Source organism: Oncorhynchus gorbuscha, linkage group LG08 (genome assembly GCF_021184085.1).
Source record: "Oncorhynchus gorbuscha isolate QuinsamMale2020 ecotype Even-year linkage group LG08, OgorEven_v1.0, whole genome shotgun sequence".
Lineage (NCBI taxonomy): Eukaryota > Metazoa > Chordata > Actinopteri > Salmoniformes > Salmonidae > Oncorhynchus > Oncorhynchus gorbuscha.
The window spans coordinates 55,141,968-55,213,087 of NC_060180.1; the positions used below are offsets into that span (position 1 = coordinate 55,141,968).

The 71,120-nt window shown below is 42.8% G+C and overlaps 4 protein-coding genes and 2 pseudogenes across 7 annotated transcripts; 2 read left to right on the forward strand and 4 right to left on the reverse strand.

The window, feature by feature from the left end:
- Positions 1-4,216: 4,216 nt before the first annotated feature.
- On the reverse strand, positions 4,217-9,685 carry LOC124040667 (elongation of very long chain fatty acids protein 4-like). The gene is made up of 7 exons (XM_046357746.1): positions 9,560-9,685; positions 8,623-8,695; positions 8,404-8,464; positions 8,066-8,181; positions 7,316-7,358; positions 6,093-6,177; positions 4,217-5,296 (listed from the first exon to the last, which is right to left on the reverse strand). Exons 1-7 carry the CDS (start codon positions 9,683-9,685, stop codon positions 5,213-5,215), a joined length of 588 nt encoding a protein of 195 aa, XP_046213702.1. The 3' UTR covers positions 4,217-5,212.
- A 2,346-nt stretch (positions 9,686-12,031) lies between these two features.
- On the reverse strand, positions 12,032-15,603 carry LOC124041852 (annotated as a pseudogene).
- LOC124041851 (THAP domain-containing protein 1-like) lies at positions 14,650-17,722 on the reverse strand. The gene is made up of 4 exons (XM_046359919.1): positions 16,612-17,722; positions 16,235-16,388; positions 15,852-16,030; positions 14,650-15,620 (listed from the first exon to the last, which is right to left on the reverse strand). Exons 1-4 carry the CDS (start codon positions 16,759-16,761, stop codon positions 15,246-15,248), a joined length of 858 nt encoding a protein of 285 aa, XP_046215875.1. The 5' UTR covers positions 16,762-17,722; the 3' UTR covers positions 14,650-15,245.
- toe1 (target of EGR1, exonuclease) lies at positions 16,916-21,715 on the forward strand. The gene is made up of 7 exons (XM_046359918.1): positions 16,916-17,717; positions 17,868-17,908; positions 18,029-18,125; positions 18,206-18,367; positions 18,525-18,784; positions 20,479-20,641; positions 20,812-21,715. The coding sequence occupies exons 1-7, from the start codon at positions 17,604-17,606 to the stop codon at positions 21,541-21,543; spliced, it is 1,569 nt and encodes a 522-aa protein (XP_046215874.1). The 5' UTR covers positions 16,916-17,603; the 3' UTR covers positions 21,544-21,715.
- Positions 21,716-24,331: 2,616 nt separating this feature from the next.
- On the reverse strand, positions 24,332-45,451 carry tesk2 (testis associated actin remodelling kinase 2). Of its 4 annotated transcripts, none has more exons than XM_046359922.1 (12): positions 44,955-45,451; positions 44,681-44,769; positions 42,675-42,921; positions 37,420-37,541; positions 35,301-35,349; positions 32,361-32,507; positions 31,947-32,029; positions 27,803-27,887; positions 27,582-27,665; positions 27,243-27,329; positions 26,951-27,089; positions 24,332-25,693 (listed from the first exon to the last, which is right to left on the reverse strand). In XM_046359922.1, exons 3-12 carry the CDS (start codon positions 42,900-42,902, stop codon positions 24,738-24,740), a joined length of 1,980 nt encoding a protein of 659 aa, XP_046215878.1. In that variant the 5' UTR covers positions 42,903-42,921; positions 44,681-44,769; positions 44,955-45,451; the 3' UTR covers positions 24,332-24,737. The 4 variants fall into 4 exon arrangements, with proteins under 4 accessions (XP_046215878.1, XP_046215877.1, XP_046215879.1 ...); XM_046359921.1 differs by having other exon boundaries at positions 42,675-42,982; positions 44,955-45,450; XM_046359923.1 differs by lacking the exon at positions 44,681-44,769.
- A 549-nt stretch (positions 45,452-46,000) lies between these two features.
- Positions 46,001-47,381, forward strand: LOC124040943 (annotated as a pseudogene).
- The last annotated feature ends 23,739 nt before the right edge of the window (positions 47,382-71,120 follow it).

The window sequence follows — 71,120 nt, forward strand, 5'->3', positions numbered from 1 at the left end:
TTACTGGATAGTGGAAATATAAGTGCCTATTTCAGACGTCCAATCACAACGAACGTCAAGTGGTCTGTGTCAGTTAAGCTTTCTCAGATCTGTCACACATAAGAGGGTCAGGGACCTCCACTAACTGACTGTGTGATCCCACTGAAAATGAAGGTCACAGGGACCAGGCACAGGACTTAGACCTCTGGGTATGTCATGTTAGGCTAGCAAGCCTTCAGACTGACCTTAGAATGACCTTGTGATGAAGGACACAGAGATAGTATTCCCCTCAGAGTATGTTGTAAAATAATGATTTGATATACAATCACAATGTTATGGGTGAGTTTATAGGACTAGTTTATAAGCAGGTAGAGACCACAAGTGCCATTCAAATAAACTTCGTATGGGCTGATCTCACTAGAGGGCAGTGACGAGATGCATTTGACGAACATTTCTGAACCACGTGAAGTGTTTATATCAAATAGGGTCCACTGTGTCTGTGGCGCGAGGCTCTGCATCACGGTGGGTGTGACAATAACACCACAAAGGAGCTGTGCCTATTTGGTGGTGATTTGGTAAGGGACAGGGTACATAAAGGACCTCTTTAAGAACTATGTGTGTGTGTGTGTGTGTGTGTATGTATGTGGCGTGAGTTATACAGTACATGTGTTCCTGTTTGCTATGTTTGTGTGTGGGTGTGTATGTGAGTGTGTGTGTATGTGGCAGGCAAGCTGTCTGCACATTGGAATTGAACCTGACAGCACAGCTGCTGATGAACATTTGAACACAGAGGGATGCCAGGCTGTGGACAGCATTAGAGCACAACTGATGAAGGTCAACTCATCTCTAATTGTCCATCAGACCCCCCCCCCCCCCCATAAAAGGTACAACCTGACACCTAAATAGTGTACTAACACAAATGTTGATAAGGAAAAAACAAAACCCATAAATCAAGCTTGTTGGAACTTCCTAGGTTTATAATGGAATGGGGCGGGGCGGGGTGGGGTGGGAATGGGGCGGGGTGGGCGGGGGGGTGCTTGAAACAGATGATGCTTCTCTTTTTACAAACAAAGGGTCAACCCCAAACACAATTCAAGTGCATGTTCAGTGAGATATAATGCAAGCAATGAATGAGTGATAAGCTTCCAAATGTCACACCATATCAGCTTGAGCCTGACTTAGCAGAACATTCAATTACCAACCCTTCAATGGCAGGGGGAAAGTTTGTGAGTAAAATGTTCTATCGCAGTCACATCAACCCAAGCCAGAGTAGTGAGAATGATCCACACCTGTTTTAAATTCAGTGTTGTGATTACAAACAGGAAAGAGTTAAGATGGAACGAATATGCCTCTCCGGTCTGCCAAGTCTGTCTGTGTGTGTGGGATGTTGTATTCAGACTGGTGCTCTCCTCTCCCAGACACATGAAACATGCCTTAAACGATGACTGCAGCAGCCCCAGTGTGTGCCTTTCAGCTTTCACATACAGAGAGAATGACTCATCCGCACACACATTAATGAGATGTTAACCAGGCCTAGTGTGTGAGCATGTGTGTGTGTACACGCTTATTTGTGTGTGTAGGGATATCCATCTTAAGCCACTTCCATTAGGAACCAAAAGCTCTTGTTTCAACAAAACAATTTCCATCCTTTTCTTCCATGTAAATATGGATCTCTTCCATTTACCTTATGCCCTGTACTGACCCCTTTTATGAGTGCTAGCTGGTTGGCTGGCTGAAACAAGAAGCTGAAATGAATGCACTATCTAAGATTTCTCACCCTCTTGTTAACCCTCTTTGTCTGAAACCAGTCGCTCACCTCAAGCACCATCATCAGCCGCTCGTTCTCCAGCCCCTCTCACTGACTTTGTGATTACTGGCTGGCCCGGCTAAGGAGGGCTCACCCCCACTTTAAGTGATTACTAATTACAGTGTACAGACAAGATGCTACTTGGTGTTACTGGGGAGACTACCAAACTAACTTACAAGTGCCTCTACATCATCACTTTTCCTTGCTGTCAGTGGTTGTTTTTCCCCCCTCTCATCCCCGTAAGTGGTGTACGTTTGTTGATCTGTGAGTAATTTTATTCAAAAGATAATGTCGCCATGTCTAGATGCGAGAGAGACTTGTGAATATGAGTTCTTATCTTGTTTGAGATTTAGGCTTTTAGCTTGTACAACAAATACGACTTTTTCGGTGCATAGTGGAATGCATTTTTAGTAAACAAACTTATTTGAGCAAATATAATCAATGTGGTTTTTGAAATTTGAAGCGTAGTTATGTGTGTTTTACAGTATACCTACAGGGCCTTCAGAAAGTATTCATACCCCTTGACTTATTCCACATTTCATTGTGTTACCGTCTGAATTCAAAAGGTATTAAATCAATATTTTGGAGTGTCATAGCAAAGGAGTGTGAATACTTATGTAAATGAGATATTTCTGTATTTCATTTCATTTTCAATAAGTATGCAAAACAACATTCTAGAAACATGTTCATTTTGTCATTATGGGGCATTGTGTGTAGATGCATGAGACATTTTTTACATTTGATTTCATGCATTTTGAACTCAGAACCGTAACACAACCAAATGTGGAATATGTCAAGGGGTATGAATACTTTCTGAAGCCACTGTACACGTAGACCAGCATAGAGTAGCTGAGGACAGCACACACATTTTTCAAATGACCCCCTTCTCAATCACAAATCATTTGGCACCAGCCACTGAAGGGAAGATGTCTCCCTTAATATGTCACAACCGTCACATGCTAAACTAAAGAAAGGGACAAACAAAGAGAGGGAGAAACAGAGGGAGTTAGGGGAGAGATTCTCATTCCGTCCAACCTCTCTCCATCACAAAGTAATGTGCTCTCATCCGCTTTCAATTCCCCTTATCAATCGGCAGCAGGAGAGGAAGCCGTCGATACTTAAAGTGACAGTGGCATAAAAGGATGGCCTTCATCTCCCGTCTCACGGGGAAAGTGACATTTAACTGCACACCCAGGAACCTGTCACTTGTTTATTGCACAAGACAGTCAGTGGATGAACGTTAAGGAGGGGTGGCCTCTGCTGTAAATCACTGCGGCTGTAGACCACTGCATTCTCCCAGACGAGTCACATTAAAAGACAAGTTCCAAGAGGACATCTTGTCAGATAATATGTAACGGGCTTAGGGAGCCACGGAGGAGTGTCGGCAGTGTCAAACTGATTAAAATGAGAGTGGTGGAAAGCACTAGCTATCATGCATCTACCATTTGCATCAACACAATGCACAGACAGACAATGTGTTGTAAGGAGACTCAAGGGTTTGTTTTCAGACTGTAAACTCAGTGGCACCAGCACAGCCATGGGCATGTGGTGTTGGATGGCTGGGATTGAAGACCGACAGCAGTATATTGCTCCTCTCAAATATCTCTGGGAGAGGACACATGCCCCCAGAGCAATACTACAGTGCTGCTTCCAGTGACAAAACATGTCCTAATGTGCTTTTGGCAATCAGCTGTGGGGTACGAGATGTGACACTCATACTTTCGGGGAAAACAACGGTCATCTCACCAGCAGCATATGGTCTGTAAATCTACACAGCTGTATCTATGAGAGACATTTACAACTGGCTGCTTTACATGGGGCCACAAAGCCCCTCTGTCCTTGGTCGTGACACGTGTTACAAAGACGTCACAGTGCCTGTGCGATTGTCCTCGCAGTGAATGCTGTTCGAGCTGCTTTTTAAGACATCTGGCATGCAATTCAACACAACAGACTGAGCACTGAGCTACGTCGTTTTCCAGCACCCATGAATGGTGACAGAATGAGAGTTACACACCCAAGTTCAGGGACGGCCCAGGAGTTTTTTGGTTGGTGAGGGTTCAGACTCAGCTTAATGTTGAGAGTTAGAATAGTAGAACACAAGGTGCAGTTTCGATATGTGGTTGTGCATTAGCAGTTTTCCTCTTGTTGTGTCAGTCACTGACAGTCAATTAGCCCACTTCAGCTAACACTTTTTAGATTATAGTCTAGTGTTTCCCAACTCCGGTCCTCCAGTACCCCCAAACAGCGCTCATTTTTGTTGTAGCCCTGGACAAAAACACCTGATTTGACTTGTCTAGGGCTTGATTTTAATTATATATTTTTTATTTATTTAATTAGGCAAGTCAGTTAAGAACAAATTCTAACAAAAGGCAAAAGGCCACCTGCGGGGACAGGGGATGGGATTAAAAATATAGGACAAAACACACATCACGACAAGAGAGACACCACAACACTACATAAAGAGAGAACTAAGACGACAAGATGGTGAAGCCAATTGATTAGCATGTCACGCCCTGATCTGTTTCACCTGTCCTTGTGTCTCCACCCCCTCCAAGTGTCGCTTATTTCCCCCAGTGTATTTATTCCTGTGTTTCCTGTCTCTCTGTGACAGTTCATCTTGTATGTTTGTCAAGTCAACCAGCGTGTTTTTCTCATTCTCCTTTGCTATTCTCTTTTAAAAAAGTCTTCCTGGTTTTGACCCCTGCCTGACTCTGGACTACTTTCCCGCCTGCCTGATCATCCTGCCTGCCCTGACCTTGATTCTGCCTTCCATTTGGTACCTGTTGAACTCTGAACTTTTGCCTGTCCAAGACCATTCTCTTGCCTTATCCTATTGGATTATTAAATATTGTAAGACTCCAACTATCTGCATCTTGTGTCTGCATCTGGGTCTCGCCTTGTGTCATGATAGAGCATCTAATATTGGGTCCCTGGTGTACTGTCGTGAATGTTGGGGGAACGGGAGGGCGGATGGGACAGGGGGTGAGGGGTGAGGAAGGGGGGGTTACTGGGAATCTTAACAGAACAGAGACCGGGAGGGAGTGGCTCACGGTGGCAGTTTCAAGCTGCCTGCTGACTGGCGATTGGCTAACCTCCCAGCCAATGACTCCTAAAACAAATTAAGTGCCACAGGAGGCCTGATCGGGTTTATTTCAATTTGGCAGAGTCACCAGTGAGATTTCATCCCTAATGACCAAATGGGGGCTGGGAGGGAACGGGAGAGGGCTTGCTCTGGGTGTCTGTGTGTGTTTGTTATCCCACAGGTGGGAGGGAAGGTTGGAACAGAAACATAGGCCAGCAGATAGAGACCTGCTTTACTTGAACATGATTGGTCAATAAATAGATCAATATTTTTACAAAATACAATATTAATTACATAAAATGTGTAACATTTGCCTCTGAATTCCTTCCCTATCTGTTTGCTGTTCATGGTGAGCTGGCTCTGGTAGAGGTTTGGCAGTCAGTGAACAGGTTGGTGCTGGTGTAGATGGTCACTATGAGGAAGTGGAGCTGGGGTCATAGAGGGTCAACATAACTAGTGTCAATAAGAAGAAAGCTTAGTTGTGGGCTTCTAGTGTGACAACATTGAAACTGTACAGTTGTAGAGCCCATAGAAAGAGTACAATAAACCACATCGGGACCAAATCAGGAAACTAACAACCAAAGTATGAGTTTGCACTAACGCTCAATACATATTATCCTATTGTCTTGGCACACCAATAATAGACACTGGCCTCGCGATTCAGCCTGTTTTGGTGGGAAGGAGTTTTGGCCTTCCATTGTGACATCAACATGCTGTAAAATGAGTTAATAGACCAATAGGAAAGAGTTTAAAACCTTATGTTCAGTGTTCCCCACCCAACTCAAACCACTGACAGTCCAAGCAAAAATTGCTCTTTGTTAAGAAGCAATTATTTTATTTTTTTACCATTTAATTGAAAACAATCACAGGTAGATACTTAATTGTTGCCCACAAATGATTTGATATTGAGATAAAAATTGGACCTTTATCAAGGCTTCTTCCAATGACCAGATCATCCACAGGCTAATTAGCCTAGCATCCTGGCAACACTGAAGGTTAATGCACTTAAAGGCACGGGGAGAGGGTTGGGAAACCCTGCTTTTACATGATATACAATAAATGTAAATTAGTATTATCTAGACTGTAGGATGTACTGTATGGGTGCTTCCCAAATAGTACATTATTCCCTAGGGCAAAATGTGTGCTCTAAAATAGGTTACAGGGTGCCATTTGGGAGGCAGACATACTGTAGCAGAGGCTCTACATCAAAGCAACTCTACTAACCAGCTGCAGGAAGGTGAGGTAGCGCTTCCACCAAAGATATCTCTGCATATGATGCCCTAGAGCTGCTAGCCAGTAGTACAGATACTTTTGGCCATGTAGTGTATGTGGACATCCCTTCAAATGAGTGGATTCAGATATTTCAGCCACACCCGTTGCTAACAGGTGTATTAAATTGAGCACACCGCCATTCAATCTCCATAGACAAACATTGGCAGTAGAATGGCATGTACTGAAGAGCTCAGTGACTTTTAATGTGGCACCTTCATAGGATTTCACCTTTCCAACAAGTCAGTTCGTCACATTTCTGCCCTGCTAGAGCTGGCGTGGAAACTGTAAGTGCTGTTATTGTGAAGTGGAAACGTCTACGAGCAACAATGGCTCAGCTGCGAAGTGGTAGGCCACACAAGCTCACAAAACAGGACCGGCCGAGTGCTGAAGCGCGTAGCGAGTAAAAATCGCCTGTCCTCGGTTGCAACACTCACTACCGAGTTGCAAGCTGCCTATGGAAGCAACGTCAGCACAAGAACTGATCGTCTGGAGCTTCATGAAATGGGTTTTGATGACCGAGCAGCCGCACATAAGCCTAAGATCACCATGCGCAATGCCAAACGTTGGCTGGAGTGGTGTAAAGCTCACTGTCATTGGACTCTTGAGCAGTGGATACGCGTTCTGGAGTGATGAATCATGCTTCACTATCTGGCAGTCCGACAGACAAATCTGTGTTTGGCGGATTCCAGGAGAACTCTACCTGCCAACAGTAAAGTTTGGTGGAGGAGGAATAATGGTCTGGGGCTGATTTTCATGGAAAATGTAATGCTATAGCATACAATGACATTCTAGACGATTCTGTGCTTTCAACTTTGTGGCAACATTTTGGGGCAGGGCCTTTCCTCAAACAGCATGACAAAGTGAGGTCCATACAGAAATGGTTTGTCGAGATCGGTGTGGAAGAACCTGACTGGCCTGAATAAAGCCTGACCTCAACCCAATCAAACCCCTTTGGGATGAATTGTAACGGTGACTGTGAGCCAGGCCCAACATCAGTGCCCAATCTCACTAATGCTCTTGTGGCTGAATGGAAGCAAGTCCCCGCAGCAGCCTTCCCAGAAGGGTGGAGGCTGTTATAGCAGCAAAGGGCGGACCAACTCCATATTAATGCCCATGATTTTGGAATGAGATGTTCGACGAACAGGTGTCCACATACTTTTGGCCATGTAGTCTATATCACCACATGCACCAATGAGTTGATAAGGCCTATAAGGAAGCCTGGAGGGAGGAAGACACAAAATACCCAGAGAATTTGCTATTCCTTCCGTGGTACGTTTATAGTTATTCACTGTTTTAATACAAGGTCAGTTGTGTTTCACTTGTTTCTAAAGCTGGGATTTAATATTGAATAGCAACGTCTTGATTTAATCTCAAAGTGTGACTAACCGCCCCTCTGTCCGTCTTAGGACACGCGATGTGAAATAAAATAGCCAGGCTGTGTTTACTATCTTTAAACCAAAAGGAGGGCAAATGCTGCACCAAGATGCACTGCCAGCTGTTTTCTGCAAACTCACCGCCATTTTAAACAAATTATAGAGCATCTCAGTGCCAAAAGCTTGTCTTAATCTTTGCCATTCTGTTCCAATCCTTGCTAGTCTAGTTTGATCACCGCTGCTTTCACCGTGGCAAATGTCTTTTTCAAATAGCAGGGTCAGGAAACAGTTCCAAGGACAATGTGGGGATGGTTGCATGTGTTCCAGACTCATTGAAATGTCAGGTGCATTTCAGTGCGTGGGTGTGTGCACTGTATATCTCCAGAAGAACAAGTATGAAAAGCTTAATCATTCTTTCAACCAAGACCGAGCAAGAAGCAGATACAAGAAATAGATTGTGCAGTGTCCTACTGTTACAGACAGGAGATTATTGTCTGTGTCTATCACCGGGTAAATTAAACACTGCCCCTGCTGTAGTGATGTGAATGGGACGTACTCCTGCCACGTACTTGACCCCAGCCCACCAGTTGAAGATCATGGTGCCGTGGCGGTAGACATGTAGGAAGGTCAAGTGACTGTTCTTCTTCCTCAGGATGAAGAACACCAGGAAGAGACATGTCATATTTGTGTAATTAACATGACAGTTACACAAGAGTATGACAAGAAATACCGAAAACAAATCCTCAGGAGTTACATTTACAGACATTAGTCACATAGACAGCACATAAAATGTCTTGATAGAAGAGATGTAAATATAGTCCAAGTGGTGCGGCTTACACCGTTTTTGCTTCAACCCGGGATAGTAGAATCCCCAACGTGTACTTACAATATCACTGAGCTCGATGACTTTGGAGGAGTAAAACCACCAGCAGACCTTGGCCATCTGTTCAGAACACAGAGAGAAGGCATTTCTCAGCAGTAGTTTTAGGTTCGAAATCATTTAGATATGTCTATCAAGGCAATTGCAATGCATTGCAGTGACAGACTTTGTTGACCGCATTACATTTTTTATTTTATTTCACCGTTATTTAACCAGGTAGGCTAGTCGAGAACTGAGCTGGTGCTGTAGTCCACAGGCTGACATAATAAACTATAGTTTGCCAACCAGGATGACACTGTGAACTGAGGAAGAAAGAAAATATGTTTTTCTTTTGAGTTAAAGCCTACGGGTACATGTTTTATAAACATATAATTTTAATTGGATAATGTACCTGTAACCCCCCCCCCCCAAACCAAAGAATTACTGAACAAATACATATTTTCTCAACAACAACGAAAATAAAGAAGACTTTTATGTCCTGAGCATCCAGATAAGACTGTTCCCTGGGAAGAGGGTGAGAAATGAACGATCCATAGCACAGGTAGGATTTCAATTACGCGATTCATTGGCGAAGGGCACAGTACCAAGCTAAATATAGGCTACTTTTCTGAGCAGTTTCCGTGGCCACTTTAATAAATGGATCACTAGTCACTTTAATAATGTTTACATATCTTGCATTACTCATCTCATATGTATATATTGTATTTTATCACATCTATTGCATCTTGCCTATGCCGCTCGGCCATATATGTATATGTCTATATTCTTATTCCATCCCTTTACTTAGATTTGTGTGTATTAGGTCGTTGTTGTGGAATTGTTAGATTACTTGTTAGATATTACTGCACCGTCGGAACTAGAAGCACAAGCATTTCACTACGCTCGCAAAAACATCTGCTAACCATGTGTATGTGACCATTAAAATGAGATTTGATTTATAATATTATTTGTGAACCTGTGAATAAATAAACAATCCATTTATAAAATAAAAAAAAGGAAGAAAAACACGTTAAAACACTATACGTTTACAGGTAGAGAAATAGCTAATCATCATCATCACATATTTACACATAACAAGGATATAGAATGTACTGTGTGCAATAGATCTAAAGCTTCTAAGATGGGTAAAATAGCTACAAGTTGTCCATGCGTTCCCGTTTCCATACCTCATAGAACACGAAGGCAGACATGCAGACCATGGCAAAGTTGTAAACGATGAGCACAGGCTGAGGTTGACTGGCTGTCTGAGCCATCAGCTTGGGGCCCACCCCTATGAAGAGCAGGTAGCACATGAAGATGCAGGTGATTGGCACAGGTGAAGGACATAGAGACAGCATTACTATGGTCTAAGAAATTGGTATTGTACTGAGATCTTCAGTGAACACTGTGTCTGGATTTAGAAGCACAGAAGAAGACTCAGTTACCTCTATTCTCTAGCACTCATTGGTAGAACCGTTGGATTTTCTGCCATGTTGTGGCCATACCTAAACGCTGCAAAATGTGATTAGTTATATTCAGTTACAAATTTACATTATATAAAGTAAACCCTGATTAATGAAACTACAATAAATAACCCCTAGAAGTTTACCTCATTTCACCACTCATATACCATTCCTCATATGGAAATGTCTATGCACAGGACAGTACTGCCATCTAACGTCAGATTGGTCAATTATGGAATGGGACACAATTGTAAAACCTGCACAGAAATACCCGACAGCTACTTATACCAGATCCACTGAAGAATGGCAGCCGTTTTGTTGATAGTCAACTCAAGTCAGTTGGCCGGCTGGATAAGCTAAAGTAGGTTTAGCTTCTTGCTTCAGGATGATTTAGAAAATCCCTTACACAACCACACTTATTCAACCTCCAGCCATTTCTGTTTTAATTCCCTGTCTCCTACAAAATATTTAAAATACACTTTATTTGAAGATTTCTTTCACAGAAGAGTAACACAGCTCTAGATCAAATAACAAGGTGTTGTTGGCATAAATAGTGGTGATGATGAAGGCATTCCCCTTGGCTATACCACTAGTCTAGACTAGAGGGGCATTCATGTTAAAATGAACACAACTTTAGAAATGACAAATGATTGTGTCATACGACAGTTATTTATAATAGGCTCTAATAGTCTATATTCCGGTGCAAACTGAATAGAACGTACTTCGTAGCCTGCACTCATCGACCGGTTTGCACAAATTGCTGATCTGAAGGTCGCAGACCACCGAACCATGGCATGGAGATTGTTGAATTTGTCTGCCGTCCAGCGCACCATTCTCCCAGTGTTGACGATGATATCTGACCTGAGTTATCGCGTACCATCACCTCGCACCGCAATAAAGTAATCCATCTGCTGCGCATAGTGTTTTAGCCTATCTATTTAATGCCATGCCCACTTGTGAGCGGTTATTTAACGTGAAAAAAAGGGTTTTAAAGAAATGGTGAATAGATTAGATACAGGCCTAGGCTGTAATATTGTCCTATTATTTGGGAAATTCATTAGTTGACATAAAGGTGAAACACTACTGACAGTGAGATGTGGCCCTGCTGCTAATTTATAATATATGGCTCACAGATCAGTAGGAGCAAGGTAAGACTCATTCAACCGGGAATGCAGGTCACCAACCTTTCTTCTCTGGCACATCAGTAATAGAGCAGCTGAGTTGTTCCTCCGTTTGAGGTCAGACTAAACCCATTTTCTCAAACAGCATTTGGAATTCCCTACTTCTGGCGGCCCCCTCCCCACTGTCTGTTTTATGTCACTTTATGCTGGTGATGTGGTCATATTCGGTTTCCTCACTGTATCCACTGACAGTAACTGAAGACAAACAAAATAAGTCCACCCTTTATGAACATAACACATATTGAACTTATTTTGATTACATTCATACATCATCATAATCATACTTTTAATTGTGCATTTAGATGAGTTATATAGAACATAGTAGGGTTAGGCTACGTGCTTGTGAATAACCAGTATCTGACCATGGAACAACCAAGAACCTGGAACCTACATTTTGGATGCCTAAGTCTACCCTAAAGTCCAGCACCCTGCCCTGCATGGGTTCAGTGACTGTCAGTCCCGTTTTCCTCAACACAGCATCTGTCTACAGACACCTCAGTAAGGTTTGCCCTGCAGACTTCATAGCAGAGAGTAGAACATGTCACCCGACTACATGTAGGGAAGACATACTGTATTCCAAGGGCCAAATTACTCCAGTTTACTGTACAAGTTTACTTTATCAGAAACAATTGACAGGCACAGACAAAATCGAACTGAATTCATACAAAACTATTTATCAGACAGTCAAGTCACTGACACAAGCCCCCACCACCATGCTAACTAACTGTTACTCGTCTCAGCAACGACACAGATGATGTTAATTGGAGTCCTGTTTATCTGTGTCTGACCCAGGGTTGTGGTGCTGGTGATGTATGTTTGGCATGTTACCACCCCCCTCAGACAACATCTGGAACTGGGTTGCTGACAGTAGCGACTTCAATCTGACACTGTACGGTCTGTCTTGTTAACAGCCATTCCTGCGCTGCTCAGAGACTCATTTCGCTGTCTGCTGTTCCACCCAGCTGAGTAACTCCATTTGGATTCCTGCATAACAATAGAACACACTAAAGTTAACAAACTAGGTACGAGCTAAAAAGACATCACCTGGGAGAGCCACAGAGCGATCTCACTATTATTCAGCATCAGTTCCCATTATAGGAAGGGGTGATCCAGACATTCTATTCCAATGGGGGCACTACAGCAGACAGTATTGTTTTCTAATGACGAACCAAACAGAAATGAAATGTCTGCGATTCCCTTTAGAAGTGTGCTTTCACTCATGGTGCAGTTGCCATAGATGCGCTTGTGGTAAGTGGCTCTGACAGCTGCATCTATATAGGGGTAGTGGAGGAAGCTGTAGGGCAGGACTATGTGGCACATCAGTCTCCCACATCTGTCAGCGAGAGGAGAGAGATCCATGGCTACATGAATGAGGTGTCACACCAATTACAAAGATCTCTGTAGATAGAAAATATCTAATTTAAACCTGACAGATACTTCATGCCATTGAAGTCAAAGAGCAGTGGTAAGCTTTAGATTAGTGCTGACATGTTGCCTTCAATCAATACAAGCCCATTCCTTATTCATGGAACATTTATAATTCTGAGAAATAACATGACAGTACTTGGACTTGGGCTGTCCCACAGAAGGACCCCTCTGTGATCTGTGATGGCTCTTACTTGTTGTATTGAAGTGAAGAGGTTATTCAGCAACTCTTGGAGGACAGTGGAAGTTGATAAATGTGCTTCTTTATTGTTTGAAGTAAAAACCAAGGCATTTCGGCCCTAAGCCTTCATCAGGGTTTTTGCTCAATCCCTGCACCTTGGTTGGAGAGCAATCATTCCCTTCTTACCTGTCATATACCAGGAAGTCGTCCTTGTTTCCATATAGGGCCTCCCAGACATCATCCTGTAGCTGGGCCTGTTGGTAGACAGGGATGTCCGGGGGGGCCCCCCTCTTCAGTTCCCAGTACATGGCTCAGGACTGGACCTCCCGTTCAATCACAATGAGGAAAGACGTGTCTGTCAGGTTGCTTCGGAGCAGCTTGTCATGCCGGCCTTCTAGTCTACTCAGCGGGACAAAGATAGGGCAAACGTGATACAGATGCCGATATTTACTCCCTCCCCATCATTTGGATATTGGAAATTTGGGTAGGCAGCTCTTAACAACTTTCTGAAATGGATCACCAGCAGCATTTCATCAACATCAATTTGTTTGAAAATACATTACCGCATCCTTATGATTTCCCCCCAAATCTTTCCACAGTGGTATAATAACAGTATGTTACAGTAGGTCCACAGTAATTATGCCAGGCAGATTCTGAAGACTTCTCTCTTACTTGGAGGCCTGTGTGAGGCAGAAGTGTCAGCAGGCTTTCAGTAGAGCCAGAACAACTACATTTCCAAGCAGCCCCTTCATGGGGGCCCCATGGCCCTTGATCTCACAGCGCGGTGCCGGCTTACAGATCTTGGAGGCATCATTGTCCCCTTCTACTAACAGAGGTGATGCCCATAGGAGCCCTGGCAGAGCAGCACACAGCCTCAGAGTAAAGAGACCCTGCATCATCTTCTCCCAACCTCACCTAAAAAGAGTTCCAGGAGAGAGAGGGCAATGTCAGAAGCTCATTTTCAGATTTGATTCTCATTGCAAATCTTCAAATGCATCTCTAGCAAGGAAAATAGCTATAGTCTCTGCTAAGTACAGTATGCAATTAAAATAAATGACTGAATGACATAACTGGACTGACCTAGTTGAGGTTCTCTTCTGCTCGACACAACTAACCAATAGTGTTACACTGCTGTTTTTAAGCTTTCAAGTCTCATTGCAAAGGGTCTGAATACTTGTAAATAAGGTATTTTGATATTTGTTTTTATAGATTAGCAAACATTTCTAAAAACCCGTTTTCGCTTTGTCATTATGGGGTATTGATGAGGAAAATGTTATATTTTATCCAATTTAGAACAAGGCTGTAACGTAACAAAATGTGTAAAAAGTTAAGGAGTCTGAATACTTTCCAAATGCACTGTAGTTCCTGTAACATGAATCAGTTTCATAGAATCTAGTCATCACAGTACTATGAGTAAGGTATTGTCTCCTGTGCAAAATAATGTTTCACCCTTTATTGGAGTGATAAATGTGAATACTTCAACACCCCAAAAAATTAAAGCCACAAGCAGCCTACTTAAAATATGTATTTATTCTTCTTCTACCGTACCGTTGTTTTGATCAATCAGAGTATGCTCGTGTGCCCCTTCAGTATGTTGTCTACAAAACTCCTCCCACCAAGAGGTTCTGCTTTCTAGCAAATATCCCATTAGTGATTGTAACAAAATAAGCCTCAGGTTATTCAGCCTGAGTTCAGGGGACGCAGCCAGTATACAATGCAGGCACCACAGTTCTCCAAAGGCTGTACACTGCACTGCAGTTTCCAAATGCAGCTAAACTGATTCCCATGACAAAATACAACCTACTCCTCCAATTTGTCCACTTAACATAAGTGTGGGGGGGCAAAGAAAGCACAGAAAGATGGCTTGATATTGCAGCTTAAAAGCATTAGGCAGATGACTGCTGCTCTTTATTGTTTTGATGGAGGTTATGTTTCCTACCCAAAATAAACACCTAATTCTTTAGCAGAAGTAAACCATTCTGAAAACTACTTGTGAAACCAAGTCCATAACCAAGAATGTCAAAATCCTGGCCCTTTATCTACTTCCCCAGAGTCAGATATACAAATGGTATCCATTGTGTCCTGAAGTATCCCTTCAAAACTTGTTCTTGGTTTTGGATTTGGTTTCTCATTTTGTCCTGGGAGCCACATCCGGTCTTCATCATGGCCTGGTGGGCCGCACTGAAAATGTAATATAGCGTCAAAATTTGCTAACATTGTCCTCAATCCATCATTCTTGGAATTGTCAATGCTCCCTAACTATCTAGTTTTAATTTGTTTGTTTTTTATTAGCGAGCTAGACAGTCATAAAACTGTATGAATGTAAAGGTCCTTTATAATAATTAAAAATTGGTTTTAGTCATTTTAAAGTATATGGAGTTTGTTCCCCCCCAACTATTTAAAAAATATATACTTATTTTTCCTCAAACCGTATGTTTGACACCCCTGCATTAACACACACACACATATCCCACTGTGCAAACGCTTCCACATTTTCTCCACCACATAGGCCAACTAGCTGTCATACTACAGTCAGTCTTTGCTCTATTGTCCTGTAATTTTGCATTGCATTCTTTCAAAATGAAACACATTGAAATAAATAAATAAATGTAAAATCTCTCTTTCATGAGATCACTCCAATGAAAGCCTCAACGTCCCCATCTCCCTCTGGACTATCACATGTGGATATGATTCCTAGACCTAGCTCTGCCAGCTCATCACACCCCATGGCTGTCGTCACCATGATTTTGTTATCCAGGCGGTTGCATAAAGTTCTATAAGATGGCAGGGGGTAGCCTAACTCCCGGAGGAATTCATAACCCTTGCCACCGACCGCACATCGAATCTTACGGGCCTTCAGCACTGTCTCGTGGGACCACACAGCTCTCCGGGAACGCTTGGTCAGTGTCAGGGCGCGGATCTGGTCTTCATACAGAAATGTCTGGAGGCCCCTCTCTATTCTGTCCAGTCTGAACATCCGCTTTTTCATTTCCTCTACCTACACAAAAGAAGAGAACATACATGTTGAAGTGTTGTCTTTTCAAAGATTTTCACAAAACGGTGTTGTTCTTACCTGTAAAATCATTCTAATAACTAAAAGACTGAAGGTTCCATTGCATAATTGCGCATAACAGTAACTTCCAATGAAAAAACAACTTTCTCCATTCAAACTTTATCTAATATGAGGCAATAGTTTGAAATTGTTGAGAAAAAGTAGCTACCACCACACCTCTTTCTGTAATCTGGCTGTGTGTTGCATTTCTTGTTCCAGCAGTGTTCTGTAATGTTGACAATGGATGCAGGGACGTTCCTCTGCCTTGTGTAGTTCCTCAGCATCATATTCCTCCATGCCCAGAGCTGTTTGCCGTCGTGCGTAGCCATGATCCCCCGCATTGAGATCCCTCTCCACTAGATAGACAGAGCATTAACAACACATTTGACTCAGTCATTTGATCCACTGTTACGATTAGGAATGAACAGTTGTGTGTTAGATCAAAAGGACCAACATTTGCATTAGGCTTCTATCTGACATTGTGTGCTATTTGGTAATCTATCAATATTTAATTTCACATATGTTAATGTGATTTAGAAATAAATAAAAAGTTAAGTTACCTGGCTCTGGCTTGAGTGGTAGCACTATCTGTGGGGTTACGGGATAAGGTGGATCACGCACATTGAAAAGAGTGGGGACGGCATTTGGTTTCAGCTTCTTTCCCCCTGCTGGCGACCTGGCGATTTCTTCAAACTGACTCAGCTCAAAATGGTCCTGCGAGAAGACATAGCAGTATGATTAACGTTAGCTGGCTACATACATATCGATGCATTTTCTCTTGGTGCATTATATTGCACGAAAATCAACTAATAACGTTATGATATTAATGTGTTGGCAAACTTGTCAACATGTTTTGTCCTAATTTGGAGTTAGGAAACTGTTCACTGATGGACCTAGCTAGCTAGCCAGTAATGTTAGCCACCCATAAAACACTTGCCTGACACAGTCTGGAATGTGGAGTTGGTAAAAAATTACGCCGGCAGTTTACAAGCCATTTCTTCTTACGTATAGGCTCTTTTGGAAAACGAAACAGTTGCTTCCCAATTGTTGTTGAGTTTGAGCAATTTGGAGCGGAGCACCCACCCATATCTAGCGAGCTAACAAGTCAAAACAGCTAAATATAACTAGCAAGCTAACCATCAGCCAGTGTTGTTGGCAATCAAACGATACAGCTAACTAGCATGTAGCTTGGTGAGGCTAATGCTACCAGAACGTTACACTTGTTCTCATAGGAAACAAAACACCAAATACAGAATGTGGTGAAACATGATCTCATCCCAACCATTAACAAAAAAAATAAGCGACGTTCGTAGCATGCTGAAAAAAAAATAATAAATTGCAAAGAAAGTAAATTCCGACTGTTTGAGCCAAAATGGCGCATTTGCCCCAACGATTGTTTGCTAGCGTCACCGGGAAGCGCTATCCAAGTAACTGCCTGCTTCAAATATTTTTCCAAGAGAAGTAAATACAACATCTCACGCGTTAAAATTCGAATTATGATGACTAAGAAAAATATTTAGTCGAAATTGTCCTCATATTGAAAAGTAAGTGATTACAGAAAGGTAAAACAAATATTTTCAAAAACAAACGGTCCACGCGTACTGGGGTCCTTTGTGTGTTGACGGAAAATCTGAGAGGGCCTATTCAGACCACGTTAGAATATTTGCAGTTTAAACTACGCTTCATTTTCCCCATGAATTTGGATCTTTCCAACTGGGATAACGTGAAGAATATCGCATACTAGTGAACAGAACGCTTTCATTGGACAACCGAAAACACCATGCAATGAGCTCCCCGGCCATTCAATAAGTCTAGTCACTCGATCCCACTGTCTTCAGCTAGCTAGCTAACATTAGCTTAGCTATCTAGCTAACGTTAGGCTACAGACGTCGAACATTTTGGCTGTGCTCAAATATTAACCAGGTAGCTATGACATCCTCCATGGTAGTCCCTGTTATTGATGTGCAGAATGATAATTTCAAAGAACTGTGGCCTGCTATGGTCCTTGCAATCAAGACGGCCTCCTTCATCGCACTGGATACGGTAAGTGTCGCATCAAGTTACAGCGAGTTTAGTCGGGGGAAAAAATAGCTAGCTACGTACATGGTCTTCTATATGCAATTATATGGGCCCAACAACCTTTATGTAGGTCTGACACGAATAATTTAATTCTGTCTGTATGTTTTGTTTCAGGAATTGAGTGGCCTTGGAAATAGAAAAGCTTTGCTGGCAGAGTGAGTATGGCTGTTTTATTAATTTATGTTTAATCTGGATTTCTCATTATGTATTGTACTTTCACGATGATATCTCAATCTCAAGTGTTGCATTGGATCTATCTCTGTTTTAATTTTAAGATGCATAGAGGACCGTTACAAAGCCATATGCAATGCAGCTCGCACACGCTCCATTCTCTCCCTTGGGTTTGCTTGTTATAAGAAACTTGAAAACAAGGTAAAGGTCTCCTTTCCACATTGACATTCAGAAAGCTAAATGTACAGTTTGACATTAATTGATGTCTTATCTCTCTCCAGGATGATGATGATACGTACCTTGTGCAGGTGTACAACCTGACATTGCTCTGCAGTGAGGAGTACGTAATTGAACCACAGTCCGTGCAGTTCCTGGTGCAACATGGATTTGACTTCAACAAACAATATGCTGAAGGTGTCCCTTATCTCAGGGGCAATGACAGGGTGAGATCAAGATCTTGTTGTTAATCGCTCAGATCCACAGAGACAAATGCACACGTTTAAACGATACTAGGCCACAGCATTTATTTTGTGGACTATTCCTAATTGTTACCTTTAAGTGGTGAAGTGATCCAGTGTTCTATTCCTTTCTTGTATCCAGAGAGTGGATGCCCATGGAATGAACATGAGGATGCTGTTTGTGGAACTCCTACGGGCTCGCAAGCCTTTGGTGCTGCACAATGGCCTGATTGACATGGTGTTCCTTTATCAGTGCTTCTATGCCCAACTGCCGGATAAACTATGCACGTTCACTGCTGACTTGTCCCAGATGTTCCCTGCTGGGATCTATGACACCAAGTACGCTACAGAGTATGAGCTGCGCTTTGCTGCCTCTTACCTGGAGTATGCCTACAAGAAGTGGTTAGTATAGTAAATACGGATATATTGAAGGCTCAATTCAATCACATCCGCATAGCGATTGTTTTGACATGGCGGAAGTGAAAATGCGTTGGAGCAAATCCACAAGTGGCTCCCGGCATAACACCTAAAGCGGACATTGCCATTGGCTGCACGTAGTCGCATTAACAAAACTCCCCATGCAGCCTTGTTTACAAGTTTGAACACTGGAACTTGATATGTAATATACACCTAGATTAGGCTGATAGAAATCTGTATTATTTACAGATTTTTCAATTAGATTGTAATTATTTCTATATAGCCTATACTTTCCCGTGCTGAACTTCTAACGGGAGTAGGGTGGGTGTGGCTTTGAGACAATGACTGCAAGAGCAGCTGCTCACTGATTTTGACTGAGCCAATGCAGTTCCACCTCTGACGTCGTCAAAACATCCGCTATGCCAGGTGTCTGCTATTGCCAGTTAACGCTTGATCTGATAGACTAAGGCCTAAATTCAATCTGACCGTAAAGCTGTGGTAGTATATCAGTGCTGTTTGCCACAACATTTTGATAACTACAGTGCATTCTGAAAGTATTCCCGACCACTTGACTTCTTCCACATTTTGTTACGTTACAGCCTTATTCTAGAATGGATTAAATTAAATGTTTTCCTGATCAATCTACACACAATATCCCATAATGACAAAGTGAAAACACATTTTTAGAAATGTTTGCAAATATATTAAGAAGAGATATCTTATTTCCATAAACATTCAGATCCTTTGCTATGAGACTCGAAATTGAGCTCATGTGTGTTTCCATTGATTATTCTTGACGTTTCTACAACTTGGAGTCTACCTTTTGGTAAATTCAGTTGATTGGACATGATATGGAAAGGCACACACCCGACTATATAAGGTCCCACGGTAAGGTCTACACTGCTTGTATTTGGTACATGTGACAAAATTTGATTTGACAGTGCATGTCAGAGCAAAACCAAGCCATGATGTCAAAGGAATTGTCCATAGAGCTCAGAGACAGGATTGTGTCGAGGCACAGATCTGAGGAAGGGTACCAAAACATTTCTGCAGCATTTAAGGTCCCCAAGAACACAGTGGCCTCCATTCTTAAATGGAATAAGTTTGGAAACTCCCAAGACTCTTCCTAGAGCTGGCCGCCCAGCCAAACTGAGCAATCGGGGAGAAGGGCCCTGTTCTGAGGGGTCGACCATGAACCCGATTGCCACTCTGACGGAGCTCCAAAGTTCCTCTGTGGCGATGGGAAATACTTCCAGAAAGACAACCATTTCTACAGCACTCCACCAATCAAGCCTTTAAGGTTGACTGGCCAGACGGAAGCCACTCCTCCTTAAAAGGCACATGACAGCCCGCTTAGTTTGCAAAAAGGCACCTGACCATGAGAAACAAGATTCTCTGGTCTGATGAAACCAAGATTGAACTCTGGCCTGAATGACAAGCGTCACGTCTGGAGGAACCAGGCACCATCCCTATGGTGAAGCATGGTGGTGGCAGCATCATGCTGTGGGAATGTTTTTCAGTGGCAGGGACTCGGAGACGAGTCAGGATCATGGGTAAAATGAAGAGTAACCTAACAAAATGTGGAACAAGTCAAGGGGTCTGAATACTTTCCCAATGCACTATATATACACCACATTTCAAGAGGTAGTTTAAGTTATTTGTGGTCATTTTTTTCACAGCAAACTGGACAACAGCAAGTCGATTGAGGCTGGTGGTGGTGGACGCCATCTGTTCCTGGAGTTCTGCAAATACTCGGCGCCCCTGAGCAACTATGTGGACTATAGGGCCTGTCTAGCTGGGTTTAGCCCGGATGGACTTCTCAATGTCTGCCAGCGCTTCTCTGTAAGTAGTAGTACATCACTTCTCATAAACCAGGTTCTGTTTTAAAGGATCCCTAAAATGTCTGTGCCAGGATAATCAGCACTGGAGTATTTCATATACTATTTTTATAATGGTAATGCAGTAATCAGTACCATGTTTACCACTTAGCTTGTATTTTCTGTATTTGCCAGGCTTATGGTTGGTGCCCCAATGGGTCACAGTGTCCCTTGTCACATGACACTGACCTCATCATCCAGCACGATGAAAAGGAAAAGAAAAAGAAACGGAAGAGGAAAAGAAAGAACTCTTCTCAGGGGACAGTTGAAGGTGCCCCCAAGAGCAAGCAGCCCCATATGGAGCTAAAGCAGGACCAGGTGATCCCTGACAAACACACCAAACCGCCCCCTCCCACAGAGCTGGTAGATGGGGCTCAGGCACAGATGCCGGTAGATGGGGCTCAGGCACAGATGCCAGAGAGCGATGAGAAGATGAAGACTAAGGTGGAAGAAGGCAACGGAGTCAGAGAGCCACAGGCTGTGTCTGCAGATGAGAAAATGAAGACAGACAAAGAGGTGGAAAGAAATGGAGTGTCAGAGCCACAGCCTCTGGCCACACCAGATGCAGAGAAGAAAGAAGAGTCCAAAAGGAAGAAGCTGGAGGGAGGTACCCACCGGGCAGGGTTTGACGCATTCATGACGGGCTACATTTTCTCCTATGCTGCCACTTTGACAGAGAGAGTAGGTAAGCCACTGAGCTCAGAGACCTGGCTCCCAGAGTGCCTGAACAAGGTTTACCTCAGTGGCAAGTCTGTCCCGATGCATATCGTCAAGAGCACATTCTCCAAGTCCTTCAAGGCTCACTTGCACAAGATGGATGTCGTGTGGGGGAAGGGTGTGGTTAGCAAAGTAGATGGAACGGTATAAAGATTAAATGGAACCAAACCTATTCCTGGTTTATAATAAAGCCTTTTTAGTTAAAATACTTCTTAGTTTAAGTACTTTAAGTACTTCTTAGCTGTACCTTTTAAGTACTTCTTAGCTGTACCTTTTAGTTTAATTTTATGCAGTATTGTTTCAATAAAGGCTTTTCCTTGGTTATGACAGACATGGTGATTTGTGTCCTGAAAACCACTTGATGTGAGATTAGGCAGGCAAGCCCTTATTTCTAACGATGAGTAAAATGTATGACTACCTTTATAGGGTCACAAAAGAAGCAAAATATAAACATTTATTTAAGCGATAGGGAACATGTTCCTTAAACAAAGTACAACTCAAACCAGATTTGGATTAAAACCAGCGTTCTGCTAATACATGTTCATAAATCAGCCAAGACTGGAGGGGAATAACAACAAAATAAAGAATTTGAACAATCAATATCACAACATTGCATCCAGACAAACTGCATACAAAGCAGTAAAGATGTCAAATATCTTTTTATAAATATCAAAATAGATCCTCTGCAAAACAATCCTGACAGTTTACATTTATTGCATAGAAATGTAGTGATAAACATTGTTCTTTTCAAGTGCAATTTCCTATTAAAGTAGTTACTGGAGTATTTCAGTATATCAAAACAGGTGCCATGGGAGTCATGAACCAAAGCACGAGTGAGTGAGCCATCCACACCAACTAGTGCTGTTTGCACAGCTTATACCCAACGTAGCTGCTGACCATAAATAGGACCCACTGACAAAAGTGTGGTGGATCACACATTCAAGCCACACTCAACACATTCCTCTATACATAGATCTATAAAGTGATACTTTGGTAGATTCTGAACCAGTTTCTCTCTAAGCAGTCATCTGAAAAACAATCCTTAAAAATGTGCACACCAACATATAGGCCTGCCAAACATTTCAAAATGTTAAAGGTACGTACAAACGAACACATTTCCAGTGCTCGTGGGGGTGTACATTTAAACAAACTTGTTTTACTGGTAAGTTTACTGTTTAAATGCTCTGTAATGTACATTTTTATTAGTCTCCACAAGAGACCTCAGTAGTCTGGTAAACCACTCATTAACTAGCCCTTTAATAAAAACGTTAAGGATCTATTCCCTACACCTTAGCTTGGACTCGTTCATCTGAAACGCACAATCGTCCAGAACAAAAATACCAGTCACAATGAATCTTAAGGCAGGGATCTCAATGTTGGGAAGGCAGTAAGTATGCCGTTTTTCATTCAGACCACAACCCTTTCTCCATGTTAAGAGTGTTAGATTTGTTACTTTCATAGGTATAGTTGAAGTCGGAAGTTTACATAGACTAGTTAGTCATTAAAACTTGTTTTTTCAACCACTCCACAAATTTCTTGTTAACAAACTATAGTTTTGGCAAGTCAGTTAGGACATCTACTTTGTGCATGACAAGTAATATTTCCAACAATTGTTTACAGAATTCCAGTGGGTCAGAAGTTTACATACACTAAGTTGACTGTGCCTTTAAACAGCTTGGAAAATTCCAGAAAATGATGGCATTAGAAGCTTCTGATAGCCTAATTGACAACATTTGAGTTAATTGAAGTGTACTTGTGCATGTATTCCAAGGCCTACCATCAAACTCAGTGCCTCTTGGCTTGAAATCATTGAAAAATCTAAAGAAATCAGCCAAGACCTCAGAAAATAAATTGTAGACCTCCACAAGTCTTGTTCATCCTTGGAGCAATTTCCTAATGCCTGAAGGTACCACGTTCATCTGTACAAATAATATTACGCAAGTATAAACACCATGGGACCACGCAGCTGTCATACCGCTCAGGAAGGAGACGTGTTCTGTCTCCTAGAGATGAATGTACTTTGATGCAAAATGTGAAAATCAATCCCAGAACAACAGCAAAGGATCTTGTGAAGATGCTGGAGGAAACAGGTACAAAAGTATCTATATCCACAGTAAAACAAGTCCTATATGGACATAACCTGAAAGGCAGCTCAGCAAGGAAGAAGCCACTGCTACCAAACCGCCATAAAAAAGCCAGAATACGGTTTGCAACTGCACATGGGGACAAAGATCATACTATTTGGAGAAATGTCCTCTGGTCTGATGAAACAAAAATAGAACTGTTGGGCCATAATGACCATTGTAATGTTTGGAGGAAAAAGGGGGAGGCTTGCAAGCCGAAGAACACCATCCCAACCGTAGAGCACGGGGTGACAGCATCATGTTGTGGGGGGGCTTTGCTACAGGAGGGCCTGGTGCACTCACAAAATAGATGGCATCATGAGGACAGAAAATTATGTGGATATATTGAAGTAACATCTCAAGACATCAGTCAGGAAGTTAAAGCTTGGTCGCAAATGGGTCTTCCAAATGGACAATGACCCCAAGCATACTTCCAAAGTTGTGGCAAAATGGCTTAAGGACAACAAAGTCAAGGTATTGACGTGGCCATCAAAAAGCCCTGACCTCAATCCCATAGAAAATTTGTGGGCAGAACTGAAAAGGCGTGCGCGAGCAAGGAGGCCTAGAACCTTACTCAGTTACACCAGCTCTGTCAGGAGGAATGGGCCAAAATTCACCCAACGTATTGTGGGAAGCTTGTGGAAGGCTATCCAAAACATTTGACCCAAGTTAAACAATTTAAAGGCCATGCTGCCAAATACTAATTGAGTATGTAAACTTCTGACCAACTGGGAATGTGATGAAAGAAATTTAAGCTGAAATAAATAATTATCTGCTTTTAATCTGACATTTCACATTCTTAAAATAAAGTGGTGATCCTAACTCACCTAAGACAGGGAATTCTTACAAGGATTAAATGTCAGGAATTGTGAAAGACTGAGTTTAAATGTATTTGGCTAAGGTGTATGTAAACCTCCGACTTCAACTGTACATGTACTTCCATGCATTTCCCTATGGGGCAGAATATAATCACAATAAAACATCAAGGAGTAGGCAGTGATTTAAAACCAGCATACACACAAATAACATCAAGGAATTAGAAGAACCCTGGTTTAGGGACACCTTTAAGAAAAAAAATAAGCACTTTTCAGTATATTAAATAAAAACAATCGTGAAAAAATAATCTATCTGCAAAGCATCGATAAACATGATCTGAGGGTCTCTCTGAGGAGTGTCTCTCTCAAAGCGCCTTTTCTCCATGATCTGTTTTAGTCCTAGATGTCACACTGAAGATGGCAGTTCTGTGGAGGCGTGTATGGCTGTACATGGCACCAGTACGATGGGACTCAGATGGCCTCCGTTTGTGGCTGGGCTGAGGGTGACAGTGGAACAGGAGGTCTGCTGCTGCATGCCCTCCTGGTCCTCAGCCTCCATCTCCTCACACATAGAAACCACACCTCTACTGTCCTCCACTGGTCCTCCATTCTGGGCCTGCATGGGGTAGAAGTGTTTGTCCTTGTCCTCCACTGGGCTCCCTTGGCTGCTAGAGCAGTCCATAGCCTCTGCACTGTCACTGGGCATGGGAGAAGGAAGCCAGCTCTCATCTACTCTGTTCTCCTCCTCTTTCTTTACCTTTTCTTGACCTCCATGGTACGGCGGGATCTCTATCACAGCATATTTCCTGGCCCAGGCGCTGAGCACCTTCTGCCTGACCTCTTGGCCCAGCTGGGCCGGGTCACACTTGTAGAAAGTGGCAGAGATGGGACAGGAGGTCGGGGGGCAGGAGCCATCTGAGAGGGCCAGCTGGGGGGAGGCGGGCAGAGAGCGGCACTGCCTGCCGGTGAACCAGGTCTCCTGCCACATGCCCGGGTGTACGGGGGCTCCAGAGTGGGTCTGGGTCCCAGAGGAAAACACGCTGTCCTGGAGAGAGTGCAAGTCGAACATCAGGGAGAACACGGACTTGCTTGGCACGTCAAAGAACTTGATCTTGCCTCCGCACAGGTCCTCACGGGCATTGAAGGGGTTGATCTTGCGGGCCCCTGGCACAGCCCTGGGGCCTGGGTTGTAGTAAGGGTCATGGACATTGACCTTCCTGCCTGGCTTGCGGGAGAAGATGTCTGACTGGCTGCGGGAGAGCCAGATGTTGCGACGAGGACGTGGTGATTTGGGAGGGATCTTGTCGTCCTGTAGACCCAACGAGTTTAACCTCTTAATCCCCTGGACCTTTTCACCTGGACCTGGAGAGAGAGGGAGAGAGAAGCAACAGTCAAACATCTCTTCCTCACAACACATGGGATTGTTATGAAGTGTAAGTTCCCAATGTAACCACCAGGGGACAATATAAGCCAAGAACGACAGTACATGCAAGAGAAACAAACAAGGCACAGTCAAATTTTTACATTGAAGTAAATTGCATAGGTGGAAACATTATGGGACACATATGCAAATTGTTTATAAGATCTAATGTAGAAATACTAAATTGGACTGGGAAGCCGAAGGTAGACAAACAGTGAAGAGGGAATGACTGGCCGAGGAAGGAAAACTAGCTAAACAAAAGCAAAGTCCAGAACCGGTACTCCCATGAACCAAATTAGAAATGAAATAGAATCTGAGAAAAGACGAATGATTTCCAACATACTCTCTGTGTACATGGTGGTTCCCACTTAGCAACATTACTGTAGCTTATTCTTTGTTCACAAAATCGGGTGTTTGAGAAACACTTAAGAGCTTAGAAATGTACGTCATGTTAAATTGTAGTAAGGCAACTTGAACCTGCAAGCAAACACTATCATAACAGTAAAGGAAAGGACTGGGGAAAGTACATTACTCTTTGGGACAGAGCTGGGAGGGAAAGGACAGCCCTGGCTTGCCACTGGACCTATTTAGAGTAGACCTGAGGTACATCCAAAATGGCAGCCTATTCCCTATTTAGTGTGAGCCCTGGTCAAAAGTAGTACACTATAAAGGGAAAGGGTGTAATTTGGGAGGCAACCCTAGGGGATACGCAACAGGCAGATTACAATGTGGAGCAGCTACTGGCAGCCTCACTGCTGCTTGGTTTACAGCTTCTTCCTGGTTCCAAGAAACTATTTGTCTGCACTGTGCAGTCTTGACACTGTGCAAGAAACTGGGTGTCAAGTGGTGCAGGACTGTAGGCGAACACATGGCAGTCAGGGGGAGTTGCCACTATGAAAACCAATAATGTCAGGCGAAGTTTTAATGTCTGTACAAGTGCATCTGCAACACTAGATCACAGACTTGGAGATTCAAAATCATGTGTAGTGGACATTTAGGGGAAAGTGGTAACTGAGGGGCATCTTTACACTGTTGTAACTGTTTTAGGGAGTTCATCTGGTGGTGATGTTTGCAGTTTTGATAATGCTAATGTTATGCTATCCTCATAAAATTCAACTCGAGAATGAATAAAACAGTCCCACTGCCTTGGCAGTCAGTCTTCTGAAGGGGCCTTAGATATGAGGTGATTGAGACATCACCTTTGGGGATGGTCTTCTTGTCATTTTCCCCACTGAGGGGGATCCTCTCTCGTCCAGACTCCTCTGCCTTCAACCGACACAGGATCTCCTCCAGCCTCTTGACGAGCTCCGGGAACGAGGGCCGCAGCTTGGGGTCCATCTGGAGAGAGGGGATAGAGTAGCCAGGTCAAACAAGATAAGGGGGTACTACTAAATCAGATTATGTTACTAGTTTCTTTTCCATACAATCAAATACACATTTTGGAAGCAGTCGTGTGTTTTGGAATAATTAAGAGATTGAGGGCAGACTCACATTGCAGCAGTTGAAGGCCAGCTGTAGGAAGTCATGAGGACAGTCTCCTACCATGTGCTGGAAGGCATGATAATCCAGGCCAAAGTTCTATCAGGGAGGGAGAGGAGAGAGTGAGTTGGGGGAGAGGTCAGACAGGAAATCCATACTTTGGGATGTTATCCATGTTCATCTATTTTTGGCATCTAACCCAACATATTGAAAGATCTGTGCTCTTCTAAACCACCCCCGGTGCCAACATCATGTCAACTAGACCAGACATGAGCGTAATGAGTGTTTGTCTTATGTAATGTCAGGATGTATCAAGGCGATAGAGGACAGAGGAAACGGAACAATCCTCACTTCAGTGCGAGGAAGGTAATCGGGGTCAGCCTGTATTCGGGCAATGATCTCACAGAGGACAATACCGTAGGAGAACACATCCGCCTGGAAACGTAAGAAAACAGAGAGACAGACATTCAAGATGAGTTCTTAGCTTTTTTTGGGGGGGGTTGTAGGAGACAAGTGGTCCGGTTTAGTTCAGGGTGAGGTCAAGGTTTAGAGTTCAGAAGTCAGGGACCTACCTTCTCATTGTAGGGTTCATCTCTCAGCACCTCGGGAGCCATCCAGAAGGGAGAGCCCACCACCGCCAGCTTCTCCCCCTCACCACTGCAGGCACAACACAAGTACAGCAAGAAAGACGTTAGACTGGAGGTTGTCTTTTGACCATTTTCATCACAAAAATTAGCAGACAAACCAAACATTTGATGTTCCTTCTCCATGACTGTTTTGAGGAACAAGTCTATTCATGATCAGTTACAGTGCCTTGCAAAAAATGATCCAGACCCCTTTGGATTTCTTCACATTGAATTGTGTTACAATTGATTTAATTGTCATTTCTTTGACAACAATCCAGACAAAATATGTCAAAGTGGAAGAAAAAAAACATTTTTTAAAGACCAATAAAACGAAAATATAGTCGTTGCATAAGTATTGAGCTCCCTGAGTCCATACATGTTAGAGTCACCTTTGGCAGCCATTACAGCAAAGAGTCTTCTTGGTTAAATCTCCAAGAGATTTGCACACCTTGATTGTGCAATATTTGCCTATTATTCTTTTCAGAATTCTTCAAGCTCTGTCATGATGTTGGGGATCATGCTTCGCCAGCAATTTTCAAGTCTTGGCTTGCCATAGTATTTCAAGCTGATTTAAGACAATACTGTTACTCGGTCACTTAGGAACCGTCGATGTCTTCAACTCCAGCAACTTCAGTGTAGATTTGTTCTTTGGTCGTAAGTTATTGTCCTGCTGAAAGGTGAATTCTTCTCCCAGTCTCTGGAGTAAAGCAAACTTAAGCAGGTTTTCCTCTAGGATGTTGCCAGTGCTTAGCCCTATCCAGTTTATTTTAATCCTGAAAAACTCCCCAGTATTTTCCGATGTCAAGAATACCCATAACATGATGCAGCCACCACCATGCTTGAAAATAAGGAAGCAGTTACTCAGTGATCTGTTGATTTGCCCCAAACATAGGGCTTTGCATTTAAGCCAGAAAGTGTATTCCTTTGCCATGTGTTTTTGCATTATTACTTTAGTGCCTAGTTGCATACAAGATGCAGGTTTTGGAATATTTGTATTCTTCTTTTCACTATGTCATTATTGTGGAGTCACTACAATGTTGTTGATCCATTAGTTCTCTCTCATCACAGCCAATGAACTCTAGCCATTTTAAAATCATCAAATGGCCTCACATGCCGAGTAGACCGGGCATGCACGTGCATATTGATTTTGTCCAGCCACACCAGACGCGATCAGGACGCGCAGGTTGAAATATCAAAATGAGCTCTGAACCACCTATATTCATTTGGGGACAGGTCGAAACATTCATGGCCATTTAGCCCACTAGCTTGCTGTTGCTAGCTAATTTGTCCTAGAATAAACATTGGGTTGTTATTTTACCTGAAATGCACAAGGTCCTCTACTCTGACAATTAATCCACAGATAAAAGGGTAAACCTAGTTAGTTTCTAGTAATCTTTCCTCCTTCAGTCTTTTTCTTTGGATTTTATATGGAGGTTGGCAACCAACTTTAAGGTCCATTGCCACCATAATGCAGACGAGCAGTTTGGATGAAATGATTGAACAACATTTACGTGTAAATACATTTTGCAATGCTCGTGCAAGTAACGCGAGCTGTGTGGTCAGCATGTCATGATAACATCCCTAAGCAGTTTCATTCCTGTACTGCAGCTCAGAATGATGACTATCTTTGAGCTGTCTAGGTGGTTTAATACATAATGCACAGCATAATTAGTAACTAGACCATTCTTAAAGAGAGTCAATGTCTGATTTGTTATTGTTACCCATCTACCAATCACTGCCCTTCTTGATAAAGATTTTGAAATAATCTGTTTGAAATGCAATACTTGACTGAGGGACCTTACAGATGTATGCATGGGGAACAGAGGAAGAGGTAGTCATAATTATTTTTTACGTCAACCCCTATTATTTCACACAGAGTGAGTCCAGGATTTATTTTTTGGTGATTTGTTAAGCAGAATTTACTCCTAAACTAATTTAGGCTTGCCTAAACCAAGGGGCTGAATACTTGTAGAAAGGCTATATTGTAGTCGTTTAATTTTGTATTAATAAAATAAAATCCTCCATTTTGACAGAGAATTGTGTATATTGTTGAGTAACAATTGACAAACACATTTGAATCATCCTACTTTGTAACACAATAAAATGTGAAGAAATCCAAGGGGTCTGAATACTTTTGCAAGGCATATGTAATAAGTCCTAGCCAGGAGAGAGCGGGGCCTTCTTAACCTGTTCTGGTATTATTAGCCGAGCGCCCCAGTTTATTCCTGACCTGAACAGTACTTCATGTTCCTTCCTAATCAAATGGCCCCCTTCTACTGGCACTTGTCCATCCCTTTACCTCCCAGTCCCACATTAATTTCGTACAGAGGGATTTAACTGGACTGACTCAAAGGAGCAAATATGAAATAATAAAACACACACACGTTGAAGTCGGATGTTTACATACACTTAGGTTGGAGTCATTAAAACTCGTTTTTCAACCACTCCACAAATTTCTTGTTAACAAACTATAGTTTTGGCAAGTCGGTTAGGACATCTACTTTGTGCATGACAAGTACTTTTTCCAACAATTGTGTACAGACAGATTATTTCACCGTATCACAATTCCAGTGGGTCAGAAGTTTACATACACTAAGTTGACTGCCTTTAAACAGCTTGGAGAATTCCAGAAAATGATGGAATGGCTTTAGAAGCTTTGAATAGGCTAATTGACAACATTTCAGTTAATTGGAGGTGTACCTGTGGATGCATTTCAAGGACGACCTTCAAACTCAGTGCCTCTTTGCTTGACATCATGGGAAAATCAAAAGAGATCAGCCAAGACCTCAGAAAAGAAAAAGTAGACCTAAACAAGTCTGGTTCATCCTTGGAGCAATTTCCAAATGCCTGAACGTACCACGTTCATCTGTACAATAGTACGCAAGTATAAACACAATGGGACCACACAGCAGTCATACCGTTCAGGAAGAAGACGTGTTCTGTCTCATAGAGATGAACGTACTTTGATGCGAAAAGTGCAAATCAATCCCAGAACAGCAAAGGATCTTGTGAAGATGCTGGAGGAAACAGGTACAATATATATCCAGAGTTAAACGAGTCCTATATCGACATAACCTGAAAGGCCACTCAGCAAGGAAGAAGCCACTGCTCCAAAACCGCCATAAAAAAGACAGACTACGGTTTGCAACTGCACATGGGGACAAAGATCGCACTTTTTGGAGAAATGTCCTCTGGGCTGATGAAACAAAAATAGAACGGTTTGGCCATAATGACCGTCATTACGTTTGGAGGGAAAAGGGGGACGCTTGCAAGCCGAAGAACACCATCCCAACCGTGAAGCACATGGGTAGCAGCATCATGTTGTGGGGGTGCTTTGCTGCAGGAGGGACTGGTACACTTCACAAAATAGATGGCATCATGAGGAAAATTAGTGGATATATTGAAGCAACATCTCAAGACATCAGTCAGAGAGTTAAAGCTTGGTTGCAAATGGGTCTTCCAAATGGACAATAACCCCAAGCATGCTTCCAAAGTTGTGGCAAAATGGCTAAAGGACAATAAAGGCAAGGTATTGGAGTGGCCATCACAAAGCCCTGACTTCAATCCTATAGAAAATTTGTGGGCAAAATTGGTGAGCAAGGAGGCCTACAAACCTGACTCAGTTGCACCAGCTCAGTCAGGAGGAATGGGCCAAAATTCACCCAACTTATTGCGGGAAGCTTGTGGAAGGCTACCCGAAACGTTTGACCCAAGTTAAACAATTTAATGGCAATGCTACCAAATACTAATTGAGTGTATGTAAACTTCTGACCAACTGGGAATGTGATGAAAGAAATAAAAGCTGAAATAAATCATTCTCTCCACTATTATTCTGACATTTCACATTCTTAAAATAAAGTGGTGATCCTAACTGACCTAAGACAGGGAATTCTTACTAGAAATAAAATGTCAGGAATTGTGGAAAAACAGAGTTTAAATGTATTTGGCTAAGGTGTATGTAAACTCCTGACTTCAACTGTGTGTGTGATTATATATATATATATATATATTTTACTTTGGGATTCAATTTGAGTCTTGATCATGTCATGATCATGTTTGATAAATAAGCGTTTCTGTGGAAATGACTTACTCTTGGTTGGGAATCTTCTCAGCAAGACCAAAGTCTCCTACTACTGCCGTGTAGACATTCTCCTCAGACTTGATCAGGCAGTTCTGAGGATAAACAGTGAGCATACATTCCATCATCAGCTTCCATCAAAGCCCACATGCACAAGCCACCGATTTAGCCAGATAAACACATCTTACAATAACATTATGTACTCAGTTTCCAACTCCCAAGATTTGAAGAACAGAAACTGAAGCGTGTGTTGCTGTATATGAAGGCTGACTAGATCGATGATTCTTATCTCTGTTGTAGAAAGGAGACACAGGTGCATCTGAAATTGCAACCTATTCCCTATATAGTGCACCAGAAAAGTAGTGCACTATGTAGGGAATAGGTTGCCATTTTGGACACATCCATCCACAGTTAACAGCCACCCACTTTGGAGGTTAGGTCCCGGTGGAAAATGCCTTTGGAGTGCAGGTAGCCCAGGCCATTGGCGATCTCACAGGCCAGCTTGAGCCTGGCAGCCCAGCTCAGAGGCTTGTTGCTGTCCAACAGCTGCTCCAGGTTCCCACCGTTGATGTACTGGAGAAATGTCGAGAGAGAAAACACAATGCTCCCATTATTAAAATTATGCTTCCGTACAAAAGTACACATTACTAGTATGGCTTAAATGCACATTATCGTGAATTCAATTTCAATATATAGGCCTACTGTGTGTACCCTATATAAAAGGTAGAGAAGGTACTGCACTATAAGTCAAGTCATTGTTACAGCATCCTGTCGGTCATTTGGGGCTACTCTACACACCACTCCATTCCAAAAGACAGGTCAAAGAACTCAATTGAGTTACTCTGAGCGCTCTAAACATAGCATCAATCTCATGCCAGGCACATTTGGGGACAATGACAGTGACAGACACAGACGGGACTGTGTGCAGGGAAAGCAAAGTGAAGTGGGAATGTGCTAGAAAGTAGCTCCCTCTTTTACGTTGTGCATGTCAGCTTTAATCATGACAGGCTTGGCTGTGCCATTTACAGAACTACTATGGTGACAATTAATTACAGAGAGAAATGAAAGTGGACAAGAGTAACGAAGAGAGTAAGACAGACTGACTGACCTAATTTCTCTGGGCCTCCCCAGTGGTTCTAGACTGTTGTGTTTTAGTTTTCTTGGCAAACTGTCACAAATACTTCATTGATGGCTTAGGAAAGTTAACATAACTCAAAAAAGTGTCTGTGTTCACACAGCTGGAACTTGTAAATATCACAATATATGAACACAGCCTATACCGTTTAATGGGATTAGTGAGCAGAATTGGGTCTGCCCAAAGTGAAGAGGTTACAACGTCACTCACTTTTGACTTGTGCTTCAGTCTACCTTTGTTCAGGTAGAATGTTTGAAGTCGGCCTGATAATAAGTCAACCTAGACAATATACTGTCCAGGTAGGCCTATAGTTTACCATAGGATATGCATGCGATACCAGTGAAACAAATTAACTTCAAGTGTGTTGGATATTCATGTCCATGGGTCTAAGCTTAGGCACTAAAAGCCCCCCATGCTGTAAGGCCCTCTACACTACCTCCTCCGTCGTCCCTCCCCCTGCCCTGCAGACCATTCCCAGACGCAGGAGAGGATTACGTCGGCTTTACCTTACAAATTCCTCTGTAGCCCCCCTGCATCTGTCGTCTGCATGCCTAATGCTCCACTAGGAGCCTCCCCTAAATGGGTGAAGCCCAGACAAATCTTGCTGCCAGTTGGTCAGTGTGGATATGATCCACTCCATGCATCCAGTAGGTTTATAGACGAGACTCTCCAGATCAGAGGAGTGAGTGAAGCAGCGTAGGCCAACGCTAGGCACACAAGGAGGCCTGTTTTAGGTTATAAGGCCACATCACCCCACCTCCACCCCAAACCTTGTCACCCAGAGAAGGGAGTGTGAGGCCATTGACACGTGATCACAGATCAGAGACAGTAGGAGCAGTGGACAATAGGAGAAGAGGGGCAAAACCCAGGAAGTTGAAATGTCTTAACATGGAGTAACAAATCTACACGGATGCTATTCTTAGAATTTCTCTGAGGAAACTTTCCTCAAACTAAATAAAAGCCGGGGTACTATGGGGGGAAAAAAGCTAAGAAAGATGGAAAAGAAAATGGTTATTTCATTGTCTCGTGACCACTGCAAGCATCTTCAAATAATGTTGTAATCCCCAAGTGGGTCATGGATTACCCAGATTATAATGCTCCTAATCGGTATTTGCCTAATGTGTAGCCTAGATCTATCAAGCAGTGGGAAAGCAGTGCGGAGGTTACTGTGCCAACCCAACGGAGCCAAGGAGCTTTATACGGAGGAGTGATTGTATCTAAGCCTGTGGCTGCACAGTAACTTGACTCTTCATTTCCTACCATGGAGGTCCGTCAGGCCCATCGCTAAATTCAGGATCCAGTCAGAGTAAACAGTACTGGTAGCTAGCAGCAAGTTCTTATAACACAGCAGTAGCTACAAAACATAACCACACGATGCAGTGTTTTCATTATTCACAGCCTGTGGCGTTATGCTGCTGACATCAAAGCCCAAGAGACTGGGGGTGGGGTGAGCAGAACCGATAAACTGCGAGAGCGGTATCACAGACGTTTCCCTCTCTCCCTCCCTCTTCATCTCCATGGATCCACATATTGGATAACTTCATGCTATCGCTCACTTGACACGAGTGCTTGGGTGAATGTGATGTGGCAGACAGTCGTAAAGCTTTTTCCCTAACTAATCAACGCTAATCATTAGCAACAAGAGAGCATGGACACACACACACACACACGCAGGTTAAAAATAAGATGAGCTTGAAAACAAACCTTAGTCCTAATGGAACCCATCCCCAGGCTGCTCATTGAGAATATCAACACACAGCTTTATTTGTGCACATGTAAACTGTTCTTTCAGGCAAACACAAGGTTCTTTCAATTACAGGTCCCTGTACTGGGTGATGTGTCAATGTTCACCTGAGAAAAACCCCTGGGCACACAGTCAAACACCTTTTCATTATATTCACACCGCTACCTTTTAGAGGGTTCTACTTGTCTGAGACTTACTCATGTAATATAACATCAAACTGACTGTCCTGCAACATGACTCAGGAGGGGAATATGACAGTATTAGCTACATTAAAAGCAAAACACATCTTGGCCTATACTGATGCTAGAGGACCCATCACGTTTCTAGAATCACATTCCATTATCGAGTGGACAGAGAACTGAATAAGCAAACAGTGTGTCCCAACGTTCCAACCTGAAACATGACAGCCAGCGACAGTCAGCCTACGCCGGAGATACCCATTTTCTTTGTGTCTTAGAGCCTCCTATAGAACAGTGGTTCCTCTTACCTCGGTCAGAGCATGGAGCTGGCCTTCCTGAACACACACACCCATGAACCTAGAGGAAGACAAAACAAAGAAAAAAAGACTGGTCATGTTTCCATGTAACTACCACAGTGATACATGCGGTGGAGACATATTTCCTGTTGTGCCTCTCTCACGTTGCAAATTTCTTTTACAATCTTGATCTATATTGACATGACTAAGCAATGGGGGTCCAGAAAAAAAAAACATTTGAGTGGGCTGTGTATACATGTCTGTGTTTGCACAGGCAGCCCATTTCAAACTAATTGGTCTTTGAACCAATCAGGTCAGGTGTGATTGGGCAAAAGACCAGTTAGTGGAAAAAATATCTGACTTGGGCTGCCTGTGTAAATGCAGCCTCGGTTGTACAAAATGTCAATCTAGCCGAAGGACAATAGTCCTTTTTTTTTTATACCCCCTTTTCTCCCCAATTTCGTGGTATCCAATTATTAGTAGTTACTATCTTGTCTCATCGCTACAACTCTCGTACGGGCTTGGGAGAGACGTAGGTCGAAAGCCATGCGTCCTCCGAAACACAACCCAACCAAGCCGCACTGCTTCTTAACACAGGTGCATCCAACCCGTAAGTCAGCCGCACCAATGTGTTGGAGGAAACACTGCACCTGGCGACCTGGTCAGCGTGCACTGTGCCCGGCCCGCCACAGGAGTCGCTAGTGCTCGATGAGACAAGGATATCCCTACCGGCTAAACCCTCCCTAACCCAGACGACGCTAGGCCAATTGTGCGTCGCCCCACAGACCTCCCGGTTGCGGCCGGCTGTGACAGAGAGCGAACCCAGAGTCTCTGGTGGCACAACTACCAGAGACCACTACGCCACCCGGGAGGCCACAACATGGTCCTTTTGAGATAAAAATTACAATGCTCTTGGTGTGGAAATGGTTAAATATTTCTGCACTGGTGGGCTGCAAGACAAGACAAGAGGTGCAAACAAGAATGTCATTTTCAGGGGGAAAACAAGGTTCACTCTCTTGAGCTGCATTCAATCTCTTTTTCCTCTCTTTTCTTGAGATACTGCTTACAAATCTTAACAGGCCGGAGTCACAGTCAAGTATTTTTTTTCTCTAAATTACACAAATTGCCTGTATCAATATCCTAACACACGGGCCAGGCCGTATGCACAGCCAGTGTTGGAGCCGCTAGAGTTATGACCCAATAAACGTGAGACTTTGTGGGTCCTCAAAGGGCTCCTCAGACAAAGACCCCCTCATCCTCGTCTGCCCACCCCCACAGAACTGGCTGCAACAAAGCTGTGATTGTAGTACAGCACTTACAGACACTCTCGCTTTCCCACCCACCACCTACAGCAGAATGTGAGCTCTGTAGAATATCATCCAGTACAGAGACACATCGCGTGTTCAGAATGGCAGGAATCACAGAGAAACTTGATCAACCTCCAGGATCATGCAAAGCCTCAGTCAGCCGAATCCATGAGATTATTAAATTCACAGATTAGAAATAGCTGGTCATACAATTATGTATCCTAAACATTATGTCCCATCATGATGGGTTTGGTCAAATATTTATGCCCATTTTACAGGCTCACAACGCTACACGAAAATAAAACAGCCTTGGTGAGAAGAAAGTGAAAAGGAAAGGGCGTACATGTCAATGAAATCCAAACTCAGGATGTCGTTCCAGAAAACCATTGTTAATAGATTTCTGACCTGCTTTCTGCGGAATCAGGGAGATCAAGGTCACCCAACTGATTCCATTAAAGGCAAATGTCATTTTGACAAATAGCTACAGATCCAAATCTAAAAAATGACTGATATTTAGTCACATTCTAAAAAAATACATTTAAAAATGACAGATTAGGCTAGAAGTCCATAAGAAAAAAAGCCTACTTATGAATATGGCACCATAACTCAACTTGACTATCCCTGTATTTTACACAATTGTTTATATCCCCTTGAGATATAATTAATTCAACACTATTGCATAATATTTCAGAAGGAATTTTATGTTTCTTCAATGGACAGATCGATATACAAACTACACAAAATATTGATGATGGTGGTGTGCCGAAGAAAAATGATGCTGAATATAGTTAGTGGTAGACATCATTTTGTTTCCTGGAACTCACCGGAGGATATTGGGATGGGACAGTCTGTTCATCAGTTGGACCTCTCTCAGCATGTTGGCTCGATTACTGCTCAGTTTGTTCATCTTCAGAGCCATCACCTGGCCCGACACTCTGTGGCGCACCTGCAACAAACACAACAATCCGGTCATTTAGGCGATATCTAGGAGGTCACACTGAAAATATACACCTCTCTATAACCATACAGCTCCCTTATCAATATTCCCTTCTAATGAGGACACTACTCTCAAAACATGATCAATATTCCAAGATCATGGAGCATGACTTGCTCTACCCTTTCAACCTTTCATTCCAAATCCAGAAACCATAGCAATAGGCCTGCTGACTCCCTATTTCTACTGTGAACGAGGTCAGTTACTGGCCTTCCTTGCAGCATTATCTCTGATGTGATCAAAGACAAGTGGCTGACTGTCATCCACAGTTGTGCACTAGAAGGAACAGTGAGCCGAGGCTAAGAAAATGTAGACTATGCTTTGGTAGAGAATACATAGCCGAACACCTACAACAATACAGAACTCTCTCTGTATATCGCTAAGCTTAAGTCGGATTGATATGCTTTCTCAGAGGGCCATAACCACAGGAAGTTATGAATTAGGGTGAGAAAATGGTGAGCTTGATCTGCTACTGCTCACTTCCTCCAGCTGAAATATTAAGACATTGAAACCAACAGTCAAAGAATATACTAAATCGCTCCACTCAGGTCAAGGTCTGCAGGTACAATAATAGATACAATGCATATAAATGGTTATATACTGTGCATGTTATATTTTTCCTAATCACTATGATCACTTTCCTACAGATATGAGTTTTATATCAACACTGTTGGAGAGAGGAGATAAAAGGACGTTTGAGGTACAGAAAAAGGAAGCAGACTGATCTAGGCCTTATTTATGAAGCATTTGGATGAGTCTCTCCAATGACAAATGCTTCTTTAGCCACTCTTGAAGTTCAAGTACAAAGAAGGAGCTAGCCTTCCTCTTCCCTGGAGTAAGAAGCAGGCAGCAGATGGCCTCCTCTAGACCCTCCCCATTCACACTCTTTCCCCACCAGGAGAGAAAAGAGAAGAGTCTGACTCAAACAAAGACCCATAGGCTGCTCCAGCAAGGCCCTGCACTTCTAATCTGTCTCTCCAGCTAGTCAATACCTAGTCATGTTAACATGACACAGTCTAAGAAACAGATCATTCCATTGATTTCATGCATTTTCAAAGCAATGTAGATCTATTGTCCCTTTGCTTAGACAGATATGGAAACCTCATTACACAGTAAATATTTGGGTCCATTAAGTGAGACGACAAATCAAACTGACAAGCAACGAGGGTAAATATCATTGCACTCATAAAGCCCAAGTCATCACATGAGCCAGAACCATAGTATCTCGAGTGGAAAAGACTGTAAACAGCTAGGGATGCACAATATCGGAATCTGACAATTTTAGCTAAAAATGCCAACATCGGTATCGGCCCAATGTCTAGTTTAACGCCGATGTGCAAAACCAATGTCAAAGCTGACGTGCATACCTATATAATGTAGGTACATGACGTAATGACTAGAGGTCGACCGATTAATCAGAATGGCCGATTAATTAGGGACGATTTCAAGTTTTCATAACAAATCGGAAATCGGTATTTTTGGACACAGATTTATTAAAAATAAATGTTTTTACACCTTTATTTAACTAAGCAAGTCAGTTAAGAACACATTCCCATTTTCAATGATGGCCTAGGAACGGTTTTTACCTTGTCAGCTCAGGGATTCAATCTTGCAACCTTACAGTTAACTAGTCCAACGCTCTAACCACCTCATTACATTGCACTCCACAAGGAGCCTGCCTGTTACGCAAATGCAGTAAGAAGCCAAGTTAAGTTTGTAACTAGCATTAAACTTCTTATTTAAAAAAAACAATCAATCATAATCACTAGTTAACTAAACATGGTTGATGATATTACTAGTTTATCTAGCGTGTCCTGCGTTGCATATAATCGATGCTGTGCGTATTTGCGAAAAAGGACTGTCGTTGCTCCAATGTGTACCTAACCATAAACATCAATGCCTTTCTTAAAATCAATACACAGAAGTATTTATTTTTAAACCTGCATATTTAGCTAAAAGAAATCCAGGTTAGCAGGCAATATTAACCAGGTGAAATTGTGTCACTTCTCTTGCGTTCATTGCACGCAGAGTCAGGGTATATGCAACAGTTTGGACCGTCTAATTTGCCAGAATTTTACGTAATTATGACATAACATTGAAGGTTGTGCAATGTAACAGGAATATTTAGACTTATGGATGCCACCCGTTAGATAAAATACGGAACGGTTCCGTATTTCACTGAAAGAATAAAACTATATTAATGACCAAAGGCTCGTATTTCTGTGTGTTATTATGTTATAATTAAGTCTATGATTTGATAGAGCAGTCTGACTGAGCGATGGTAGGCAGCAGCAGGCTCGTACGCATTCATTCAAACAGCACTTTGTGCGTTTGACAGCAGCTCTTCGCAATACTTGAAGCATTGCGCTGTTTATGACTTCAAGCCTATCAACTCCCGAGATTAGGCTGGTGTAACTGATGTGAAATGGCTAGCTAGTTAGCGGGGTGCGCGCTAATAGCATTTAAAATGTCACTCGCTCTGAGACTTGGAGTGGTTGTTCCCCTTGCTCTGCATGGGTAATGCTTCTTCGAGGGTGGCTGTTGTCGATGTGTTCCTGGAAGCTATACTGTTACACTGGCAATACTAAAGTGCCTATAAGAACATCCAATAGTCAAAGGTATATGAAATACAAATGGTATAGAGAGAAATAGTCCTATAATTCCTATAATAACTACAACCTAAAACTTCTTACCTGGGAATATTGAAGACTCATGTTAAAAGGAACCACCAGCTTTCATATGTTCTCATGTTCTGAGCAAGGAATTTTAAACGTTAGCTTTTTTGCATGGCACATATTGCACTTTTACTTTCTTCAACACTTTGTTTTTGCATTTTTGCCGATTTAAAATCGGTATCTGCATTTTTTTTGGCAAGGAAAATATCAGATATCGGTATCAGACAAAAAAGTAATATCGGTGAATCACTTGAAACAGATGATGCTATAACATTATAATGGCCAAGGATCAAACAGCGTTTATAACATGGGTGAGCGTTCAGGTTAATAGAGGAAGAAATGTTTTTAGCATTTGTTCAACAAGAGGAATACATGTAGGGCAGCAGGCCCCAATCATGTTGAAGTTGGATGGGCATTCCCTCCCTAAAATACATGGTGTAATTACTTCCCCTCAGACAGCCTGGGGCACGAGCCTACACGCTGCCCTTCCCCCCACCAAGTCAGTGATCGGTACTGTGTGAGTGGTGTGCATTAACCCTTTGAATTCAATGAGTAGTGAATGAGCGGTCCCAAGGCAGACTGCTGTGACCATGCTCTGAGGCAGGCAATAGCCTACACTGTGCCGCATGGCTCCAGACCTAGCTTCTTTCAATTAAACTGAGGTTATCATTTACTATTAGATATGTAAACCGCTCAGCATTCTATTTCTGTTCCATCTGTATGTATGACTAAGATCCAAGACATGGGACATGGGTGGGTGCTGACATTATTGTGGTACTTGTGCAATCAAAAACAGAATACTCTGATTTCAGTAGGTAGGGCTGAATTCTATAGTCTACAACTAATTGCATTGAAAATAAAAATACAAATAGGCTTAACTTCCAAGAGCGCTGAGGGTGGAGGAAATGAAAACAGGAGTTACAACAAAAGTGAATGTAGGCAGTTTACTGATGTTTTGAGGTCAGGTTAAGGACTTGACCTATCAGATGTCAACAGCCATCTCTGTGCGAGTACCAACTCTGTCAAGGTTGGGTTAGTGTAATTTACGATACAGCACTTACCCGAGAACCATTGTAGCCTAACTACCAGTCCCATCACTAAACCTCTTCAGAGGGAGCTCTCCGAGGTGTAACCACATCGACATGGAAATATAGAAGGGCTTTTCGCTCGTCCCAAATCAGTCCATTGTGAGAGAACCGATCAATGAAATAGGGAGGCCACATGAGTATCTGCATGCTCTAAGGGCCTGTCTGACCTCAATAGGGGCTGGTCCATAACCTAACATCTCTGGGTGTTTTGGAGGGAGGTGCAGGGTTTTCCTACTCTGCACAGAAGTCAATGTATTAGCTAACTGTATTGCGGACCACTGACATATTTAATTATAGAATGAGGGCTGAACTCAGTGTATGAGATCATAGGTTTCTAAGTAATCCGGTGTGTGTCCTTATTGTCACACACCGGATAGGTGGAGTGAAATGACACACCATTGCTTTATAGTAGGGATAAGCAACTTTGCACAATAAAATCGTAACTTATCATGAGGAGCTACAATGGCTCACGGGACTGAGTACCCACATCCATACCCACACATGCAGTCAGAGCCAGCCCTAGCCTTTTGGGGGCCCTAAGGGAAATGTTGTTGCAAGGTTTTAGAGTTGATTTCCTGCAATTCTACAAAATTTTCCAACGGGGCAGAGAGAAATGTTTGCAGTTAATATGATATCTGAGAGAGAGTGACTAACAAAATAAATTTGCCCCCCCGGGCAATAATTTGACCGTGATTATGACCATGACTACAAGTTTAGATGGCTGGCTAGACTAATTAACCAATACATTTTTTGTTGTTGTTGCTGCTGACATGGGCTAACTGACTGACAAAAACTGCTGATGTACAACCAAATCTCAAAATGTCAGCCCAATTATTTTTCCACAAATTAATCTTTTGACCAAACACATCAGATCTTCTAACCAATCATGGTCAAAAGGCCAATAAGTGAAAAAATCAATATAAAAATGTGTCTGCCTGTAGAAATGCAGCCTGTGTACTGTTTGACATTTTTTAGGTACATGATGCAATTTAGGACATGTTGCATTTTTGCAACTGTAGGTCTCACAGGGTTAAGCTTAGATTAATTTAAAGTAGGGATGCCAATAATCTGAGATTTGTTTTGGTACAAAATCTCTTTCTCTGAGCAATCGTATTCATATAAAATCATTTCCCATTTTTTTAGCATACAAGATAGCTTGGTATTTGTGTTCTTTATTTTACCAGTTATTTTTTTATAGTTTGTTTTTATCATCTTTATCAAGGGTACCAATAACTTGAGGTGACTGTGTGTTGATATGAATTAATTACAGCACCTACCAGGCATAAACCTCTTGCATTTCAGGTCAAGCATAATAAACTCACTCTGTAGACCTCTGAGAAGAAGCCAGAGCCAATCCACTCGCAAATGAAGTCATCAAGGCGCGTCAGGCAGGAGAAGGCACTGATGAGGGCACGGTAGGATGAGGGGCACACTCTTCCCACCTGAGACGGGGCCCATTCCCCTCCTCCTCCACCATCCAGGTCATCGAGCCGGTCAGGCCTCATGGAGGGGAAGCCGGCGATGGAGTTGCGCTTGTTCCGATCCATCATTGCTTGTTCACTGTGAACTCTGTGGAGGACTCAATGAAAGTTTCACATTTTCGACAACTCCTTTGCAACCCTTTACAGCCCTAAGGGGAAAGAAACACAAAAATCCTATCTCAGCAGGCAGACTGAGGAAATGGTGTGTTTGCGTGGTTTACAGGCTGCAGAAGACCAGCCAGAAAACACAAAATGATTACAATTTTCAGCTGTTATCCATAGCACCTGTTCATCTGTAGCATCTGTATGGGAAAAAAAATGGTGATGCATGTACCCCTCAAGTATTGTAATTCATAAGTGTGTGTGGTGTGATCTTATACGCATGTCGTTCATTTAAGATGGAACACGTTGTGTTGCCATGAGGGGCATAATGAGCCTAATCTATTTAACACATTCCTCTAACATTTCCTACATTTTTTCCCTCAACAAGACAAAAAATAAAGACAAAAGCATTACTTTAGATAAGGTCAATCTTCTTAGACACACACGGCAGGGCTCCAACCCCACCGCTCTCAACAAGTTCACAAATAATGGCTCTAATAGGGATTGGTTGTCCAATTATATGAGATTAAGCCAAGATAAAGCTCAAGTACAAGACTGGGATCCAAAACAAACCAGGGAGCCATGAACAGGAATAAAAGGAGACATAAGAACCCCATAGTAATGATCATAGGAAGCAGCCCTTTGATTTATATTATTCAGGACCGCTGATTTTCCCAGCATGCACAGGTCTACTGAGTTTACTCAAAGGGCTGGTTGTCCTCCCCTTTTCTTGAGTTAGTGACTTCACTAGAGAGGATCTATTAAACTCTGGGAAAATAATTATATTTAATTCAGCCTCTTGTGAGATTCCCATCCCCCATCCAATCCCAAACTAAAACAACTGAAATCAAATCGTCCAGTTCAGGGATCTTTTTGCTGCTTGAGCCGTATCCTTAAAAAGGATGTTATCCTCCTCTACCTCTAAAAGCATCTTTGCCAATTAGCATTTGTATGATAATGATCAAACACCCACTGCCAAGAATGAGTAAAATAGCCACTTGAAACAAATCATCTTTTCAGAAGCAGAATGAATATATAACATATGAGTTAGTTCTTCCATTTGAATTGCTGCTAGGCCTTGTCTGGGTAAAAAAAGAAGAAGATACATTTCCCTTCATTCAAAGCAGAAACAATATAAATAACGGATGTCATTTCAAACCTTCCACAGCCACATTGTGGCTACTGTATACAGGCAGAGGGATTTCTCCAGTCTAAACACTAACTTCCCTCCCTAGCATCTCAGTAGTAGCTACACCTCATAACTGGTGAAAAACAATAAGGCCAGTGTGGACATAATGCATGCTTCCAAAGTGATACATCGCAGACTCAACTATAAAGGGACTCCGCAAGGAAAAGTGGAGGAATTTTAACAGAGGGCTGGGCCACTAATAAAACAAAAACAGATGGGACATCCCTGTGATCCCCTGAGGCAATGTTTTTTTAAACCTATACAGCTGTGTAAATGGGCTACAATAAAAGGTGTATATTGTAAATCATCCTAACAGGAGGGTCAGCTGGTTATGAGGAAGTGCAAGATTGATAATCCCCATTAAAAAAGGGATGAGTGGGTGAGGGTAGAAAACAGAAAGCATTATGTATAGGCCTATAAATGATAATATTGTTAGGTTTCTGTTGTGAAATAGCTAGTCAACGAATTGCATTCACCACATATGAGTTATTCTTAGTTTCACTATCTGAGCCTTATATGTTGTAAATGGTGCGTATCTGGGATGGCAACAGCATACCTGACATTCCTGAGATTTGAAATAATGACCGAGTCTTGTTCATAGGAGAGGGCCCAATTTCTCCCGATCTGGAATCATCAACCTATAACCTAGCAACGAATATATATTGAGCTTGGATACAATATGCTGACCAAACGATTGTCTAGTTAGTTACTAAATGGTCACATTACTGTTAGTTAATTTGAATGGCTGGCTTCGTTAACTAACGAGCTTGCTAAATTAGCTAGCAACCTCGCATGCTGGCAGCAGTGGCAGAGTTATCAAGAGTTCTTACCTTGTCGTGTGTCATTAAAACGATGAGATGATGGACTCTTCAACAACTTGATGAAACAGGCCAAACTTAGTTCCATCTCACTGCAATAATAACTCGCAGGCTATTTGATATACTCCCCATGAACGAGCCGGTAGAGTAACGTTATCTAGCCGGTTAACTTTATTGTGGTTAGTTGGCTAGCTCGCTGGTGTAGCTAGATACCGTTAGCTAGTTTAGTTTGTCAACAGTCTAAGACGACATGCTAGCTAACGTTAGCCACTCCAGTTCGCTAACAAACTAGAAGTTATGCAGCCAACGCCGAAGTAACTCTAGCTAACTACACGAAGTATAGCTGACCTCAAACCGTAAACTCACAGTCCCCTTTATGTGGCATTTTGTTTTCTCATTAGTAAGACACAATTGCCGTCTGCCGTGGTCCGATATTTCAACTGTTTGACAGCTCTGCTGCGCAGTGTTGTCTGGCTCCTTCAACACTCCCACTGACCTGCCCTCCTCCGCCTTTTCACGTCCAGATTGACAGCTGGAGCTTCCATTCACCGACGAGCCAGCGACACCGTTTTACTTTATGATGGGGTGTAATGTACAGTATTTTATTATCTACTGTGTTAGCTCGAATATTGATAGTAGTGTGAAAGTATATCAGCATTTTACCAGCTGTGAATACTAATCTACCTCTACTATGCATCGACTCTAGTCTACAGTTATTTCACATGTCTCTACTACCAATCACATAATTTGGTACATCGATGTTGCTCCAATTAAATAAAGCAATAACATCATCAATTGTTATGCCACAGATTGCGTAATGTTGTCAAATAATTCCCATGTTATTCTGAGTGAAATATTAGACTAGTTTTTCTACAGAAGCTTGACAACTCTAATATGGACATTGTCCGCCATCTCACGGAGGAACATGGAACTGAATGTTTCGAGAAGGAAACGCGAACCAATGAACGGACTGCAACCCGTTGATTTACGTAGCGATTGGCGGCGAGTAAACCTGTCAACGCGTTAAATTCCAGCTAACGCATGTGCCAAATGAATCGTATAGCAAAACTGAAAGAGAGATTATAACGGACTACAAAATGGCAAATGATGGCGTGGACTACACCATTGTGTTTCCAGATGCATTGGTCTCGGGTGAGCAATTTGTTATCGAGAGCCTTGCCAGGCTAGCTAGCTAACGACACGCAAAGTTACCTGTCACCTGAGTGTCACGCAGAGCCATGGCATGAGCTATTTAGTCAACGTTGGCTCTGGCAGGTTTGTCCATAATTCAGTGACTCAAAGGCTGCTTGCTAACGTTAGCTAGCTAAATTAGTTGTCCTGGTTAGGTAGCTAGCTAATTTACTAATCAGAACTTTTTTTTCTCTCTCCTTTCAGATAGACACTGGCATGGAACAAAATAACCAGTTGTCATGCTGCTGAGATGGGCTGGATGCAGAGACAAACATCATGCCAAGTACAGGTCAATTTATAACGAACATGTTGGACTTAAACTATTGTGGTGGTTAATGATTCCTGTCATTTCAATAAATGATTTATCTACTTCATTATTAATGTGTGACTTTACCTTTCCCCCCTTTTTGTTCCAGGGTTGTGTCAATATTTGCTACACAGGCCTTGAAGACAGTATTCTTCTCTGAATATTTTGGCTACAAGGAGCTGAGTAACACTGCCCTCAAACTGCTTGAGATACTCTATGATTACGAGGTGGAAAACAGTCCCATATTTTCCCATGTGTTCAGCAACGGGGGATTCATGTTTTAACGCTACATTGTTGTGCTCTTGCACAGTCATAAACAGTTCAGCACCCTCTGTATAGTTGGGGCTGTGGTGGACAGTGCCCCAGGCACTCGAAATGTGAGGGGGGCATTACGGGCTCTTACCAGCCACTCTGTGACCCAAATTCAATGTGATGCTGATGTATGTTCTCTTGGCACTGTTTGCTGTAACAGTTTTCCTGCCCAGGGTGGTTCTATACCCTGTGACCAAGTACATCCACAAGAACCACTACGATGCCATCCGGGAGAGCCTTCCTACCTGGCCACAGCTGTACCTGTACTCCAGAGCTGATCGAGTGATTCGGTACAGTGATGTTGACCTCATGGTCAAAACCCCTGCCCGTGTGAGCCACTTCCGTGACTTTCCAGAGGAGTACTCCAAGCGATGCCTGGCTTTCCTGACCAACTGCATGAAGGATTCAGAAGGGACCCACCAAAAACACGATACTTGATCCAGCATTGAAAGCACACTACTGTAACATATCTCATAAGTCTACAGCACTTCTGTTTTTGTGATTATACTGTAATGTTACACATGTACACTGCTGTTCAAAAGTTTGGGGTCACTTAGAAATGTCCTTGTTTTTGAAAGACAATCGATTTTTGGGGGGGGCCATTAAAATAACATACAATTGATCTGAAACACAGTGGACATTGTTACTGTTGTAAATGACTATTGTAGCTGGAAAATGCAAATATTTCATGGAAAATATACAGTTGAAGTTTACATACACTTGGTTGGAGTCATTAACTTGTTTTCAAACACTCCACAAATGTATTAACAAACTATAGTTTTGGCAAGTCTGTTCAGACATCTACTTTGTGCATGACACAAGTAATTTTTCCAACAATTGTTTACATACAGATTATTTAACTTATTCACTGTATCCCAATTCCAGTGGGTCAGAAGTTTACATACACTAAGTTGACTGCCTTTTAACAGCTTGGAGAATTCCAGAAAATGATTGCATGGCTTTGGAAGCTTTGAATAGGCTAATTGATGTCAATTGGAGGTGTACCTGAGGATGTATTTCAAGGCCTACCTTCAAACTCAGTGCCTCTTTGCTTGACATCATGGGAAAATCAAAAGAAATCAGCCAAGACTTAAGAAAAACAATTGTAGACCTCCACAAGTCTTGTTCATCCTTGGGAACAATTTCCAAATGCCTGAAGGTACCATGTGCATCTGTACAAAAAATTGTACGCAAGTATAAACACCATGGGACCATGCAACTGTCATATCGCTCAGGAAGGAGATGTGTTCTTTGGTGCAAAAGGTGCAAATCAATCACAGAACAACATCAAAGGACCTTGTGAAGATGCTGGAGGAAACAGGAGCAAAAGTATATATATCCACAGTAAAACAAGTCCTATATCGACATAACCTGAAAGGAAAGGAAGAAGTCACTGCTCCAAAACTGCCATAAAAAAAGCCAGACTACGGTTTGCAACTGCGCATGGGGACAAAGATCGTACTTTTTGGAGAATTGTCCTCTGGTCTGATGAAACAAAAATAGACTGTTGGGCCATAATGATCATTGTAATGTTTGGAGGAAAAGGGGGTATGCTTGCAAGCCGAAGAACACCATCCCAACCATGAAGCACAGGGGTGGTAGCATCATGTTGTTGGGGTGCTTTGCTGCAGGAGGGACTGGTGCACTTCACAAAACAGATGGCATCACGAGGAGGAAAATTATGTGGATATATTGAAGCAACATCTCAAGACATCAGTCAGGAAGTTAAAGCTTAGTTGCAAATGGGTCTTCCAAATGGACAATGACCCCAAGCATACTTCCAAAGTTGTGGCAAAATGGCTTAAGGACAATAAAGTCAAGGTATTGGAGTGGCCGTCACAAAGTCCTGACCTCAACCCTATAGAAGATTTATGGGCAGAACTGAAAAAGTGTGCGCGAGCAAGGAGGCCTACAACCTTACTCAGTTACACCAGCTTTGTCAGGAGGAATGGCCCAAAATTCACCCAACTTATTGTGGGAAGCTTGTGGAAGGCTACCCTAAACGTTTGACCCAAGTTAAACAATTTAAAGGCAATGCTACCAAATACTAATAGAGTGTATGTAAACTTCTGACCCACTGGGAATGTGATGAAAGAAATAAAAGCATGAAATAAATCATTCTCTCTACTATTATTCTGACATTTCACATTCTTAAAATAAAGTGGTGATTCTAACTGACCGAAGATAGGGAATTTTTACAAAGATTAAATGTTAGAAATTGTGAAAACTGAGTTTAAATATATTTGTTTAAGGTGTATGAAAACCCTTTTGCAATTATGTTAGCACAGCTGAAAACTGTTGCCCTGATTAAAGCAATAAAACTGAATGGCCAGAAACAAATAACTTTGATCTGAAACTTGTCAGTCTATTCTTGTTCTGAGAAATGAAGGCTATTCCATTTGAGAAATAAGCCGTTTCAAGCAACAATAGTCATTCCGACCATTAACAATGTCTACACTATATTTCGGATTTATTTTATATTTGAATTGACAAAAAATGTGCTTTTCTTTCAAAAACATGGACATTTCTAAGTGACCCCAAACGTTTGAACGTAGTCTGTACTAGGAAATCTGCAACTCCACTGGACACCTTATTTCAAATGCTTACATTTTTGGAGTTGAAGACAACAAATCAAAATTATACAGGTGATAACCAAATTGCGAGCGTGGGGAAATTTGATTGGTACTATTTGTGAATCTTTAAACCACTTGTTGATGTTTTCAAGAGAATGTGATTGACTACGAATGACTGTGTTTATTAAACATGTGTTTTTCAATTGTGCCTCCTATAAATTAAAAAAACATTATGTCATCATTTGCATTTCATTTGGTCTACTTGATTAGAAATGTGGAACCGTAGATTACTTTGGAAAATTGACATTTAAAGTTTGCCCTACCCCTTACACGAATGAAGTTTTTTTTAAATGATAGGTTTAAATGGGCAATCAGTAGTTGCTACATCTGTTTTTCAAATTATAAATGAATGATATGCACCTATTGATTCTTGAAGAATAGAACTTATAAATAACTTGTGAACTCAAGAGCTGTCATACCCCATCAGAACCCAAAATGTAAGCTTGTTTTACTCCAATGTTTGTAAACAAAGTAAATGCAAAAAAAACTCTGTATAGCCTCAAAACATGGTTGAAACTATGTTCATCATGGATGTTCAGTCCTTGCATCCTTAGCTCTGTCTATGAATTTGATAGTGGTTACATTTCTACAGCCTCATCCCTCTGCTTTTTATCTAAATGGGTGGAGAGGCGCTTTGTTATTGTTTCAACTGCTGATTGCCGCTTTAAACGCTTGATTCAAATGAAATAACATGTCTCAGTTGTTGTAATGCAGTGTTGCATTCATATTTACTTTATGCTGAAATAGTAAATATTGCATCACACAAAAGGTCATTTGTAGGTATTATTTCAGACTTTTATATTTATATACTCTTCCACTCAACCTAGCACTGCAGATTGTGCGTGGCTACCTTTGGCCTTGTCTAAAGAGAGATATGTTACCTCAAGGCAGACAAACTCAGTCTTTGCCTCACCAGACATCAGCAATAGTTTGAAGAGCAGGGCTCTGAGTTGGTCAGGCAGATATGATTATTGAATGTCTCTGACTGTCATGTTTGACATTTTGGAGCGAGTCATTGGCATTTGTCTCTCCGGAAGGCTCACCCTGGCACTTCATACATCATTTAGAGCCACTCGAAGGAAAATGAGAAGGGAAAAGTTTATATATCTGCAGAGACAGATGAACATCGCTTATTGGAGTGCATACTCAATCCTTTTTGTTCCCTTGGCTTGGGTTGGGTGGCTGCATGGCTCATGTTGCCAAATGGTTGTTTGACAGCGATGCAGACACTTCCTGCTGACCTGATTTAAACCTAACTGACTCTCTGGGTTTAAGGTTTGAACTTTTCATTCAACAGAAAGAAAAATGTAAATGTACTGTTAGAATGCTGGAGGTGGTTATTAACAACGCAAGGAGACAACATGTCTGGACAAAAATAATGGGATGAAGAGCAAGCATGAATAACCATTTGGATTGTGTTCCCAATTGATGAAAGTCTGAATTGCAATATTACAAAAGACATTAAATTATTCCTGAGGTGATTTGTGGATAAACTATGGCCAAGTCTGTGACAATACAGACACACACAGCGGCTCCTAGTTGGAAAGGTTTGCCAAATATACAAACCTTAAAGGTGTGTGTGTGTGTGTGTGTGTGTGTGTGTGTGTGTGTGTGTGTGTGTGTGTGTGTGTGTGTGTGTGTGTGTGTGTGTGTGTGTGTGTGTGTGTGTGTGTGTGTGTGTGTGTGTGTGTGTGTGTGTGTGTGTGTGTGTGTGTGTGTGTGTGTGTGTGTGTGTGTGTGTGTGTGTGTGTGTGTTTGTGTGTGTGTGTGTGTGTGTGTGTGTGTGTGTGTGTGTGTGTGTGTGTGTGTGTGTGTGTGTGTGTGTGTGTGTGTGTGTGTGTGTGTGTGTGTGTGTGTGTTCTTTGTCTTTGTATACATTTATTTTCTTTAACTTGGACGACCTTTATATTCCCGCCTTTTCTCAAAATGTTGATATGGGGCATAAATGGGGGGATTTGTTCTAATTAGGCAAAAAACAAATGTTGATGACATGCTTTGTTTATATGGTTTTGCATATAGCCTCAATCAGCTGACCCGAATGAGGTAAAGTTTATTTTTCTTATAATATGTTTATTATTTTACAATAAAAAATCAAATAAAAAAGACAGCAATACTAACAATGACATTCATTGTACTGTTGAATGGGATAGCCAATTTAGAGGACAAAACAAAACTTAACCGAACATGTCTGGATAAAAAAAAATTAAAAGTTGAAATAGAGATACAGTGTAGGATTGGTTGAAATTGGAACAAAAAATGTCAGGTGACAATTGAAATGTCAGCTGAAGTCGTCACAAATACACTAGTCATCTGTAATTGAAACCCTCATCTGGTGTTGTGTTTCTAGTTCATTCATTATTTTGTCAACTTAAAAAGAGTATCAATAACCAATAACATTTTTCTGTGATTTTAGCAGTACATGAAAGGGACTATTCAGAGATTCTCTGTTGGTAAATATTCTATTTGGGTGATTCACCAACATTTGTCTACGAGCAAAAATAAATGGGCAAATATCTTACACAAACCTGTCACAAACCTCCCAAAAACTGTCAAACAATTATTCATATACTCATCCAAGTATAAATCTATTCAATCTGTTCCCTAACAGGCAAGGTCTATAGGCACTATAATGTCGGCATTGTTGTTAGTCAAAATCTGGAAAACTAGGCAGGGCAAATCAATGTGTTCACATAGGCCTATAGTAGTTATTGAGCTGTATTGTGGCCACACTGAACCACAGTGACAGTCCTATGCCTGTGGAGGGCAGCATTTAACCATTATTTTCAACAACAGTATTTATCCAGCGTCTCACCACAATACATACAAAGACTACACAACATATTATTTTTTATTTAAGTGTGTATAATTACAGTAATCTTTCTCATTGCTATTGAAATATAGAAAAGGTAATTGTTCACATTTAGTTATGTATTTTAGAGTATATTATTTTACACAATTGTACCATCCAAAGGCCTTCAAAAAACCGCAATGCCTTTATGATAGACTTTCATTGAGGTAACACTAGTCAGGCTGTTACTGACAGTCAAAGCTCTAAGGAGGTTGCTCTGATCTGAAAATGCACTGAAATTGACCCAGAAGTTAAAGAAGTCTCTCGTCACAATGAGGGAACATTGTGGTGAAGAGGGGTCAATGGGCCTCTTTAGCCTCCTCTTCCATGGAAAATGGCCACTGTCAAGCTCCTTAAATTAGCAGATGCTCAGTGTTCATACAGCAAACAAGGCAAGCACCAAGATGAATGGTGCTAGGTGGTAGAATTTGGCAATAAAGCAACATTTTCTCAGTTTAGTCTCATATACAGTACCAGTCAAAAGTTTGGACACGCCAACTTATTCAAGTCAATTTGTGTAATTTATGTCGTTCTTAATGCGTTTGAACCAACCAGTTGTGTTGTGACAAGTTAAGGGTGGTATACAGGAGATAGCCCTATTTGGTGAAAGACCAAGTCCATATTATGGAAAGAACAGCTTTAATAAGTAAAGAAAAATGATTGTCCATCATTACCGTTAGACATGAAGGTCAGTCAATATGGAACATTTCAAGAACTTTCAAAGTTTCTTTAAGTGCATTCTGCAGCGATATGCCATCCCATCTGGTTAGCGATTTGCGCTTGTTTTTCAACAGGACAATGACCCAACACACCTCCAGGCGGTGTAAGGGCTATTTGACCACGAAGGACAGTGATGGCGCTGCATCCGATGACCTGGCCTCCACAATCACCTAACCTCAACCCAATTGATATGGTTTGGGATGAGTTGGATTTCAGAGTGAAGGAAAAGCAGGCAACAAGTGCTCAGCATATGTGGGAAGTCTTTCAAGACTGTTGGAAAAGCATTCCTCGTGAAGCTGGTTGAGAGAATGCCAATGGTGTGTAAAACTGTCATTAAGGCAAAGGATGTTTACTTTGAAGAATCTCAAATATAAAATATATTTTGATTTGTTGAGCACTTTTTTGGTTACCACATGATTCCATATGTGTTATTTGATAGTTTTGATGTCTTCACTATTATTCTACAATTTAGAAAATAGTCAAAATAAAGAAAAACCCTTGAATGAGTAGGTGTGTCCAAACGTTTGACTGGTACTGCATGTCTCGACCATCAACCATGTACAGTAGCACTAAACCTAAAATGAGTTCCCGTTGTACCTTTTGAACTATAATATAACAATGAATTAACCAAAGTCAATTGAAACGTTTGGAAGGCAAGTACACACTCAGCCAAATACTCAGGTGTAGCTAAACAGCAGCCAAGTCCACATATTCTTGTACCATTGCAGTGGAGGCTTCTGAGGGGAGCTCATAATAATGTGTTTGATGTATTTGATACCATTCCATTGACTCCGCTCCAGTCATTACCGTGAACCTGTTCTCCCCAGTGAAGATGCCACCAACCTCCTGTGGTACAATGATAATATCAAACAATCACATCTTATGTAATACCCTGTTGAAACCATATATTTGAAAACTAAGTTTTACTTCAGCCATTGCATTTGAGCCTATGCTGGTTTGCATTGCATTGCAAACGTCAAAGAAACCACATGTCAACCTTTTAAAGAGTCACTGTTTAGTGGAATTCTTTCATGTGCTGTGTCCATTCAATTATTTTGTTGGCTCATTTTTCTTTCAGGTCACTTGGACTCTTGATGTTGCTGGAGATGTGAGGAGGAGAAGAGAGATGGACACTATCTGTTGAGCTGGAACTTCTAAATCTGTGAAGATACAAATTGCATTTAGCAAATAAAACTGTTGCTTATCTTACTTACCTTCCTAGAAAGTCGAGTTAAACATCTATATATCGACGTTGCTGTGGAGAATATAGCCATCGTGGCTTCAACGAGAGCTTGTCTAGGTTTTGTTGGATCAGGAGTTGGGGAGGACAGCCTGTTCCAAGCAAGGTGAAGACCTCTTTTGTGACCGTGAACATGCTTCTGTTGCATGCAGGGAATTTTCTGCAATGGATTAAAAATAGGCATCAGCCTTGGAATGATTGTTTCAGGGGGTCTCGAGCATTTCCATATGTCTCAAGCATTTCTTGTCTTGCTCTTCAGGGTGCAGTGCCTGCTCAACAACATGAGATTGGGTGATGTGAATCAATGCTAGACACAGGAGCGAATGGGTTTTCCAACATTTGTTGGAGGACAAAGTACAATGGCCCTCTTAAATACAGATGGCTGTGTGACCTGTACACTGCCTGCTGTGTAGACCATCCACCGTGTACAGTAGCACTAAACCTACAAGAGAGAATGGTCTCTCTTTCACCAGAGTTATGTCTCTCAGAGGCTGCTTTTGCTCTGAGTTTGTCAGGCTATATGTCTGATTTAAGCAGAGGCTTTTTGAGGTGGAACACTGTATTTTGATGGATTACATTTTGCAAGCTATAGGCCAATGCATTGCCCAAGTACTGCTATAAACCAATTTTATATCAGTGGATGATGTAGATCGAATCGTTCACGTATGTCTGTTCTCCTCAGATGATGTGTGCAAAAATGATGAGGCAAAATATGACATTTAGATTTACTATTGAAGTCATGATTTAGGTTCACTGAGTTTGATTTCCATTCAACATTCAGTAGGTTAAATACCAAATCAAGGTCTTTCTTTTCAAACAAAATAACAACAACACCATGCATACAGTATAGTGTTATACTAAAGGTAGTATAGTAATAATGCTCCTCTACCCACATTTAGGGCCAACCTCCCTATTCAACCCGCTACATTCAGTTTTAAAGGTTGAAAGTGAACAGATATGTTTGGTCACCTTTTCCCTCTTCCATCTGGCTCTTGTAAGCTCGTAGGCTTTTGTTTTCCAGCCTTGACTGTCTGGAGTCAGGAAACAGACACCAGACATCATCCCTGGTTTGTCCTTCCGTCTCTACTGCCCTCACACTACTCTGGCACAGAACACTGACGTTTACTGAAAACACACTAAGGGTTGTTCCTACTTCCTAGTCCTACCCTTTCCTCTACAGCTGTTTTGGATGACTGACTTGTTATGAAGTTGAGCAGGGAGCCACGAAACAGTCCCCTCTTCCCTAATGAGCAAAGTGTCCCGTGGAACATGCTGGTGACAGCACGGCACCCTCCCCCGGTTTCAAAGCCCGGGAGCTGTAGGGACCAAAGTCAGCCCTGCTTTGAGACACTTTAAAAGGTTTCCCTGGTGCTTGGATTGAAGAATGAAGAAAGTGTGAGAGAGAGAGAGAGAGTGGGGAGGGGGTGTGTATGAGCTGGACTAGACATGGAACCAACTGTCATCATCAGAATCCCCATCTCCCATCAGCCCTCCACTTAAGAAGGGAAATAAAGAAAGAGACAGACTCGGAAGCCCTCAGCGTGTGCGCAGCACCTCCCAGCACACAGGGCGAGCAGAAGCCAGCGCGGCCTGTTCAAAGGGAATCTGCTGCTTCACAGATGCCCTTCAACTGAACAGCTCCAGTTCAGCTGTGTGCTGCTGCCGCATTTGACAAGCAGCAGGCTCTCTAGTTAAAGCACTGTCAAATTAGATGTACAAAACAAACTGTGTGTCAGCTAGGCGTCGCTGGTGTGACGGTGAACTGGGCCATGTGTGTGTGTGCTCACGCTTATGTGTGTGCTTGTGTGTTTAATTTGGATTGGAGCGGGAGAGAGGCACACGGGGAGTGGCACTGGGGAAGCGTGTCTAATGAGGGGGAGAGCAGTGCCTGTGTCTGACAGCCAACCAGTGTGGGACTCTCAAAAGCCACAAGCCACACAGGCCCAGGCACAAGCTAGCAGCCTTTTGATACTGCCTCACGCCTTGTCGTCCAGCCTCCTGTCGACATGGACTGTCTTTGTGTGTTTTTGTTTTATTCCATGCAACCTCTCGGTTATAGCTTTCATACGGTTTCAAACACAGGGGCACAAAATACAGTTATTCTCATTGTTAAATGAATGTGATAATTATCAACGGTGAGTAATGAACCTCTATTTTGTAGAGTATGAATACAATACAATCTGAGTCCCTATGGGAATTTCATGCAGTTTCATAGAGTATTTGTAGGTTAATAAAATAATTGAGAATCATATCATATAACCCATTTAAGTTTATTTTAATAGTCATCTTAATCATCCACATTTTCACTTACACTATTCTCTCTATCTTATTATATAATCTTCTCATGAGAGGTAAACACACGGTAGGTCAACACTACCATTAGTATTCGTCCTATGCAGAGGCAAACATTATTAATTACACTATGATAATGCAGTAGTTAATGGAAATAAATATCAATGATAAATGGCTTCATGCTTATGTAAAGCCAGTTTCCCTGTGGGCTGGGTGGAACTCCATATATGCGTCCCAAATGGCACCCTATTCCCTTTGTAGTGCACTTTTGACCAAGGGCAATTGAGCTCTGGGCAAAAGTAGTGCACTATAAAGGGGATAGGATGCCATTTGGGATGCATACAGCCCATGTAAATAAAGAGGACCTTTGCTTTCCTTGGAGAACCAACGGTCATGGCAGCATCATCATAATCCTCCTCCATGTGCTTTAGGAGGTGGGAGGAGTGTTTAACTTTGCTCTCATTAGTAAAATGTTATGATTTATGCAGTTGCCGGAAGACTAATATCTTTAGAATTTTGGCTAGAAGCCGATTCATCTTTAAGAGTGATGAGGGGAGGTTGCTCTCTATGCAAAACACATTAAAGCTAAATGAGGAGTCTATTACTCAAATGTGGCTGATAATCCGTTAGCTAGAACCCACTAACTAAGCAGATTTAGAAATGACACAGCGACGATAGCCCCACCTCTGAAGTGCAGTACATGAACTTAACTTTCCCCCACCCCCACAATTTCCCCTGACACACACCACTTATCTGTATACAGTACAAGCTCACTTTATATAATTCATTCTCTCTCCTCGTCCCCTGTACCTGTTGTGTGGAAAATGCACCAGGGACTCTTGATGTGCCTGTGTTGGTGTGAGCATGACCTGTACATCATGGCTTGATTAACATACAAGGCTTCATCTATCGTTCATCTAACCTGGTCCTCCTAGTCTCTCAGCTACTTCGCCAAGAATTCCCATCCTGCTTTTAGTCTCCGCTGTTCTCATGTTTTCCGGTTGTAAGAATCCTTAAATGTAACTACTAATACATTTAATATGGTTCATTGGTATTCCCCGTATAGACCTGACAAGTATAATGTTTTATTTTTCATTACATTGTAATTTAGTTCCCTTTGAAACATGATGTTGTTTTCTGGAGAGAGAAAAAAGCTCAACATAAAATAGAAGACAGATTTTTAATGTTTTCATCATTATAATTGAATGAAGAGAATGCAGCTTAAGAAAAATATAGCAACACAGCCAAATAAATAACATGGAACAATTCATTGTAACACAGAGAAACTGCAGAGTGGAGACGGGTGTTGTTGTCTGCAGCCTCTGCAGTAATAACTGGGTTCTTGGCATGAAGAGATGGTGGGGGAAAAATACAGAACAAAAATATGTACTCTATCTTTGGGGAGGAAATTGCACTGTGGGTGGATCAATTTGGCTTTGTTCCCCAGGAAAGGAGAATCCTGTCACAAGGGCCCATCTGAATTAGTCAACACTGTTCTTTTGTCTTTTTAATTGTAATAAGTTCATTACATTTATTCTACCTTACAAAATGAGTGATACTAGAGGTGGATTATGGTAGTTTTTCCTCTTCTGTGATTTATCACTTTAAAATGGACAGAAAACCATGATGTCATGCAGTCTTCTAAGCATCATTACTTTCTTATGTTCCTCTATCGTCAGTGCCTTTATTTAAGTATTTTCAGTTGTTCCTTTTGAACAATACTATAATAATGAATCAACTAAAGCCAATGAAACATTTGGAAGGCAAGTACACACTCAGCCAAATACTCAGGTGTAGCTACACAGCAGCCAAGAGACAAATCACAAGTGCACAGGACATCTTATTGTACCATGATAATATCAAACAATCATAATCTTACATAACAGAATTTGCAGCTCAATCATTTTAATGATGACACTGTTCAGATAAGTGCTTTCTCATAAATTTCAGCTGCAATGCGTAATTTGGCAGCTATCTGAAAGTGTATTGTGGCATATTCCAGCTACAGCAGGCATGCAGTCAGCAGGACTCCTGCTCTGAGCCTTGGATGTCCCCTCCACTCCAGCCAAATGATCAAGGCAACACTAAAGCGCCGCAAACCTGCAAAATGGCCGACCTATACAAGGCAGGTCTTGTTTTGAATGGTCGTTTGGTACTAATTAATGGACTAGGGCCCATTCCTGGCTCCGAATGAAACACCAACGGTATGAATTAAACATGGTGCATCCTTCATCTTGGCACTGCAAACTCAGGGAGACAAAACAGTGTGGAACGCCGGTGACCACGGCTGCCATTGAGGGCTAAATACATCACGGAGTGCACTTCACTTCACCCTATCCCCCGAGCATAAATTGCTATCGGCACGGTTGCCAGTGGCATTAGCACCCAACAGGATCAGCTTAGCTGACAAAAGTTAATTTGCACTAATGATGCTTTATTCTCCCCATTACATTAAATCATATTGTTCCTCCCTATTCACTGTCCGCTGTGTGCGTGCCAGCTAGGCCAGCACAGTTCTTTCCTTCCTGCTACAATGTCATTTAAATAATATACATTTTATCTGGAAAATATTACAGCTCAATTACCTGATCCCTGGCCAACCCCTCTACACTGTAGTAGAGTCAGTGTTGCTATTGCCATTGTTGGACCTTACAGTTCATGATCCAATGTTAGAATTAGCTGGTCCACCCATTACGGACACATTGACTTGAATGGGGATTGACTCTATTCTAGTGACTCTATTTCTATGGATCCAACAAGGCCGTACTTAAGCACAGGGGTGGTTTATTACTGTGAAGGTTTTTACTGGCCAATTTCAAGGTTTACCAGCAAACTACCAGCTTTTTGGTAACTTTCAAGGAATATATGGAATATTATCAGATGACATCTAGTGGGGTTTTTGGGAACTTCAGATTATCACAGGTGTCTACAATGATCCCTGGCTCTCTGTGCATCCTTATCACATGTCATTGTCAAATAGATTGACAGAGCTGTAAAACATTATTTTAAATACAAACCATCAACTTAGTGAATACCAATGGATGTTTAATATGAGGGTTTAAGCACGAAATATCCTTTATATATTTTTATAAACTTTTATTTATTTGACAATGTCAATATGTCTTTGTTGTGAAAGTTTCGGAGCCAAACTAATTGTAATTGTGAAAAAATACAATACGTTTGAAGAGTTGCAGAGTTAATTGGAAATGAAGCCTTTGTTGATTAATTAGGTTACTCTGGTACCGCACAGCAAGCGGTACCGGAGCGCCAAGTCTAGGACCAAAAGGCTCCTCAACAGCTTCTACCCCCAAGCCATGAGACTGCTGAACAATTCATAAAAAGCTTCTACCTCCCCTCTTGTACATTGCTGCTACTCGCTGTTTGTTTGTTATCTATGCATAGTCACTTCGCCCCCACCTACATGTACAGATTACCTCAGCTAACCTGTACCCCCCGCACACTGACTAGGTACCGGTACCCCCTGTATATAGCCTCATAATGTTATTCTTATTGTGTAACTTTTTATAATTACTTTTTATTTTAGTCTAGTTGGTAAATATTTTCTTCTTCTTGAACTGCACTGTTGGTTAAGGGCTTGTAAGTAAGCATTTCACGGTAAAGTCTACACTGTTGGTTAAGGGCTTGTAAGTAAGCACTTCACGGTAAAGTCTACACTGTTGGTTAAGGGCTTGTATAAGTCAGCACTTCACGGTAAAGTCTACACTGTTGGTTAAGGGCTTGTAAGTCAGCATTTCATGGTAAGGTCTACACTGTTGGTTAAGGGCTTGTAAGTCAGTATGTCACAGTAAGGTCTACACTGTTGGTTAAGGGCTTGTAAGTCAGCATTTCACGGTAAGGTCTACACTGTTGGTTAAGGGCTTGTAAGTCAGCAATTCACGGTAAGGTTGTCATGTTTTGTCTTATATTGTCTTGTCATTATGCTTTCCCTTCTGTTCGTTTCCCCCTGCTGGTCTTATTAGGTTCGTTCCCTTTTTCTATCCCTCTCTCTCCCTCCCTCTCTCTCCTCTCTCTATCGTTCCGTTCCTGCTCCCAGCTGTTCCTCATTCTCCTACTCAATCATTTAGTCTTTCCACACCTGTTCCCTATCTTGTCCTCTGATTAGAGTCCCTATTTCTCCCCTTGTTTTCCGTTTCTGTCCTGTCGGATCCTTGTATATTGTTCGCCGTGCTGTGTCTTTGTCTCGCCCTGTCGTGTCTTGTTTCCCTCAGATGCTGCGTGTGAGCAGGTGTCTGAGTCTGCTACGGTCGGTGCCTTCCCGAGGCAACCTACAGTTTATGGTCGAGTCTCCAGTCTGTCCTCGTCACTACGAGTGGAATTAGTTTTTTATGTTTTGTTTTCTGCTCCGATTTGTCTAGGAGTATTGCCTATTTCCTTTTCTGGAATAAAGACTCTGTTTTCGCCAAGTCGCTTTTGGGTCCTCATTCACCTGCATAACAGAAGGATCCGACCAAAGAATGGACCCAGCGACTACAGATGCTCGTAACACTGCCGTCGAGATCCAAGGAGCCGTGCTCGGCAGACACGAGCAGGAATTGTCTGCTGCTCGTCATGCCGTGGAGAACCTGGCCGCTCAGGTTTCCGACCTCTCTGGACAGTTCCAGAGTCTTCGTCTCGTGCCACCTGTTACTTCCTGGTCTGCCGAGCCTCCGGAACCTAGGGTTAATAACCCACCTTGTTACTCCGGGCAGCCCACGGAGTGCCGCTCCTTTCTCACCCAGTGTGATATTGTGTTCTCTCTCCAACCCAACACATACTCTAGAGAGAGAGCTCGGGTTGCTTACGTCATATCACTCCTTACTGGCCTGGCTCGAGAGTGGGGCACAGCTATCTGGGAGGCAAGGGCTGATTGTTCTAACAATTACCAGAACTTTAAAGAGGAGATGATTCGGGTTTTTGATCGTTCAGTTTTTGGTAGGGAGGCTTCTAGGGCCCTGGCTTCCCTATGTCAAGGTGATCGATCCATAACGGATTACTCTATAGAGTTTCGCACTCTTGCTGCCTCTAGTGACTGGAACGAGCCGGCGCTGCTCGCTCGTTTTCTGGAGGGACTCCACGCAGAGGTTAAAGATGAGATTCTCTCCCGGGAGGTTCCTTCCAGTGTGGACTCTTTGATTGCTCTCGCCATCCGCATAGAACGACGGGTAGATCTTCGTCACCAAGCTCGTGGAAGAGAGCTCGCGTTAACGGTGTTTCCCTCTCCGCATCGCAACCATCTCCCTCCTCTGGCTCAGAGACTGAGCCCATGCAGCTGGGAGGTATTCGCATCTCGACTAAGGAGAGGGAACGGAGGATCACCAACCGCCTGTGCCTCTATTGCGGACTTGCTGGACATTTTGTCAATTCATGTCCAGTAAAGGCCAGAGCTCATCAGTAAGCGGAGGGCTACTGGTGAGCGCTACTACTCAGGTCTCTCCATCAAGATCCTGTACTACTATGTCGGTCCATCTACGCTGGACCGGTTCGGGTGCTACATGCAGTGCCTTGATAGACTCTGGGGCTGAGGGTTGTTTTATGGACGAAGTATGGGCTCGGAAACATGACATTCCTTTCAGACAGTTAGAGAAGCCTACGCCCATGTTCGCCTTAGATGGTAGTCATCTCCCCAGTATCAGATATGAGACACTACCTTTAACCCTCACAGTATCTGGTAACCACAGTGAGACTATTTCCTTTTTGATTTTTAGTTCACCTTTTACACCTGTTGTTTTGGGTCATCCCTGGCTAGTATGTCATAATCCTTCTATTAATTGGTCTAGTAATTCTATCCTATCCTGGAACGTTTCTTGTCATGTGAAGTGTTTAATGTCTGCTATCCCTCTCGTTTCTTCTGTCCCCACTTCTCAGGAGGAACCTGGCGATTTGACAGGAGTGCCGGAGGAATATCATGATCTGCGCACGGTCTTCAGTCGGTCCAGAGCCAACTCCCTTCCTCCTCACCGGTCGTATGATTGTAGTATTGATCTCCTTCCGGGGACCACTCCTCCTCGGTGTAGACTATACTCTCTGTCGGCTCCCGAACGTAAGGCTCTCGAGGATTATTTGTCTGTGTCTCTTGACACCGGCACCGTAGTGCCTTCTTCCTCCCCTGCTGGGGCGGGGTTTTTTTTTGTTAAGAAGGACGGTACTCTGCGCCCCTGCGTGGATTATCGAGGGCTGAATGACATAACGGTTAAGAATCGTTATCCGCTTCCCCTTATGTCATCAGCCTTCGAGATTCTGCAGGGAGCCAGGTTCTTTACTAAGTTGGACCTTCGTAATGCTTACCATCTCGTGCGCATCAGAGAGGGGGACGAGTGGAAAACGGCGTTTAACACTCCGTTAGGGCATTTTGAGTACCGGGTTCTGCCGTTTGGTCTCGCCAATGCGCCAGCTGTTTTTCAGGCATTAGTTAATGATGTTCTGAGAGACATGCTGAACATCTTTGTTTTTGTCTACCTTGACGATATCCTGATTTTTTTCACCGTCACTCGAGATTCATGTTCAGCACGTTCGACGTGTACTCCAGCGCCTTTTAGAGAATTGTCTCTACGTGAAGGCTGAGAAGTGCTCTTTTCATGTCTCCTCCGTCACTTTTCTCGGTTCTGTTATTTCCGCTGAAGGCATTCAGATGGATCCCGCTAAGGTCCAAGCTGTCAGTGAGTGGCCCGTTCCAAGGTCACGTGTCGAGTTGCAGCGCTTTCTAGGTTTCGCTAATTTCTATCGGCGTTTCATTCGTAATTTCGGTCAAGTTGCTGCCCCCCTCACAGCTCTTACTTCTGTCAAGACGTGTTTTAAGTGGTCCGGTTCCGCCCAGGGAGCTTTTGATCTTCTCAAAGAACGTTTTACGTCCGCTCCTATCCTCGTTACTCCTGACGTCACTAAACAATTCATTGTCGAGGTTGACGCTTCAGAGGTAGGCGTGGGAGCCATTCTATCCCAGCGCTTCCAGTCTGACGATAAGGTTCATCCTTGCGCTTATTTTTCTCATCGCCTGTCGCCATCGGAACGCAACTATGATGTGGGTAACCGCGAACTGCTCGCCATCCGCTTAGCCCTAGGCGAATGGCGACAGTGGTTGGAGGGGGCGACTGTTCCTTTTGTCGTTTGGACAGACCATAAGAACCTTGAGTACATCCGTTCTGCCAAACGACTTAATGCACGTCAAGCTCGTTGGGCGTTGTTTTTCGCTCGTTTCGAGTTTGTGATTTCTTACCGTCCGGGTAGTAAGAACACCAAGCCTGATGCCTTATCGCGTCTCTTTAGTTCTTCTGTGGCTTCTACTGATCCCAAGGGGATTCTTCCTTATGGGCGTGTTGTCGGGTTGACAGTCTGGGGAATTGAAAGACAGGTTAAGCAAGCACTCACGCACACTGCGTCGCCGCGCTTGTCCTAGTAACCTTCTTTTCGTTCCTGTTTCTACTCGTCTGGCTGTTCTTCAGTGGGCTCACTCTGCCAAGTTAGCTGGTCATCCCGGCGTTCGAGGTACTCTTGCTTCTATTCGCCAGCGCTTTTGGTGGCCTACTCAGGAGCGTGACACGCGCCGTTTCGTGGCTGCTTGTTCAGACTGCGCGCAGACTAAGTCAGGTAACTCTCCTCCTGCCGGTCGTCTCAGACCGCTTCCCATTCCTTCTCGACCATGGTCTCACATCGCCTTAGACTTCATTACCGGTCTGCCTTTGTCTGCGGGGAAGACTGTGATTCTTACGGTTGTCGATAGGTTCTCTAAGGCGGCACATTTCATTCCCCTCGCTAAGCTTCCTTCCGCTAAGGAGACGGCACAAATCATCATCGAGAATGTGTTCAGAATTCATGGCCTCCCGTTAGACGCCGTTTCAGACAGAGGTCCGCAATTCACGTCACAGTTTTGGAGGGAGTTCTGTCGTTTGATTGGTGCGTCCGTCAGTCTCTCTTCCGGGTTTCATCCCCAGTCTAACGGTCAAGCAGAAAGGGCCAATCAGACGATTGGTCGCATACTACTCAGCCTTTCTTTTAGAAACCCTGCGTCTTGGGCAGAACAGCTCCCCTGGGCAGAATACGCTCACAACTCGCTTCCTTCGTCTGCTACCGGGTTATCTCCGTTTCAGAGTAGTCTGGGTTACCAGCCTCCTCTGTTCTCATCCCAGCTTGCCGAGTCCAGCGTTCCCTCCGCTCAAGCGTTTGTCCAACGTTGTGAGCGCACCTGGAGGAGGGTGAGGTCTGCACTTTGCCGTTACAGGGCACAGACTGTGAGAGCCGCCAATAAACGTAGGATTAAGAGTCCTAGGTATTGTTGCGGCCAGAGTGGAAAGCCACACGGCTTTCCACTCGTAACCTTCCCCTTACGACAGCTTCTCGTAAGTTGACTCCGCGGTTCATTGGTCTGTTCCGTGTCTCCCAGGTCGTCAATCCTGTCGCTGTGCGACTGCTTCTTCCGCGACATCTTCGTCGCGTCCATCCTGTCTTCCATGTCTCCTGTGTCAAGCCCTTTCTTCGCACCCCCGTTCGTCTTCCCTCCCCCCCCCGTCCTTGTCGAGAGCGCACCTATTTACAAGGTACGTAGGATCATGGACATGCGTTCTCGGGGACGCGGTCACCAATACTTAGTGGATTGGGAGGGTTACGGTCCTGAGGAGAGGAGTTGGGTTCCGTCTCTGGACGTGCTGGACCGTTCGCTGATTGATGATTTCCTCCGTTGCCGCCAGGATTCCTCCTCGAGTGCGCCAGGAGGCGCTCGGTGAGTGGGGGGGTACTGTCATGTTTTGTCTTATATTGTCTTGTCATTATGCTTTCCCTTCTGTTCGTTTCCCCCTGCTGGTCTTATTAGGTTCGTTCCCTTTTTCTATCCCTCTCTCTCCCTCCCTCTCTCTCCTCTCTCTATCGTTCCGTTCCTGCTCCCAGCTGTTCCTCATTCTCCTACTCACTCATTTAGTCTTTCCACACCTGTTCCCTATCTTGTCCTCTGATTAGAGTCCCTATTTCTCCCCTTGTTTTCCGTTTCTGTCCTGTCGGATCCTTGTATATTGTTCGCCGTGCTGTGTCTTTGTCTCGCCCTGTCGTGTCTTGTTTCCCTCAGATGCTGCGTGTGAGCAGGTGTCTGAGTCTGCTACGGTCGGTGCCTTCCCGAGGCAACCTACAGTTTATGGTCGAGTCTCCAGTCTGTCCTCGTCACTACGAGTGGAATTAGTTTTTTATGTTTTGTTTTCTGCTCCGATTTGTCTAGGAGTATTGCCTATTTCCTTTTCTGGAATAAAGACTCTGTTTTCGCCAAGTCGCTTTTGGGTCCTCATTCACCTGCATAACAAAGGTCTACACTGTTGGTTAAGGGCTTGTAAGTAAGCATTTCACGGTAAAGTCTACACTGTTGGTTAAGGGCTTGTAAGTCAGCATTTCACGGTAAGGTCTACACTGTTGGTTAAGGGCTTGTAAGTCAGCACTTCACGGTAAAGTCTACACTGTTGGTTAAGGGCTTGTAAGTAAGCATTTCACGGTAAGGTCTACACTGTTGGTTAAGGGCTTGTAAGTAAGCATTTCTACACTGTTGGTTAAGGGCTAAGGTCTAAAGTCACACTGTTGGTTAAGGGCTTGTAAGTCAGCACTTCACGGTAAAGTCTACACTGTTGGTTAAGTAAGGGTAAAGTCTACACTGTTGGTTAAGGGCTTGTAAGTCAGCACTTCACGGTAAGGTCTACACTGTTGGTTAAGGGCTTGTAAGTAAGCACTTCACGGTAAAGTCTACACTGTTGGTTAAGGGCCTGTAAGTCAGCATTTCACGGTAAAGTCTACACTGTTGGTTAAGGGCTTGTAAGTAAGCACTTCACGGTAAAGTCTACACTGTTGGTTAAGGGCTTGTAAGTAAGCACTTCACGGTAAAGTCTACACTGTTGGTTAAGGGCTTGTATAAGTCAGCACTTCACGGTAAAGTCTACACTGTTGGTTAAGGGCTGGTAAGTAAGCATTTCACGGTAAAGTCTACACTGTTGGTTAAGGGCTTGTAAGTCAGCACTTCACGGTAAAGTCTACACTGTTGGTTAAGGGCTGGTAAGTAAGCACTTCACGGTAAAGTCTACACTGTTGGTTAAGGGCTGGTAAGTAAGCACTTCACGGTAAAGTCTACACTGTTGGTTAAGGGCTGGTAAGTCAGCACTTCACGGTAAAGTCTACATGTGTTGTATTCGGAGCATGTGGCAAATAACGTTTTATTTTATTTTATTTGACTGTATATGAATAAAAATAAATTCAAGTATAAATGACCAAAGTTACCATAGATTGCCACAAATTACATGTCAATTACCAAAATGACAGAAGATTCAGGTAACTTTGATGAATTATCGGTAGTTTTGCAACCCTACTTAAATGTTTGGATTGCAGTCTTGTGTATAGAAATATACGTGACCCCTTTTCTTCTGAAGTTTAATCCCGGGCTCCAATAGTCAATTCAGGGGACTTTGACACTGTCTCCACTTCCTCTCTGAACCTACAAGTTACCTCAGGAGGAGAGAAACATAACCCTTCCATAACATTTGAATAATTATATGAATCTCTCATCAGGCATTTCCCCCTACAGCAGCATAACAAAGGACTGGTGGAAAGAGAATATTGTGGAGCTACTGTTCTCTATTTCCTTCTCAAACCTTTGTTAGATATTGTAAATGAACAAGTAATTACTAGTATTGCAGTTTGATTTTGAGAGAGAACATGTTTACACATGGGCACTATATGCACTTAAAATGTTTAATGATCCAACACAAAAATGTCTTATTTCTGATGTATGCTTAAATGGGGGATTATGCAGTAGTCATTGTAACGAATAGAGTGAGCATTAATGAATACATTAAGGCTTGCTTTTGAGATTGTAAAACAGTATTTTACACCCTTTCTAAACATTTGCTTTATCTCCCTACAGTCCCTATCCATCCTATAGTATAGCATCATTTCCTTTCTACAGGAAAAAGTTGAGTGCACCAAGTCTGAGTACACAGGCCTACCATCATATCAACTCTAACTTCATTGTCATTAACGCCTGATTAATGAAATAAATGGTTTTAGTCCGAAACATTGCAGTACACTCTGCAGCACATTCGTTAGAAGTCATTTTGCAGTTGGTTTAGTATTATGGATGCTGCATAGGCTATGAAATCTGTTCGAAATAATAGGCAATAGTCATTTGTTATCTTTAATTGTTCTCCAGGAGAGGCTTTTAGTACAGATGACACATGAATCTATTAGAAAACTTTGCTCTCCCATTTAGACAAAACAGACATGAACAATTCCATTTGGACTGTTTTCAGGACCATGTTGGATTACAGTGTGTGTGGTGGGGTGTGTGGTGGGGTGTGTGGTGGGGTGTGTGGTGGGGTGGTGGGGGGAGGGGGGGTTTAAAGAGCCTCTCTATTTCATGGTAACATTTGAGGACAACGTAGGGAAAGAGATTAGAAAGATGTGGCTTTTTATATCTCCAGCACCATGGTGATATGAAGGACAAAGTGGATTAAGCTTTGACGTGACCTTTCATAACAAGTTCTGTTGTTGTGCAGCTCATAAATCTATCTGTTTGAATACAAGCATGCTCCCACTTTCAAAAGGAGGTTTTGTGGAAATTACATTCTTGGCCATGATTCAACTTTTTCTTTGTTAAGACTCTGGACTGGAGTACAAGTGTTACTTTGTTGCTATGTCTTATATGTTAAAGTATTTAAGCATTAGTTGACTATAACTGTGTCTGTGTACTTGTATGATACTTGTATTTTTTTATATACTATCCATTGATGGAACAACAGAGATTTTCGGGAATCTTGATTAAGTACAGGACATCCTCCACAGTGAACGTTTAGGGTTAGTTGAGTTTTAAAAAACATATATATATATATATATATATATATATATATATGGTTGTGTTCCAAATGGCACCCAATTCCCTATATAGTGCACTTCTTTTTTTGTAATTTTGTATTTATTTATTTTACCTCTTTTTTCTCCCCGATTTCATGGTATCCAATTGTTTTAGTAGCTACTATCTTGTCTCATCGCTACAACTCCCATACGGGCTCGGGAGAGAAGAAGGTTGAAAGTCATGCGTCCTCCGATACACAACCCAACGAAGCCGCACTGCTTCTTAACACAGCCAACCCAGAAGCCAGCCGCACCAATGTGTCGGAGGAAACACCGTGCACCTGGCGACCTGGTCAGCGTGCACTGCGCCCGGCCCGCCACAGGAGTCGCTGGTGCGCGATGAGACAAGGACATCCCTGCCGGCCAAACCCTCCCTAACCCAGACGACGGTGGGCCAATTGTGCGTCGCCCCACGGAACTCCCGGTCGCAGCCGGTTACAACAGAGCCTGGGCGCAAACCCAGAGTCTCTGGTGGCACAGCTGGCGCTGCAGTACAGCGCCCTTAACCACTCCGCCACCCGGGAGGTATAGTGCACTACTCTTGACTAGTACCGGGCATAAGGCACATGGTGTCATTTTGGACTTAACCTATGTCTGCAGCTCTGAGATGCATCCTATTTTTGTCCCCATCCTATAGGCAGCAACAGAAAGTTTGATGTCACCAATAAGACAGTAATCCAGTCGTCCATTAGTGGCATACAGTTGGACTGGCGGCCAAGGATATCTGACATACTGTACAGTTGGACTGGGGGCCAAGAATATCTGACATACAGTGGAACTGGGGCCAAGGATATCTGACATACAGTGGAATTGGGGCCAGGGATATCTGACATACAGTGGACCTGGGCCAAGGATATCTGACATACAGTGGAACTGGGGCAAAGGATATCTGACATACAGTGGAACTGGGGCCAAGGATATCTGACATACAGTGGACCTGGGGCCAAGGATATCTGACATACAGTGGACCTGGGGCCAAGGATATCTGACATACAGTGGACCTGGGGCCAAGGATATCTGACATACAGTGGACCTGGGGCCAAGGATATCTGACATACAGTGGACCTGGGGCCAAGGATATCTGTGGACCTGGGGCCCAGGATATCTGACATACAGTGGACCTGGGGCCAAGGATATCTGACATACAGTGGAACTGGGGCAAAGGATATCTGACATACAGTGGAACTGGGGCCAAGGATATCTGACATACAGTGGACCTTGGGCCAAGGATATCTGACATACAGTGGAACTGGGGCAAAGGATATCTGACATACAGTGGAACTGGGGCCAAGGATATCTGACATACAGTGGACCTGGGGCCAAGGATATCTGACATACAGTGGACCTGGGGCCAAGGATATCTGACATACAGTGGACCTGGGGCCAAGGATATCTGACATACAGTGGACCTGGGGCCAAGGATATCTGACATACAGTGGACCTGGGGCCAAGGATATCTGACATACAGTGGAACTGGGGCCAAGGATATCTGACATACAGTGGACCTGGGGCCAAGGATATCTGACATACAGTGGAACTGGGGCAAAGGATATCTGACATACAGTATCTATGAAAGCAAAAGGTCACAAGCTGCTGGATGATGGCTCAACAGTTCAAATGACAAGCCCATTATCAGTTCCTGCCTTGACATCTGCCCCAAAATCATGGCCATATCGAGCTTGACATTTTGCTTCTTAAATCTGAGACAGTCTCTCTCCAGTATGAATTTGATGTTTGTTGAAGGTCTATCCTTTCTGATTCTCTGTAACAACACTCATGATGAATGTTGGAAATATTCCAGTCAGATGTTATTAGTCCCATTCAGAAAGCTCTCTTTGGTCTGGGAGTCAGATACCACAGAGCCTTTTCTCTGGAATTTTTATAGAAGAGATGCACACAATTATGTGTATCTTAGCCTTGTATAAACGTTTTCAGGGTTCTGCTCTTAAAAACATTAGCTTGATTGTCACGGATCCCTCAGGTACTGTTGCTCATTCCGTGCAACAGTTTCTGAGGTTTAAGTCATCGGCCTCTAGGGACTGAACTGTGTAATTACGCACACCTGGTCCCCATATTCTCCCCTGATTAGTAATTGTACAAATGTGCCCTTTGTTTGTCCATTGTCTTGTCAATTATTGTTACAATGTCCGTTGGTAGTGTGAGTACCTGTGCTGTGTTGTTTGGGTTTTTTGTCTCGTCCCGTGTGGAATCATTGTGTGGGTGTATGTTACGGGTCTCGTCCCGTGTGGAATCATTGTGTGGGTGTATGTTACGGGTCTCGTCCCGTGTGCAATCATTGTGTGGGTGTATGTTACGGGTCTCGTCCCGTGTGGAATCATTGTGTGGGTGTATGTTACGGGTCTCGTCCCGTGTGGAATCATTGTGTGGGTGTATGTTACGGGTCTCGTCCCTTGTATTTATTTGAGGTACTCCTCGCTCTTTAGTTTGGGTTTAACCCTGTGTTTTGTATATGTGTTTGTTTGGTCTTCGTCCCCTTGCCTTTACATGGCACGCTGTAATTTGGGTCAATAAAAAACCCTATTACGCATTCCTGTGCCTGTCTCCCGATCCCCTTATACCAACGTGCCATTTATAGCCTACACATTTAGGCATGGGCGCAACTTGGGTTTTAGAATTGGGGGAGGCATCTTTTTTATTTTTTTTATTGATTTATTATTTTTATCCAGTCGGATAAACACTCCAAACAGCCAGTCCAACCGTTCATTGGCATGGTCCTAAACGGTCCTAAAGCACACCGTTGCCTCGG

What these genes read in the sequence shown, in the direction of transcription:
- tesk2 (XM_046359923.1), bottom strand. Translation starts at nt 42,902, where the DNA reads ATGATGGATCGGAACAAGCGCAACTCCATCGCCGGCTTCCCCTCCATG. An exon ending in TCCCATCCCAATATCCTCCG is followed by an intron (nt 35,350 to 37,419) that starts GTGAGTTCCAGG and finishes GTCTTCCTCTAG; the next exon opens with GTTCATGGGTGTGTGTGTTC. An exon ending in GAGAAGATTCCCAACCAAGA is followed by an intron (nt 27,888 to 31,946) that starts GTAAGTCATTTC and finishes TTGTGCCTGCAG; the next exon opens with TGGTGAGGGGGAGAAGCTGG.
- toe1 (XM_046359918.1), top strand. Translation starts at nt 17,604, where the DNA reads ATGACATCCTCCATGGTAGTCCCTGTTATTGATGTGCAGAATGATAAT. An exon ending in AGAAAAGCTTTGCTGGCAGA is followed by an intron (nt 17,909 to 18,028) that starts GTGAGTATGGCT and finishes TTTAATTTTAAG; the next exon opens with ATGCATAGAGGACCGTTACA. An exon ending in GAGTATGCCTACAAGAAGTG is followed by an intron (nt 18,785 to 20,478) that starts GTTAGTATAGTA and finishes TTTTTTTCACAG; the next exon opens with CAAACTGGACAACAGCAAGT.
- LOC124040667 (XM_046357746.1), bottom strand. Translation starts at nt 9,685, where the DNA reads ATGTGCTACCTGCTCTTCATAGGGGTGGGCCCCAAGCTGATGGCTCAG. An exon ending in CTACAGCACCAGCTCAGTTC is followed by an intron (nt 8,465 to 8,622) that starts TCGACTAGCCTA and finishes TCTCTCTGTGTT; the next exon opens with CTGAACAGATGGCCAAGGTC. An exon ending in TCATTGGTGCATGTGGTGAT is followed by an intron (nt 6,178 to 7,315) that starts ATAGACTACATG and finishes ACATGGCCAAAA; the next exon opens with GTATCTGTACTACTGGCTAG.
- LOC124041851 (XM_046359919.1), bottom strand. Translation starts at nt 16,761, where the DNA reads ATGGGTGGGTGCTCCGCTCCAAATTGCTCAAACTCAACAACAATTGGG. An exon ending in CACATTCCAGACTGTGTCAG is followed by an intron (nt 16,389 to 16,611) that starts GCAAGTGTTTTA and finishes GTCTTCTCGCAG; the next exon opens with GACCATTTTGAGCTGAGTCA. An exon ending in ACCACTCAAGCCAGAGCCAG is followed by an intron (nt 16,031 to 16,234) that starts GTAACTTAACTT and finishes CTGTCTATCTAG; the next exon opens with TGGAGAGGGATCTCAATGCG.